Source organism: Panicum virgatum, chromosome 2N (genome assembly GCF_016808335.1).
Source record: "Panicum virgatum strain AP13 chromosome 2N, P.virgatum_v5, whole genome shotgun sequence".
NCBI classification, from domain to species: Eukaryota; Viridiplantae; Streptophyta; class Magnoliopsida; order Poales; family Poaceae; genus Panicum; species Panicum virgatum.
In genome coordinates this window covers 38,802,940-38,874,402 of record NC_053146.1, presented here as the reverse complement: position 1 = coordinate 38,874,402, position 71,463 = coordinate 38,802,940, and the positions used below count along the sequence as shown (strand labels likewise).

The 71,463-nt window shown below is 44.5% G+C and overlaps 3 protein-coding genes and 1 long non-coding RNA gene across 16 annotated transcripts; 2 read left to right on the top strand and 2 right to left on the bottom strand.

Annotated features, from left to right (window-relative positions):
• The first annotated feature begins 23,877 nt into the window (after positions 1-23,877).
• LOC120660394 lies at positions 23,878-28,556 on the top strand. Of its 12 annotated transcripts, none has more exons than XR_005669580.1 (6): positions 23,879-24,464; positions 25,448-25,812; positions 25,985-26,097; positions 26,408-26,542; positions 26,874-26,981; positions 27,965-28,556. It is a non-coding gene; the product is annotated as an uncharacterized LOC120660394 (long non-coding RNA). The 12 variants fall into 12 exon arrangements; XR_005669577.1 differs by lacking the exon at positions 27,965-28,556 and adding an exon at positions 27,119-27,200; XR_005669576.1 differs by lacking the exon at positions 27,965-28,556 and adding an exon at positions 27,072-27,200.
• A 3,899-nt stretch (positions 28,557-32,455) lies between these two features.
• Positions 32,456-47,550, bottom strand: LOC120660393 (disease resistance protein RPV1-like). 2 transcript variants are annotated; one of them, XM_039938909.1, is made up of 10 exons: positions 47,154-47,486; positions 45,307-45,535; positions 44,381-45,037; positions 41,503-43,725; positions 41,296-41,380; positions 39,194-39,444; positions 38,635-38,794; positions 38,466-38,555; positions 33,191-33,489; positions 32,456-33,057 (listed from the first exon to the last, which is right to left on the bottom strand). In XM_039938909.1, the coding sequence occupies exons 3-10, from the start codon at positions 44,954-44,956 to the stop codon at positions 32,653-32,655; spliced, it is 4,089 nt and encodes a 1,362-aa protein (XP_039794843.1). In that variant the 5' UTR covers positions 44,957-45,037; positions 45,307-45,535; positions 47,154-47,486; the 3' UTR covers positions 32,456-32,652. The 2 variants fall into 2 exon arrangements, with proteins under 2 accessions (XP_039794843.1, XP_039794842.1); XM_039938908.1 differs by having other exon boundaries at positions 44,381-45,535; positions 47,154-47,550.
• Positions 47,551-50,273: 2,723 nt separating this feature from the next.
• On the top strand, positions 50,274-61,330 carry LOC120660392 (putative disease resistance protein RGA1). Its single transcript, XM_039938907.1, has 10 exons — positions 50,274-50,709; positions 53,130-54,257; positions 55,066-56,418; positions 56,506-56,671; positions 57,589-58,201; positions 58,686-58,942; positions 59,100-59,238; positions 59,324-59,870; positions 60,465-60,608; positions 60,699-61,330. Exons 1-5 carry the CDS (start codon positions 50,395-50,397, stop codon positions 57,804-57,806), a joined length of 3,180 nt encoding a protein of 1,059 aa, XP_039794841.1. The 5' UTR covers positions 50,274-50,394; the 3' UTR covers positions 57,807-58,201; positions 58,686-58,942; positions 59,100-59,238; positions 59,324-59,870; positions 60,465-60,608; positions 60,699-61,330.
• Positions 61,331-65,975: 4,645 nt separating this feature from the next.
• Positions 65,976-68,757, bottom strand: LOC120660391 (bifunctional protein FolD 1, mitochondrial-like). The gene is made up of 5 exons (XM_039938905.1): positions 68,431-68,757; positions 67,497-67,816; positions 67,023-67,259; positions 66,768-66,935; positions 65,976-66,319 (listed from the first exon to the last, which is right to left on the bottom strand). The coding sequence occupies exons 1-5, from the start codon at positions 68,687-68,689 to the stop codon at positions 66,146-66,148; spliced, it is 1,158 nt and encodes a 385-aa protein (XP_039794839.1). The 5' UTR covers positions 68,690-68,757; the 3' UTR covers positions 65,976-66,145.
• Positions 68,758-71,463: the final 2,706 nt, after the last annotated feature.

Sequence of the window (71,463 nt, the reverse complement as noted above, 5' to 3'; positions counted from 1 at the left end):
GGTAGTCTTTTCCTGGTCAAACCTCAGGTTGTGTAGCTCCTTAGAGCTCATGTGCCTGTATGCTATGGCAAAGAAGATTCGCTACTCACCTGTCATGGGCATGGTCGCACACTGGCAGAAAATGATCACGTGCAAATCTCCCATCGACATAAGCTCCCGCATTGCGCGGTATGTCGGTGTTCTGGAGAATGCACAAGTCACATATCTACCCGCAATGGATGAGTACTGAACCTTCATCGGTCTGGACCACTTTGTTCACGCGCACATGATGTGTGAAGGTCCCGGGAACTCAGTGTTCATGTGCTATCCGGGGTATGAGAGGGAGTTCGAGCTGCCTTGCCTGAAACTCTCACTCTACTCCGTGAAACATCTGACCCTCCAAATGGAAAAGAAGGAGCCAGCACGACACAGCACAGCTGGCCCTATGACACGGGGCAGAACTCGGCGTGATGCACAGTTAGCCGAGGGTGGCACATCACGGCAGGCAGGAGTTTCCCGCCAGGCAGGGACTTCTCGCCAGCCAGGAGCTTCACGGCAGGCCGGTGCTTCTCAAGAAGCCGGACCATCACACGCAGCACCCTCACCAGATGCCTCAGCACAGCCTTACCAAGACACTACTCACATGAGCTTCGAGGAGGCCTACGGTTTTTACACCCAGGGTGGCCAGACCTCGTACCAGCCTGAGGCTAGCACAGGGCATGGGCATGACTAGGGGTTTTACTGCCCCTCGGGCATGGGGACATCCCACAGCTTACAGGTTGGCCCGTCTGCGTCAGCACGTTTTGAGTACGACAACCCGCTCACACGGGAGCTGTCGGGCCTCACTGCCCGAATAGGTGCCATAGAGTTACGTCAGGAGGAGTTGGGACACAGCCTCGATCACAACACCAGTCTCACACAGGAGAGTTGGGGATGTTATCCTCCTTGTCCTATGATTGGCACCATGGTGCGTACTACCCCCCGCCACATCCAGACCAGTAGCCCCGAGCTTCGTTGAAGCTTGGGGGGAGAGATCGTCAGTATCCAGGTAAGTCGTCATACCCGCTCGTTCAGCTTATCATAATCTTAGTTGAAAAAAAGAGAGCGAATTGCCATGCTTAGAATAAATGTGTGGAAATCCGTGCAAACTCTTACCTTGGAAATGATGAATAGTTGCTATGTTTGAGTTTTTCATGTGCCCCGTTTATAGCTTTTTACTCATCTAGTACCAGAGCTAGTTGGCACATAATAGACACATTTTAAAATCTATTTGTGTGGGAGCATTAACATGATTTTCTAAATCTAAGTTGTTGTGGGATTCGAGATGGCCTACATTGGAATTAAAACTGTTTACCTCAGTAAGGGAAATTCTCGGAATAACATTAAAACATGATAAAAGGTTTCCCTGTTGGTTTACATATCCCATCCAGAGCCATAATGTTTTATCATACATGAGCTACCATAGGCTATCTTGATTTACTTTGGGCTTTGTCGAATGGTGAGTTCGCTCGAGGAAAGCTACTTGTCATCTGCCGGTCTTTCTCCTTTGAGTACCCATTTCTTGCTAGCCTCAAAATGTCTGGTACGACAATTACCTACTCCGGGAATTGTCATCCACTTCCACCTAGACAGTTCCACCACAACTCCAGCCCAAAATCTCCACTGTGTGCCTATCCACTCCAAAAAGGGTCAAAATTCTTCAAAAGTTCCCTCTAAAAGTTTTCAATTCAGGAAGGACATGGAGTAATCTTCATTCAAAAAAAAAAGAAGTGCTGGCAATTATTGGTTATTCAGTCCTCCAACCGCTCAAGGCAAGGGATGAAATGTAAGACAAGCCCCATCATTCAGAACAAATAGGTATGAGTGTTGGCGCTCCTTAAGTACCATTTTATCCCTTGTTTATCCTTGATAATGGCATGAATTTAATATCAAAATCACTAACCGTCCTAACCCCGGCCTAATTATTGGTCATTTTCACACTTCCACATATATTTTGGAGGAACTTCGTTTCTGCAGGTTTTTGGCCTATTTTGGAGCATGAAATGACGAGGCCCGTGATCGAGCGCTAACACGGAGAAAGATGAAGGCCAAAGCCCATGTTGATTCGAAGCCCATTCACGCACATCCATCCTCCAAGAGAGCCCAAAGGACCGAGCCCACGAAGATGAGATCAAGATACTTTGGGATTAAGCAAAGCAAATGAAGATTTAAGGAAGGATTCCCTATCCTATCCTTTCCTCGAAGATATCTCCAAGATAACAACGTCCAAAGGGGTGCAATCATGAAGGACAGAAACTCTAGAAGATGCGAGGAGTCTACACGCGAAAGATGAGACCGAGGTGAGCCCGAAAGGGGGTAGGCCGGCCGGCCTAGGCCCATGGGGCTGGCTGGCCTAGCCCGTTTCTGAGGCGGTTCGGCCTCCCCTTCGACCGGTGGCTTCCTCAGCTTATAAATAGCTCGCACCTTATTCAACTCGAAGCATCCATCCACCCAGAACTCGACGAAAACCTAGGGCCAAGACCAAAGGGAGACAACGGCCGCCGCAAGTCTTCGAAGTTGTCTAGGAGATGGCTTAGGCCACCCCTAGCTGCCATGGCCTCCCTGCGTGGTTGTGTCATGGTGGAGTTCATGAGCTAGTTGGAGTCGTCGATGGTATGTACTCGGTGGTGACGATCCAAACGAATCTATTATGTGAGTAATGATAATCATGTCTTCCGAATCTTTTAGCGACCATGTTCTCTCTTTCGATTTCGTTCTTTTCTTTGGGTTTGCTTCATCCTAGATCGATTATCGAGATAGATCGCTTAGCATGATCTTGTAGTCATGGTGGCTAGAGGTTCATGGCAGAACTACCAAAGGGGGTTCGACTTGCTTCAGGGTATTTCGTTCAAAGGGGGGCGTCGTGACAGGCTGTTCCCACTGAGTAGGCAGAGTTTCGAGGGATCGGATTGGAGATTTTGGGTTTAAAGATGCTTTTGATTGAGATGCATGACTTATTTGCTCGTTAGCTTGAACTACAACTAGATGACGATAGGCCTAGTCATGTCTTTGATTTTGCTATGATTAAGCCTATGTTCATGGATGAGATCAACCTTTACACATCACTCATATCTGTCAAAGGTTTACCCTTTATATGCAATCAATGCTTCATGTTAGGATAGATCTGTTAGATTAGATGGAAAACCTTAGGTAGTTCTTTGTCGATCCACGGATTGATAAACCTTGGGGGAATACTCTAAGGGAAAAGCTACACGAACCGTGCGCTTGTGGTATACAAATCGGGGCGCTAAGGAGCGTCAACAAGCTTTTCTGGCGCCGCTGCCGGGGATCGGCAACACGAACCGTAGGGCGATCTATCTAGTTTTTGGACTAACCCTAATTTTATTATTGCATATACCCTTGTTTTCTTTTTTGTGTCCTTGAAAGCAGGTGGAAAAAGTTAGACACCAAACTTGGACTTCGAGAAGTCCATAATCCACTTCGACAAATTTCAAAAATCGGCAACAAGATGATCGAGGAGCCTCGACATGGAACATCGACAACGTCCACATCGACATGACGGCAACAACATCAAGATTCACTCTTTAGTTGTAGGTGCTAACTTTTGTTAGTGGCCCAGCATCCGCTATCGAGTCCCCACTCCCCAAAAGCAAAAGATGATAAATAAGGTACGCCGCCGTGTCAATTAATTTTAAAGACTGATGTTTTTGAGAAAAATTGTTTGTTCAAGCAATAGGTATGAAGCATGCCCGCGAAGAAAATCGTGCGATCATCATCATCTATAAAGTGTTACTATTGCAATGAGTTTTTTGTCCAAGATCAGAGAAGTACCATGAGCAAATAATAGATTATTTTAAAGATCCATCAAGTCTTCTTTCCAACGGATCAAGAACCATCAGCTTTTGAGATCGGTGTGAATAGTTATGATAAAATCTTTCAACGCTGCGCGTTCTGAAATCCCTCTGGACAGATTGCAGCGCCGTAATAAAACGAGCATAACTTCTTTATCCGGAGTCTAATCGGGGTGAATAACCACTTGTTGGAAAGATAATTTGATGCTCCTTGCAATGGAGGAGAATTTTGGTACATGTTCTGCACTGGATGAAGGGGAATTCAATGAGGACAGAGGCAGTAGCAACCGACGAAGAAGGTGATGATGATGTCAAAGGATGATTGGAAGGTTGTGTACGCGAAAGATGATGATTTGAAGTTAACCAAAGCTGGAGGCAAAAAGATTAGAAGAACCAAGACACCACCTATATTCTCCAGTGAGATGCTCGATATACTTCTAATCGAGTAATGCTATCAAGGAAGGAAACTGTTCGGATCATCAACACGAAGCACCGGAGCATCTTCCAATCCCGATACCTTGGGTAAAGCAAGAACAACAGAGAAGACACATCATTGAAGCCGTGATATTTGCTGGTGAATCAATGGTGATGACCTTGAAGCCAAGGATGCACAACAAGACGCTCCGAAGACCACAAGATCAAGATCATCGACATCTTCGGATCGATTCGTAACAAGTCATTGTTATCATCAATATTCTGCTCGACCTCAGAAACAAATAGTGGCATATTTTTGGATATTCAAAAGCCCCATGAAGTTCCGGTTCTAATGAATCAAGAATGAAGCCAATCGAAGTTTCCTACAAGAAGTTATGGCCAAAACATCGAAGGTCGTGCACTCTGAAATTTTCTGACAGAACGCAGCGCTAAAGTAAAACGGTCATAACTCTCTCGTTTGGACTCCATCTAAAGCAAATGACCACTTGTTGGAAAGGTAATTTCATAAACTTTTCAATAGATCTATATTTTGGTATATGTTCTGTTGAGTATACAGGAGAGATTTCACAAAGAAGAGGCAGGAGCAACGCGATGAGAACAAGATAGAGAAGATGACGATGACAACAATGAAGGGGAGCTTGGGCGATGCTTTCATCAAGCGTACATGATAAAATTCAGAGGCTTGGAGCAGAGGAAGAACCCCAATGACATTGGCAAATGAACGCACAAGCGGTCGACTTTCGACAAATGAAGATGTTGCAAGCAAACCACGATGGATTACAAGAGGCGACATCAAGCTGCATGGACACTTCGGATTCTCGCACGAAGGACCATGGCTTCACATCAATGAGAAGGTATGTGAGAAAGTCGAGCTCTATGACTTTAAATGAAGCACTTTGCGGGAGGCAATCCGATCTTTTATTTTATATATATTAATATGACCGTCTATATTGCACTCTTTAATCGGAATATCAAGTAACATTGTACCATTGCTCTAACAAAAACCACAACTTCATGTTGTTCATTCTAAATGTTATTGAGGGAGCACTTTGCTATTTGATCTTGGGAAACTTGTAGACCTTTTTGTGTGCCTATTAGTATTTTGAGTCTTTTTCTTTGTGTCTTTTTAGAGAGATTTATGAAGCATTGCACCCCCCCTTTGATTCTAAACTTGTGGCTAATTAACTTAGGCTAACTTTTTATTTTGTTTTAGACCACATCATCATGTCATATCATTTTATTCACCCACCCCGTGTTGCATTGCATACCATATTATTCGTCTCACCCTTGCATTGCATTGCATTGCATGTTGCATTAAAAAAAACCTTTTCTAAAAACATTGACTAGCCTCGCTTTTGAGATCCTAAAACCCTTAGGAAAACCACTCATAGAGCAATCCCAAAACCATAGGGTATGTTTTTCATTCAAAAAAAATCTAACTTTTGTTTCTCTCTAGTTTTTTTTTGAAACCACCTTAGATAGAATTTCTATACCCAACACTCTCTCTCTTCAAAATTTCTGTTTTAAGCCAAAAATATAGGAAACCCATAAACCTACTTCTAAAACCTTGTTAGCTCGGTTGCTTGATCCTTTTTCGATAAATAACCTTTTCATTGACAAAAGCCTCACTTCTTATGAAGTGTCGCGAAGGCTTTTTGTCACTCTTAGCAATTGTTTTTGAATAAACTAGTTGCGGAACAACATCGAAAGGTCCTTTCAACCTTGCTAACACTTGTTTTTGCTAACTTTGCATTTGCACTTTGCATCCATTCCATCGTTCATGCCCTCATTTTGCTAGCTTGGTCTCAATCTTATTGATGTATGCTTTCCTATCTATGTAATGCTAATCATGATAGCATTTACCTTTTGCAATCTTGTGTAAACATGGTGTTTAGACATGATTGCAGACCATCATCATTTAGTTACCAAGCTATGAGGTTGCATTTGATTGGTTTATAAGCTTTGCAATGCGCTTTATTTTTTATTGTGCTATGAAGGCCTATTGATCTTGGGATGGACATGGTGTTTTGACCTTGGTTAAATAAGTCTTTGTGGCTATGGAGAAGTTCGGCAACCTAGTTGTAAACATGGTGTTTAGAACTAGGTGTAAACATTGTCTTTGTTTATATACCTTCCTCTCATTTGCATTTACACTAGCACACACGTACACTCACAAGGTTTTTTTTTCGCTAAGCTAGCTATGCCACAATTTGAGATCTTAGAAATGGTAGGTTTGTTGGCAATTGTCTCTACTCCCGACTGTCACCTTGGGGGTAGATTGTGCACTTGAATTGTTTTGCAGGCATGACAAAGCGTTCCCATGAATTCGTGATCAAAGAAGAAATCAAATTCGTCAACATCTCCAAAGTTCAAAAGCAAGCCCCGCTGTTTACATCAGATTTTGCACATGGACAGAGACGTACAAGGAAGAAAAAGTTGATATTCAGAAGCTCCATGAAATTCCCGTTCCAATGCATCCAAAATCAATGAATTTGAAGACCCGTACAAGGAGATATGGCAAGAACATTGGACGTTGCGCATTCTGAAATTCGTCGAGACAGATTGCAGCGCTGGGATGCAATGGACATAACTCTCTTGTTTGGAATCAGTTTTGGGCGAATGAGGACTCGTTGGAAAGAAAAATTCGTGCACTTTCGCAATGGAGCAATGTTTCAGTACATGTTTTGTTCTGGAAATTGAAAGAAAAATTCTTGAAGATGAGGCAGCAATAGGACAACGAGGAATTGAAGGAGGCGACGATGATGTGAAGCAATAATTGGGACCATGACTTAGTACAAGAAGAAGTTGAAGGAAATTGAGGCAACAAAGGTGAATACACATTGAATATGATATTCATACACATGAGGGAAGGACTTCAAGAATTTCAAGATGGTCCATCTTCTCCTTCCACGCCTAGCATCATGCTAAGCATGGGGGAGGATTTCGTGGACAAGGAAGAAAGATCTCATGGGGTAAGATAATCACGGTTGCCACAAGATGCTCATGATTCTTCTTCCATGCTTAGCACAATGCTTAAGTATGGGGGGAGGCCATGCTACACTTCATTACGGGCATCGAGAAGGATGGTAATTCTTCCTCAACTCTCTCTTTTTCTAAATGCTTGCACATATATGCCTTCAACCATAGATGCAACCTTTGTATATATCTCTCAACCTATCACATGGCTTCTAGGAGGACAACCTAGTTTTGTTTTTGTTTTCAATAAGTGTAGGATCACCATCACTTTGTGCTCACCACATTGATACATTTTGGCAATGCCTTATGCTTATGGAAAAATGATGAAAGTTGCTGCTTTGTTTTACCTACGCTATGTTGCATATGACTTGACCATTTGCTCTCAATTAAATGGAATTAAAATGATTAAATACCGGCTCTTTTATTTGTGGAGGTTAAATGACTAAATTCTAAACCCACATATTCTATGTTGCTCTTTGATTTAAGTCTATCGATGACCTTACACCTTGTGTTGTTTAATTTGAAAACTTAATTCCTATGCTATCTACATTTGTGAATCTCTTGCAAAGTTCTACCTACCAAAGCCTATACATATATATTCTTTCATGATGAAACCTTTAGATTGCAAACTTATATTTTGATGAGTTGGATTAAGATTGATTTCTTTGGTATGAGACTAAGAAGCTGGTCATTCTATTTTTTTTGTGTAACCTTCTTTTTGCTAGCCTATTTATCCATGCATTGTGAGTTTCTACTTCGGGAATTTTGCAAACCTCGCTGGATATCCACCCTAAACCAAAAATATCTTTTTGTGATTACCTCCTTGACCACAACCCAATTTGAGTATGGATTATCATTTCGACGGAATCAAAAGAATCAAGGGCACCATATAAAGAAAAGTTTTGGGAGACAAGGCTTTCCGGAGATTCAAGAGGTTCTACGAAGAAGAAGGTGAATTTGAGATACTTACCCTAGCTAGTTGGTTCTCCCACTATTCATACTCGAGGACGAGCATTCATTCAAGCATGGGGGGATGGCTGGGTAAGTATCCTATGCTATCAAAAGTTCTAAGGAGCAAAAAGAAAGAAAAAAAGAAAGAAAGAGAAAAATAGAAAAATAGAAAAATGAAAAAAAGGAGAAAAGAAAAGAAAAATGAAAGAAAAAAAAGAGAAGAATAAAATGCTCCTTAGTTCTTTTTGGCTTCATTAATTTTCTAAGTTACTTTGAAGAACTATTCCATACTCAAATCTTCCAACCATGTGCAATCCGATAACGAGAACTTCATTTATGTCTCGGGATCATTCATTTGCCACTTGCACATGTCCACCTATCTAAATGTGTGTGTTTCATCTTTCTCCCTCTCCAACATTATTTCCCAATGGCCTTTTTGACTAGTCTCAGTAAATCCAATAGATCTCTCTCTTAGTTTGACAATATTTCAGATATAATGTTTTGCTAGGATTGTTTTTACCAACCAAGCTCCACATAAGCCTTCCACTTTTACATATGAGTAGAATAGGTTGAAGACAATCTAATGTAGGCTTGAGCGACTTGATGAGATGAGTATTTCCATGATCTTTTGCAAGAGAACCTCACTTATGTTTGATATGCATTCTTTTGAAAACTCTTCACGATGAAATAAGGTAAAGGTTTGAAGTTCGCTTAAGTTTGAGAGCATTGCATTATCTATTATTGTGGCTTGTTCTTTAATTGCTAGTCTATCATCCATAATGAAAAAGTAGCCGGTCAAAACATGAACTTAAATGCTAAATACTTGAGAGAGCAATATGTCTTGTTATGTATGACTAAGTGTAGAGAGGACATTGAGGGGCAACGCTGATTTCTTTATAAGCAAAGCTCCTGGACTTACTCGAGGACGAGCAAGGTTTAAGTATGGGGGAATGTTGGCGCTCCTTAAGTACCCATTTTATCCCTTGTTTATCCTTGATAATGGCATGAATTTAATATCAAAATCACTAACCGTCCTAACCCCGGTCTAATTATTGGTCATTTTCACACTTGCACATATATTTTGGAGGAACTTCGTTTCTGCAGATTTTTGGCCTATTTTGGAGCATGAAATGACGAGGCCCGTGATCGAGCGCTAACACGGAGAAAGACGAAGGCCAAAGCCCAAAGGGAGGACCAAAGCCCATGTTGATTCGAAGCACATTCACGCACATCCATCCTCCAAGAGAGCCCAAAGGACCGAGCCCACGAAGATGAGATCAAGATACTTCGGGATTAAGCAAAGCAAATGAAGATTTAAGGAAGGATTCCCTATCCTATCCTTTCCTCGAATATATCTCCAAGATAACAACGTCCAAAGGGGTGCAATCGTGAAGGACAGAAACTCTAGAAGATGCGAGGAGTCTACACGCGAAAGATGAGACCGAGGCGAGCCCGAAAGGGGGTAGGCCGGCCGGCCTAGGCCCATGGGGCTGGCTGGCCTAACCCGTTTCTGAGGCGGTTCGGCCTCCACTTCGACCGGTGGCTTCCTCGGCTTATAAATAGCTCGCACCTTATTCAACTCGAAGCATCCATCCACCCAGAACTCCACGAAAACCTAGAGCCAAGACCGGAGGGGGACGACGGCCGCCGCAAGTCTTCGAAGTTGTCTAGGAGATGGCTTAGGCCACCCCTAGCCGCCATGGCCTCCCTGCGTGTTTTGTCATGGTGGAGTTCATGAGCTAGTTGGAGTCGTCGATGGTATGTACTCGGTGGTGACGATCCAAACGAATCTATTATGTGAGTAATGATAATCATGTCTTCCGAATCTTTTAGGGACCATGTTCTCTTTTTCGATTTCATTCTTTTCTTTGGGTTTGCTTCGTCCTAGATCGATTATCGAGATAGATCGCTTAGCATGATCTTGTAGTCATGGTGGCTTGAGGTTCATGGCGGAACTACCAAAGGGGGTTCGACTTGCTTCAGGGTATTTCGTTCAAAGGCGGGGCATCGTGACAGGCCGTTCCCACTGAGTAGGTGGAGTATCGAGGGATCGGATTGGAGATTTTGGGTTTAATGATGCTTTTGATTGAGATGCATGACTTATTTGCTCGTTAGCTTGAACTACAACTAGATGACGATAGGCCTAGTCATGTCTTTGGTTTTGCTATGATTAAGCCTATGTTCATGGATGAGATCAACCTTTACACATCACTCATATCTGTCAAAGGTTTACCCTTTATATGCAATCAATGCTTCATGTTAAGATAGATCCGTTAGATTAGATGGAAAACCTTAGGTATTCTTTGTCGATCCACAGATTGATAAACCTTGGGGGAATACTCTAAGGGAAAAGCTACACGAACCGTGCGCTTGCGGTATACAAATCGGGGCGCTAATGAGCGTCAACAATGAGCCAACTTACTCGAAGTACATACGGATAGAGTAATATGCTGTGCACAGGGTACCTACAGAGGGCAAACATCGACGCAACTCCTGATCCACAGAGCTTCAGTATTAAGCTTTGCTCGAGGATGAGCAAAAGATTAAGCTTGGGGGGTGTTGACGGCCATTATCTCACATTTTGACCGTCAACTTTTCGGAAATAAATTGAGTTTTGCACCATGTTCCATGCATATTTTATATAATTCTAATAAGTTCCACAAGTTTTGGATGAGTTGTGCTTGCAGGAATCTACTGTCCAAAGATGGTCGAAATCAGAGAAGATCCCGGCTGCCCGGCACATTCTGTGCCGACCGGCCTGACACCTCCACATACATGGGTCCAAAACTTTCACTGGAGCAATGTGACATGTTCATAAGGTTCCAGAACAAGGCGAACATCTCATATCATGTTGATGGACCCGGAAAGCACAAGGTTCAAACCAAAGACCCACATGCCAGTGCCAAGAACGTCAAATGAGGAAAGCACCCAGTCCAGAAGTAATGTGGAGCGTTGATGTGCAATGTCGGCGAAATGGAGGGCCGAGGAGTGCTAGAGGCAGGCCACCCAGCCCAACCCAGGCCTCCCGGCCTAAGATTCTAGTATCCGAGGAAACCACCCGACTTACCGACCTCCTGGAGTGAACAGAAGCCGTCCACACGAAGTCGGTGGACAGGTGGCAGCAGGGCCAGGCCGCCCGGCCCCACAAGTCGGTCACTGGAGCTCCTCTTTCGCATGAAGTTCAAGCCAAGTCAGGGGTAGCGAATCTTGCAGCGGTTACCTGATTACCGACCTTGAGCAGCTATAAATAGGCCCCCCATCCTCACTTGTAGACACACTCAAAAGGAGCAATTCTCTCTTCTCAAGTCTAGAGTAGGTTAGTAGTTGGGAGTTAGAGTAGAGTCGAGCATGTCTCGGGGATCCGGAGTCATCATCGGAGCTCGGTATAAGCTCTTGTACCTTTTCCTTTGACTATTTTAATATAAATAATCTTATTCATTTACTTGAGTCAGCTTTACTTTCCACAAGTATTTATTTTTCCGAGTACTAGTACTTGTCTGCGGGAGTAAGCTTTACCTCTAGTCCAGTTTAAGTTCTCTTCCTTGCTCTTCGGAGTTAGTCTTACGGGTTTTCTCTCCCGTACTAGTGTAACTCAAGTTAGTTCACTAGGTTGAGGGGGATTTCTCTTGAAGGCCTCAAGAGAAATCCTAGTACCGAGAGCATACGTGGTGTCTGACTCAGTGCTAGCTAGAAAGTGTGTTCCACCCCACGGTACCGCAATGGTAGGCGGCAAGTGGTGACAGCCTTATCCGTTCCTTGTAGTCCACCAAGTTCGGGTATTTTCATAGCAGTAAGTTGCCAAAAGTATGTTGGGCCCCTTCGCACCCCTGTCTGCGCCCTTCTCTTAGGCCGCCGAAGTAAGCTCCTGGTTCCGACATCAAAATAGAAGCCTAGATTAATTCTAGATAGGCTAGTTCAGTAGTTTAGAAGTGTTTCAGGAGTCCTTTCTCGCTCGTTGTCCTCCCAGCTGCTACCTCTCTAAGGTATCGAATCTCATGTGTGTCATGCGGTCATAGACTGGCTATTTATCATACTCGTTATCTGGCTTACCCCTGCTGAATTAGTCGATCGATAAACTCAGTAAAGGTTGTCACTACAATTTACGATACACATTACCATAGTGCTTCCCTAAGGATTTCACGATACCCTGGAATACTCCAAGGTGAAGTGCTACACCGGTGAATTCTGTGCATTTGCAGAATATCTATTCAGATTGAGCATAAGAGACACCAACAAAGCAACCCAGGCACTGGTTGGTGTGGTAGTCTTCCTCTTAGCACTTGATGTACATGTGTGATTCCCAATAACCTTTGTCACCGGCAGGGAAAAAATATGCAATTAGTGAAGTACAAATACATTGGTAACATTGGTACTCTCAACTGAATAAAGGGGCAACAAATAAAGGTTAACAGCATCGAAGTTAGTACTATTACGGTGTGTCCACCAGGCTCTATTCGCCTAAACAGCCGTTTAGTCCATTTAAACAGTGTTTAAATGGTAAACAGAGGTCACCCATGTCGTTTAGGCCCTAAACGGTGAATTAAACGGTTGGACTGTTTAAACCAGTTTAAACCATTAAAATCCGTCTAAATCATCTAAACAGAGTCGAGTTAATCATGATTAAATGAGCTAGATGATCATTTAATTCATAATTTAATCAATAGGAGGATTACAACTACCACAATCAATACCGAACCAAGTAGCACCGTAAGTAAACAAAATATTGTGGGATTTAAATTTCTTCCTGAAAGATTATTTGGCAGAATAGTTACATTTTTAGATGTGTAAATATGTAGACTTTCTAGCATATTTGACATTTACGTACATAAATACCCATATTTTAATGTTACTATGCCAAACCGTTTAGGCCGTTTAACTCCGTTTAAACACCGTTTAAATGGCCTAAACACTAAACAAAGGGTGACCAGCTGTTTACCATTTAACGTTTAGGAAAACATTACCACCTGGCTGCGTACGCCCAACAAGATGCCAAGGACAACCTTCTGCTTTCCAATCGCAAATGCTCCTAGTTTTGTCAGTTTCGCAGTGTGCAGTTCAAACTCCTCATTTATAGCAAATTGTCTCACAGCCAATCTAAACTCCTACTGGTTAGGATACACTGTGCCAAGCGCCATACTAGGCCGATTTTGGTCATGAACCACAGTCATCTCCCCTGGTAAGTAGTCATCAACAACAATGGTTGCCCCAGTTGTATCAAATTCCATACTATTAGGTGTCTGTTCACTGCAAGCTTTGTTGACTGCCTCCCTAGCCTTCTCAACGGCCTCATCCTCAGTCCTGAACCCGAGCAAATCATACATCACCTCATCGTCAATAATCTCTGATCTTCCCACATCATCTCGATTGTCTTCAATCACTAGCGTGTCCCAATCAACAGGTGCCTGCAGCTGCTGTGTAGGACGTTCTACCACTTCTAAGCTCCAGGGCGAGCGATGTGGCGGCTAGGGCTGCATAGACATCTCAGATGTAGGAGTCGAGGAAGGAGATGCTACGGGAGAGAGATGGCCAGGATAAGGCTCGTGAGGTTAGGGGCAAAATGGGAAAGAAAATATGGTTTGCTCAAAAACAAATCAAATTTATTTCCAAATCTCTCCGGATGGCATTCTAGCGTGTTGGCATCGTTTGAAAATGGTAGTCCAGTGAATCCCATTTGCGGGATGGCAAACGGGTGAAGCCCACTTTTGAGAATGGCAAAATTCCAATTTTCTCTTATCTTCTTGCCTTTTTCCTACACCACCACTCACATTAAAATCTGCATTGGCCACCCCCGCCCCCTCTTGTAGTGTCGTCGCCTCAACGCACCCTCAGTCATGAAGTCGAAGAGGGTTTTGGGCTGTGACAGAGGTGGCAACCTCATGCCCAGCTCCATGTTGGGGCTACGGAGCTCATCCGTTCCTCACTTCAAGACTGGCTGAAGGCCTTGTCGAGGTGGCTTCAGGGTGCTCCATCCTAGGCCTTGTTTGGTTATCTCTCTTTCCTAGCGCGCACGTTTTTCGAGAAGAGAATCTCGCATGCATAATGGCCTAAATGAAATCTATTTGCAAAACCTTTTCAGGGACGTATGTAACTTTCCGCGATGAATCTAATGATGATAATCAGTGATGCTATAGTAATCATTTTCTAATTGCCTAGTCAAAGGCCTCATTAGATTCTTCAGGGTTCCTAGCGTGGGGTTCTGAAGTTGGTTTTGTAAAATGAGTTTGTTTGGCACCGTAATTAGCGGTCAAAATGTTACTATTCCCTAGCAAGAAACAAACCAAACAAGGCGCTAGTATTGCTAACGGCGTAGTAGGGATGCTGCACGAGCAGGTGCATCAGCTCTCCATGCCTCGTGGTCACCCAGTGCCGCATCACAGACATCAATAATACCTCATATTAGTCCAATTCAATTTCTCCTCTGTTTTATTTTCCAATCCAATTTCTCCATTCGCAGTTGCAGCACGTGCACACATCGTGTCGAGCACGCCCGGCAACCGAGGACTGTAGCACGCGGCAGACAGGGGAGCGCGAGTAGGAGCAAGAGCACTGCATCGATGGGGGGATAGGGTTAGGGATGGCACGCGCGGATGCGGGTGCGGGTTTTGCAAAAACCCGCCCGCAGCCAGACCTGCAATGTTGGGGAAAACCCGCCCGCAGGCAGACCCGCGGGAGCATTTTTGCACCCGCACCCGCACCCGCCGGGTTTTGGGCGGGTTTCGGGTGCCCGCGGGTGTGGCACTGATATAATAAAAATGCACATTTTCATAAGTAATAAGGGGAAGCTAACAACAAATTCATAAGTCCAAAGTAACAAATGACAATTCAGCATGACAGTAGCACCACAAATCCACAATCAAGTGTTACATTGCAATAAACAATCAACATAGCCACATAAGGAGAACTACTACAGTGTAGTGGTGTTGCTCGCTGGCTTGCAGGTCGTCTCACCGTTGTAGATCTGCTTGCCCGACTGCAGCCGCTCGTCGATGCCGCGTGGCTGCTGGCCTCCGTGTAGGGTTGCTGCTGTGCTGCGGCGGCGGCCTGCCTTCTTGCTACGAGGGAGGGGGGGCTAAGGTGAGGTGCGGGCACGGGCACTGGCTGCAGGCCATCGGGATGGGGAAGGCCGGCGGGGGCGGGGGCGGGGGGCGCAGCCGCCGAGATGCGGAGAGCCGGAGGGGAAGAGGGCGGGCGGCACAGCCATCGAGCAGGCGCCTGTCGGGGTCACCGCTCGTTGCCGCCGGGTCGGGGTGTCGGGTTGGGATGGGTGAGGTGCAGGGGTGGGGAATGGTGGATGGCAGGATGGGGATTGGAATTTAGGGTTTACATCTAGATATTTATACATTGGACATTGTAAATGGGCTGGGCCAATGCTATCTGGGTCGGGATTTATAGGTATGGTGCGGTTGCGGGTTCACCCGCGGGTGATATTCTAAACCTGCACCCGCATATTGCGGGTACGGGTGCACCCGTGGATTAAATTTGGGACCCGCACCCACCGGGTCTGAAATCCACAAATACCCACATCCACGGGTGCAATTGCCATCCCTAGATAAGGTTGACAGTTGCAGGAAAGGGAGCTCGGGCATGGGGTGCCGTGGCAGGCGAGCGGTGATTTTCGCCGTGTCCGGCGGCTGGCGGTCACGGTGATGCACGCACGCTGCTCCTACCCTAGCCTTGCTAAAGTGCTAATCTTGGAGTATTACCTTACTAATCCCATCTGCTAATCACCCTTTTGCCTGCCCTGCGCTCGGCTCCAAGACAAACAGAATCTGTGCCTGTCCATTACAAACCGAGCATCACCGCAAGCAACATGCCGGTGGCTGGATCCATCGATCGGCCTCATCATCTCCTTTCCATATGGCGGGCATGTTGGCTTGAATCGATAAACAAGCACCGTTAGGGACGAACCGCCCATGCCCATTGCTTGCTTCTCTCCCAAATCAATCTCCTCACGGCTCACGATGCTTATTCGTCCCTAATTTGGGAGATAAGCAAGGAACGGGTCGACAGTTCATTGGGAGAGAAGCAAGCAATGAGAGTTGGATTTGATTGAGACACTGTGAACTGCTACAATCCAATCCAATCCGCACCGCACGCCCTTTGGATGTTGGGGGCGGGTACGATTGGTGCCGGTGAAAAAACAATCGGTTTGGGGGCAGAAACATCTCTCAACATGCGAATTTATATGTCTACGCCCCCTTCTACCTCTCTCAGCCCCGACAGGTGGGTCCGGCGTGAGGGGTACAGCAGATCTGATTTGAGTAACAAATGTTTTCAATTGTTCTCGATTTTTATAGTATAAATTAATCATTAATCAATTACAAATAATTGAGCACTAATTAAATTAAGGCAAAATTGGATCCATGACACTGAAAGAATCCGATTTTATAAATATACCATCAAACTGACTCGGCACACTTTAATACCACTAAAAGATCTCACCGTTTAGAAATTTAGCACTCTGTCACGTTTTCCATCCACCCGTCACTTTTTCCGTCATCTCAAGACGCCACCCGCTCGCCTTCTATAGAGCAGCAACCGTCATCTCCCCCGGTGTGCTCCACCCGCCGCCGCCGTCTCCCCTGCAGACCCACTACCGACCTACTCCACCCCGTCGCTACCTCCTACAAAGCTACCATCGTAGCCTCATGCAGGCCAACCACCGGCGTACTCCATCCTACCGCCCCTTCCAGTAGCATCGCCATCGCCCTTCAGTTGTTGCCGCCCAGCCTGATCCTGCGCAGGAGCCCCGCCGTCGCCGCGCGTCCTTCGCTGGAGCGCCGCAGCCGCAGCCCGTATTGCGTAGCCGCGCCGCCGCCCGTCCTTCTTCCAGATCTGCGCAGGAGCCGTGCCGCCCGCCTGTCCAACGCAGCAACATCACCACCGGTTGCAATTGCTGAAGAAACTGACCTCCCTACCATGGCGGAGGTGGTCAAGTCGAGCAGCAGGTGGCGGCACTGCAGCAGGAGCTGTTGTGGGCGGCGGTCTTGGGTCTGCAGAGGGGCGGCGCTGGAGCTCCAGAGGGTGGTGGCGGCGACAGGTGTGGTCGCCGGAGTTGCTGGAGACAAGTTCCGGTATAATAGACGGAAGACGGCAACATGTATGGAAAAAAAGTGACAGAGTGGTAAATTTCGGAATGGATCCATGTTTCGATGGTATTAAAGTGTACTGAGTCAGTTTGATGGTATATTTCTAAAACTGGGATCTTTCGGTGTCACGGATCCAATTTTCCTTTAAATTAATCGATTTTTCTTCAACAATATCCACTGAGCCATTGAAAAATGCAAAGGGTATAAGACATTTCTTGGAAAAATAAGAATTATAACATCAAAAGATCCAAACTTTAGATACGTACCATCAAAAGAATCAACTATAGACATATATCATCAAAACATGACATTTCTTATAATCTCACCATATCTGTGAACTCCACGTTATTTGTGACCATGGTACCCTTGGCTATTGTCCAAAGAGCTTGTTAGCTGCAGAAGAAGGTTCTATAGTGACCGGTTAAACCGGTACTTTGGCGGTCTAAATGTTGGTTCAACCGACAGATTGATGAGTTAGTAGCAACACGTGTCAGGCCCTCAATGACCAGTTTCAAACTATGTCTGACCGGTTGAACTGATGGTCATCACCGGTTAAACCGATGCTTTGCGCAGAAAAGGCATAACGGCTACTTTGAGTTATTTTGCTATATGGTCTCACCCCGAGCATTTTAAGATTGCAAGAGTTCGTGCGCATCTACCCACATACTGAAGAAGTTCTCAAAACCTTCCAAGAGCTCATTGATCATACACTTGTTTAGCACAAGCTTTCTAAGTGAGAGTGCTAGAATAGCTCAAAATTGAGTGTTAGAGCAAGGTGTTGTACCTTGTTTAAAGTGCTTGAGAGCTGCTCAAACTTGTATCTTGGTATGCCGGACCCTTGGAGTCGTGAAGACACACCAGCAAGTCATTGACCTTCCGGTTTGGTGTGAAGCGGCGTTGACGGTTTTGTGCAAGAGACGTGGAGATCCCCATCCTTCATAGAGAAGCAAGCAGGATCAAGATGACCGGGAACTTGGCGTGAGCCTTGATGGTCTACCCTTTGTGGTAAGTCAAGGGTTCCCGAAAGGGACTTGATTGCTGAGAAGCAATACTCTCGATTGAGTGCTTCAACAATGTAGACTAGGGGTTTCAACAATGTAGACTAGGGGTGACTTATTGCCTACAGATACCACGAGATAAATTTTCATATCAAGACTTTGCTTCCACCCATTCACTCTTTATGTTTCTGCAATTCATACTTGCAACTTGTATGCCTTTTACATTTTTAGTTTAGTATCTTTCTAGAATTGACTATAGGTTGCAAAATTCTTTTGGGATGAGGGTTTAACACTAAAAGAACCATACTTGCACGTTTAGATAGCATGTTTTAGTTTAAGTTTTGTGGAATCTAGTCGGCCCCATATGTTAAGTTTTTAAGTTGGCTAATTTACCCCTTCCCCCTATTACGGGCACCCGATTGCTTTCACAATAGAGTCCATGCACTAGTCAAAGTTTATAGGAGTATTCATTGTCGTAGTGTTGAAGGGGTTGACAAGGCACTGTAGATCGCGTGATATTGACATCGTAAATGATTTGAGCGACCACCAGGGATTAAACAGGGCTGGCTGTTGAATTTGGGGGAAGTTTTCTGGCTTGTCGTACCCCCCCCCCCACTCACACACTCCTTTTTATTCCATATTTTCACACAAAGGTCCTCTACAAATATTACATTTACACCAACACTCCTCTTCAAGATGGGCTAAATATATTTAACATAACCATCTTGTTACATGCTAACTCATTATCCTTGGGACCTAGACCCTTTGTGAGACTATCAGCTAGTTAATTACAAGACTTGACATCCTCTAGCTTTAAAGTCCCACTAACAATTTTCTCCTTGATAAAAAACCTATCAATCTCCACATGCTTCATACGATCAAACTGAACTGGATTATTCTCTATGTTGATCGCTGCTACATTATCACAATGGAGCAATATAGTTTCATTCTTCAACACCCGAAGCTCCTTTAACAGACCTTTTAACCACATCATCTCACACAGAGCCAATGCCATTGCTCTATATTCGGCCTCTGCAGTAGACCGAGACACCAAAGCTTGTTTTTTGCTCCTCCATGAAACAAGATTACCACCCACAAACACACAATATCCAGATGCAGATCTCCGATCATCCCTACTACTTGCCCAATCAACATCACAATAGCCTTCCAGATTCAGATGTTGATTTGCCTTAAACCATAACCCCTTTCTAGGGGTTCCTTTCAGGTATCTCAAAATTTGATAAACCACCTCCATATGTCCAGTTCTAGGATCATGCATATACCTGCTCACCACACTTACTATATAAGAAATGTCGGGTCTTATATGGCAAAGATAAATCAACCAACCAACTAGTCTCTGATATCTATCCCGATCCACTAGGTCACCTGACTCCGCACATATTTGATGGTTCTTATCAATAGGTGAACCACATGGACGGCAACCAAGCATTCCCGTCTCCGCCAACAGATCAAGGACATACTTCCTTTAGAAGAGATCAATCCTTTTGGTGACCTAACAATCTCAATTCTGAGAAAGTATCTAAGTGGTCCAAGATCCTTTACCTCAAAAGCTTTACCGAGCCTTTCCATTAGTTTCTTGATTTCCTCCACGTCATCTCCAGTGATCACTATATCATCTACATACACGGCTAGAATAGTGATACGAGAGCCCTGATGTTTATAGAAGACAGTGTGATCTCCATTGTATTGAGAGTACCCCATATCACATACTGCTTGCCTGAACCTATCAAACCATACACGTGGTGACTATTTCAGGCCATAGAGTGACTTCTTGAGTCTACATACCTTCCCAAGAATTTGTTCATTTGCAAATCCAGGAGGAATTTCCATATAGACCTCCTCCTGCAGATCACCATAGAGAAATGCATTCTTCACATCCAGCTGATGAAGTGGCCACCCAAAGTTGGCCGCACATGAGATCAGGGTCCTTACTGTGCCCATTTTTTGCCACAGGTGTAAAGGTTTCATCATAGTCAATTCCATATGTCTGACTATACCCCTTTGCAACCAACCTTGCTTTGTACCTATCAACCTTTCCTTCAGGGGTCTGCTTTACTGTGAAGACCCACTTGCAACCAACTGCCTTCTTTCCCTCTGGAAGATGAACAAGCTTTCCATGTCTCGTTCTTTAGAAGGGCAAGTAGCTCTTCTTTCATTGCATCCTTCCACTTCAGATCCTGTTTAGAACCCCTCCAATCCTTCGGAGTAGACATTGTTTGTAGTGAAGCAACAAAGGCCCTATATGCAGGTGAGACACTAGAATACGAGACATACTTAGCAATGTCATGTTCAAAGCCATACCGAGAAGGAGGTTTTCCAGCATTAGCTCTAGGATCTTTAAGCTGTGCGAGGGGCAATTCTACATGCTCAAGGGTGGAAGGAATATTACCAGTCGGGATTGATGAGCTTGCTGGAGAGGAGTCTGGAGAGGGATGTGGGACTGGAGCTTCAATACGTTCAGGTTGTGGTTGCTCCTCTGCTTCTTAAACCGCCTTCGAAAATACACTATAGGTTGCTCCCTCTACCTGGGTTGCTCCCCCTGCTTCTTAAACCGCCTTCGAAAGTACACTATAGGTTGCTCTCTCTACCTGGTTTGCTCCTCCTGCTTCTCATTCACTTTCTCACCCATTGGGCATGGAATTGTCCCAACAACCACAACATCATTGTCCTCCATCTCCTCCTGACTATCAATGTTTGGTTCATCATCACCATTACCTTCACCATTTCTTTCATCATGACTCTCATCATTACTTGATATCTCCGGGCCTATCACCTCCACATCTTGTGGAACTATTCCTCCAATAATCACTCCTGAAACCCCACTCGCTGGATCACTACCTTGACTATTTATTCTAGCCTCCCCTTCTCTATGGTCATTCTCATTGATCGGAGAGAACTCCTCCAAAAATTGATCCAGGTCATCCTTCCTTATATAGTATGGTTCTTCCTCATGAAAAGTCACATCCATGCTCACAAACCTCTTACCAATAGGATCCCAACACTTGTACCCTTTCTGAGTAGAAGCATAACCCACAAATATGCACTTAACAGCTTGAGGATCCAACTTTCCCACCATTGGCCGATGATCCTTCACAAAACAAACACAACCAAAGACCCTGGGTGGGACTTTGAAGTCATGCCTTCCCAACAGAAGCTCAACAGGTGATTTCATACCAAGTATTCTTGATGGCATTCGATTGATAAGGTATGTAGCTGTCATCACTGCCTCACTCCATAAATACTTGAGTACATTCATCTGAAACATTAGAGATTTTGCTACCTCCAACAAATGACGATTCTTCCTCTCAGCTACACCATTCTGAGGTGGAGTTCCTAGGCAAGCTGTTTGGTGAATGATCCCTTGATCTGAAAGATATAATCTGAATTCATTATTCACATACTCTGTTCCATTATCATTTCGAATGACTTGAACCCTTGCATTGAACTGATTTGCCACTAATGACTGGAACACCTCATTTTTATGCTTAAACATGTAGATCCAAGTCATACGAGTGTAACAATCAATACAGGTGACAAACCATTTAACACCACTCACAAAAGTGACTGAACAGGAACCCCAAACATCTGAGTGTATTAGAATAAATGGTTCACAACTGCGAAGACCAATACTAGGATAGATGGATCTAGTATGCTTGCCAAGCTCACATGCATCACAAACAAGTTTACTTTTGTCCACTCCCTTAAACATAGCAGGATACAACCGACTTAAGCTTTCAAAAGATACATGTCCTAACCGACAATGGGGTAGCAGAATTTCCTTCACATCTCCTTCAGCAGCTGCTTTCAATGCTGACTCCTCATGACTGATGAACCAGAACTCATTACGCCTGACTCCAGTCCCAATCCTTTTCCCAGTCCTCTCCTGAAAGACACAAGAATTTTTATCAAATGTTATTGTGCACTTGAATTGATCAATGATTGAACTCATAGAAAGGAAATTGGCTGGAAATGATGGAACATGCAGAACTGATGACAGGCTAAGAGAAGGTGTACACTCTAAAGACCCTACACCATGGATAAGTTGGGAAGTGCCATCAGCAATTTGAATGAATTCAGAATGAGTGTAAGGATTGTATGTTTTGAAAGAACTAGACATGCCAGTAACATGTTTGAATGCTCCTGAATCTATGACCCAATCTATGTGATGCCTACATGAAGATGCAAGTGCCTGTGCTCGAGTACCTTCGTCCATGCGGGTGTAGTCGGCAAAGTTACCGAAGTTGTTGGAGGTTGAAGTCATACGATCATACGAGGTACTGGTGGAGCTCTCAGAAGCTTTGCCTCTCTGCCATTGCTCCCATTGTTTGACTTGCTCTCCTGTCAAAGTGACAGACAGAGTATCCTCACTGACCGCCATGTTGGCCCTTGGGCCACCACGGCCTCTACACGGCCTCCACCACGGTAACCATGGCCTCATCCATATCCTCCACGAGAACTACCACGACCTCCACGAGTTCCACCTCGACCACCACTACCTCTTGGATTAGGACAATTATAACTCATATGTCCCTTTTCTCCACAATTATAGCATTCCCTGTCTTCAACTGCAATATAGGCCGGCTTCATAGAATTGCCACTACCCATCACTCGAAGCCTACTATCTTCATCAATCATGGCTGAAACGGCCTCATCCATGGTAGGAAGACTCTCCTGATGACAAAAGGCAGCTCTCCTACTCTCAAATTCCGAGTCTAGATTCTTCAGAAAGTGGGTCCCTCTCCTATCCTCCACCCACTTATGAACAGCCTGAGCATCCCGTGGAGTCTCCATTTGGAGTGGGGCATAGTGATCTAGCTCTTCCCACAAGTACTGAAGCTCACTTGCATATTGCTCCACTGGTCTTCCTTCCTATTTCACTGCATCTGCCTTGCCCTGAATTTCCATCATCATCATCACATTTCCCATCTGAGAGTATATGTTACTCCATATCTGTGATGCAGTGCGCATGGCTTCTACCCTCTTGCTAACAGTGGGAGACATTGATGCCAATACCATGCCACTATCACCGAGTTTGTTGCATGCCAAACGCTCCACTCGGTGCTGAGCTTATCAACCGGCTCAACACAGGTCTCCTCCAAATAATGCTCCGCTCCCTTAGCTCCTAGAAGGACACGTACTCTCCTATACCAGCTCAAATAATTCTTACTACCATCTAGCTTCACATCATTTGGCATGAGCTCCAATTTCAACTCAGATGGACCCGCATTTGCTTTGGCACCAATTAAACCCAAACCCATAAGCTCTTGGATCATACATCTCATCTCATTCCTCATCTCACTTTTTTAATTCCCCCTGAATCACCACTAGTTGCTGCCTTCATTGCAGCCTCTTCTTCCATCTTTTTTGCTTCTACCTCTTCTGGATTCATCTCACCACCACCTGATAAACACCCACCAATCAGACTTGCTTCCCCCTTCTTCAAGCAGCAACTGTATCTGTATCTCTATCTCTACTTACTACTAAAAAGACCCTAAAAAGGTTTTTTTTTTCATCTTTTACGCTTTTTCAATGGTTCGCACTACGCTTTCAACCCCGCCCCCGCCCCCGCCCTCGCAGAACCGCCGCCCTCCATCCACCTCGCCTCCGCCGCCGCTCCGCCGTCCCCCTTCCGCCCTCGCCCTCGCCTCCCCCGCTCCCGCGCCGATGCGCGCTGCGGATCCGCGACTTCCCGGCATCGATCCCCCACGCGCGGTGCGCGCGACCGCCGTCCCCGAAGCCCCGACGCCATCTCTCCCCGCCCGCTCGTTGCCGTGCGCGCCTCTCTTACCCCTCTCCGGTCTCCGCTTCTCCGCGCCTGCGTGCGACGCCCCGCCGCGGCAGCCGCCATCTCCGCCATGCTCGACGACCCCACCACGCGGCTGCCCTGCCGGCACGGATCCCCCACGCGCGGTGCGTGCAGCCGCCGCCCTCCACACCTACATCGCGCGAGAGGCCGCGACTGGGAGAGGCGAGAACGCCGCGGGGCCCTGGGGCTGCTGGTGGCGGTCGGACGTCGTGTCCCAGCAAGACGACCACGATCGCACGAATCGAAGCTGGGCAGGGCGTCACTAGGGGCGGGAGAAGGTTCGATCCGTTCAAGATCACGCGAAGTTAAGCTGGGCAGGGCTGCCGACGTTGTTGAAGGGCCGCGTCCCCGGCACCAGGTACGTAGTGTCGTGCACCTCCTGCGCCATGGCTGGTTCCGACCCGTGTGCTCTAGAACTTTGTCGCCCTCTACAGCAGTAGCTTCGGTTTATTTTTGAGATCTTTACCGGCCAAATTAGAGAATCACATATGAACGGAAGCTGTAGTGCTTTTGAAGACCTTTCCAACGAGTATTTAAACATAATTTTTCGTTGAATATAGCAAAAGTTCTGGCTTTCTGAATATTGCTCAACTTTGTTGTCAAATTCTGTCAGGCCGGGCTCAGTTTCGAATTTCAATTTTCAGTGTCCACGGTTTTAATTCAAGATTATTACTGTTACATGGGACTTGCTTTGGTTTACGTTTTGCTTATTTATTTATGTATGGTTGCCTGGTGAATCTGCAACCTGTGACTGTGAAAATACGAGTGCAAGATTGGGTTATACTGAGCACACGGGTTGCAAGAATGTTGTAGTTATACAGATACGTACAAGATTGTTGTAGTTACATGGATTTGCAACTGCAAAATCAGTTCCTAGATCAATCTTAGAACTCAGCCTATTTTTAGTGGCATCCAAGAATATCCTTGCAAAAACTACACTTATTTTGCTTGGGTCAGGAAGATCAAAGAAATCTTGATAGATATGCTACTGTAGTTTTTTGGTTACTCACAGGGGCATCAATCTTAGTGTGGTTAGGAAGGGGACATAAACAGTTGTCAAAATTTTAATAACCTTCATTTGTTCTTGTATGGTATTTGTTCATTATATATCTGTTGTTAGGCCTTGTAGTTGGGGAAAGACTTTAGAACTGAAGCATGTTAATATTAAAAAATAGCATGTTTAATCTAGATTCACATTGGCCAGTTTTGCATGAAAAGTACTTAGCAAATCTATTAGGCAACCTTGTCATGTGTGGTAATCAGTTTAGAAAATGAATGTTTTCCCCTCCAGAGCCACCTAATAATATGATCTTTCTTTTTTGCTGTCTTGTTATGACTCAGCGAGAGACTGTACTTAGCCGTGCGTTGCTGCAGACAGCTCCTGGTGTATTCTTGTTTGATCCTGCTAGACAAGAGGGCCTGAGTGGCGACAACTCAGGCGATGGAATTGGTCTTTGTTTGTTAGAGTTCAGCAAATTCAGTTGTAGCAAGGCACTGTGCCTTATAGAGAGATGGGGCTTCAATTGCTCAATGCCGTAAGTTTAGCCACCACTGCCCTTTTCTTTCAATTCTCAGACTAAATGCTTGTTTGTTAGAGTTCAGCAAATTCAGTTGTAGCAAGGCACTGTGCCTTATGGAGAGATGGGGCTTCAGTTGTCCAACGCCCATGAACCTATTTTTGGAAGCCTAAATATGTTCATTCCAAGGTACAATAATCGAATAAAAAAACTGATATCTCATCACTAGCTACTATGTAACTGCTGCTTTGATACTCTTACATTTAAAATCTTGGCCTCCTCTTACTCAAGTTAATGGAAGAACAGGCAAAAAAACATCTACATTCTTTAGTTTGTTCATTGCTTCTTTGTTTTTGTCCAGTTTCATCTACAGACTGGTACTCTGGTTTCGCCATTGTCTGGTTGCCCCACACATTAATCTGAGTCAAGTTCCTTCTCGAGAAGGACGCCAATGTCATCCTTGACAGCCACCTGGTGAGTCACCTCCCACACACACACCCCACCCCAGAATAAGTATATGTTTCTCCAGAAGGTTGACTTCCTGAGTACTTTCTTTGAGGCTGCAACATTCATGGCCATTCTAAACTGACCGTATAGAGCTACAACATTTGTGGTCATTAAAAACTAAATACACCGATAGTCATTAAAATTTCCCATTTGTATATATTTACATTTATACAACACAACTTACTCTGAACGATATCCACTATACCTTCATTGTGCCTCCACTACTTAGCATTAGTGTGCTCCATGTGCCGATGGGATTCTGAATGAGAATGTGCAGAATCACAGATCTTAAATACACCGATACTTGTGTTTATGACTCTAGATGAAGTGCTTGAAGCTAAGACCATTATTCAATATCGTGTGAAAGCCCATAGCATCTAATATCTACTCATGGGAAGAGTTTCTGCGACTGGTAAGGTTCTCCCTTCCTAACTAAATCACAAATCTAATAGATACGACTGGTAAGGTTCTCCCTTCCTAACTAAATCACAAATCTAATAGATAAGTGTTTAGCTACAAGAATACTACTAATGTGTTAAGGCGTGATTTCTGGACATAATTTATGGACTTTAAATTTTAATCTGTATTCTATTTCTCCGATTTTATTTCTTTCGGGTTTCATCTCTAGCCTACCCCAACTTGCTTGGGGAAAAAGGCTATGTTGTTGTTGTTGTATTCTATTTCTCCGATTCAGAATTGAAAGCTAAAATTTTGATGGGATTTCTTTTGCTGTTTGTGTTCAGGTTTTTGTAAGGCAATGCTCACTGTCATCAACAAGACCTGAATTGTAGGTGGTATTGTTTCCTGTCCAGCAAGAGCACTGAATCATCATGATAATTTCAATCTGACAGGTAAAGAGGAGTGCTTGGTTTTATTAGCATGTCTTTTTGTTGAATCTGAACTGTACTTATACAAACAACATGTTCTCAGGGCGGCAAGAGCTCTATACTTAAAAAGGTCGTTCTGAAAGTAATTCTGGGTTTGTTAGGAGCAAGACTAAATGTTTTTCACTGCCGTCAGAGCAAACTAACACTAAGTGATCTTTGGTCCAACACGTTGATTCCGTATAATTCATATAACAATTAGTTCTGGCTCAAAGACATCATCAGAGGTATCAGGATTGAAGTTGGAGGACAACACACACAGTGAAACCAAGACATGCTCGCTCTCGCAGTGCGCCATTGCTTGCTATGTCTGTTTGCTTCTACTCTCACTGTGGTTTGCCTCTTAATCTATGCTCCAGATGCCTAGATGGCCTTGCATTTGGAGCTAAACTCCAGTCTATCATTTAGCTCATTCGTAAAGCAAACCTCCTTTCTTTCCTACATAGATATTAGAGAGCAACTCATTTAGAACCAACCTTAAACTTTGGTTAAAATTTGTATTTATTCCAACATAAGTTATTATCTATATCCTCGCAAAAAAAAAGTTATTATCTATATAATGCATGTTGCAGTAAGAGGGTGCAGCACCTGAGGATGGGAAGAGCCATTGGGAGACACATGCGCCCGCTTGATGGCCGTCACCCTAGGGTGAGCTGGCTCTCAACTGTGAGCTGCTACTATGTGCAACAATGAGGGGAGGCAGTAGTTATAGCACTCAGTACCCATGGGTGCTTAACACATCGTGCGACCATTGAAGCTAGAATACCCCTCAGGCAACCCGTGAGACACTTTTAAACACACTGCATTGACCATGGATTACGAGCTTATGGTCAACCTGGAAAACTTAGACATGAGGTTTAATTTTCAGCTGCATTACCTAGATAAATCACCATATGTACATGGTTGTTCAGTGGCAACTACTGTGGCTCTAACATGTCATGTGGGGCCAGACCTACTCAAGGCGGCGCAGGATTCGTGACTTGCGCAGGGCAGCAGAGGGCGCGGCTCCTTCGCGTGGAATGCACGCTGATCAGGCAGGCCAAAGTGGCTAATAGGAAAGTTATCTAATAAAGTCCTTAAGTTTAGAAGTATGGAGTCCCTAAGTTTAGGAGCAAGTTGCTCTGGTTAGTTGGCCACGGGCCTATTTATACTTGTAAACAGATTTCAGGAAGGATTAAGCAATATATTATCTTACCAAAACCTCTTCTATCTCTCCCCTACCGATCTCAAGCCGAGGCAACGCCCTCGCGCAATCACAGAACGTCGCGGGTCGGGGGCTTGACGCCCTTGACAACTTGGTACCGTGTGCACCATTAGGAAATATAAAACTGCCAAAGAAGGGAAGATAATGCAAGAAAGAGATGGATATTGCAGATTTTTTGTTGATATAAAATATTATCTTAGCCGCATCATGCAAAAGTCTATAAAGTAGAGTTGGTGAGTCTTTTGTCACCACGCTCTTCCTTGACTATTAATTTGACAAGCTTTTCTGTATTAAATGTCACTTGCATCGGTATTTAATTGCACATTATTAATATTTTATCTTGCGATCCTTATGTTTTCAAAAGTTTAGCTATAGCTATCTCGTAGCAACACACGGGCACGAAACTAGCCATACTTCTCACGCCACCCCCTCATCTCACTTGCACCAGCCAGCTCTGCAAAACATGCACAAGTTGCTGCAGACCCTCTCACGCCTAGGCACTGCACAATCCGGGCCCACAGCCACCCCCACGAGCAGGCACCTGCACTCACGCCTGCTGCCTCTTGCTTGTGCTGACAACGGGCCTGCTCGCGCCGCCTGCAGCACGCGCACCTGCTAGCGCCGGCCGCGGCGCGCCTACCTGCGGCCCGCCTGCACGCCGCCGCGCGCCTGCGCGCAGCTGCGCCTGCCGCGACCTTACGCGCCAGCCACATCGCCGGGGCTCGATCAAGCTCGATACCCTAACCTTAGCTCTGTATACCATATTAAATTTGGGGAAGTTTTCTGGCTTGTGTTATCCTCCACTCACACACACTCCTTTTTATTCCATACTTTCACACAAAGGTCCTCTACAAATATTACATTTACACCAACATTGGCCATTGGGACGGAGGTCCACCGCCATGACCTGCATCCTTGGCCCTTGGTTGTGTTGTCACCTGAGAATATAGTGCCGATTTCGTTGGAGTACTCTGCTGGAGTTGGTGCCAAACTTGCGTTTTCACGGATGAAAATTTATATTCAAGATGGTGCATTATTTGCTACTATCTTTAATTAGCACTGACATTCGTAACTATGGAAACCTCAGAACCACTAGATCAGCTGCCCATATCAATATATATCACTGCACCAAGTTATAATCCAAGCATCCTGTGTGCCTCTATATAATATCTATAGGAATATATAAACTTACAATATACGAAAGCCACAGCAATGGACTGGGCCACACCGCGCACCCCGGGGTTGGGTTTTCTGTCAAGCAGCTGGAAACTGGATTTGAACAGGGCTAGGGTGCAGCTGGAAATGGTATTTCAATTCTACAATATATCTACAATATGCAGATGATACTACTATCTTTATAGATCATAATTTCGATGAAGCCAAGAACATGAAACTCATATTGACTATTTTTTGAGCAGTTATCTGGCCTCAAAATAAATTACCACAGGAGGTCGAATCTGACTACATGGATATTTTTGGATGTCAGGTGGCAGAAACTCATCCAACTTATTTGGGAATAACGTTACACTATAAGAGATTAAGTAATAAAGACTGGAAGATCATAGAAGATAGGTTTTGAACGTAAACTGAGTACATACTTGGAAAGGCAAATTGCTCTCCTATGGTGGCAGACTTACTCTCATAAACTCAGTTTTAAGCAACCTATCTGTCTATATACTTTCTTTCTTTGAAATCCCTAAAGAAGTTCTCAAAAAACTAAGTTTTTATAGATCTAGATTCTTCTAGTAAGGGGATGGTCACAAAAGAAAATATAGATTATCCAAATGGAATATATTATGTAGATCAAAAAAACAAGGTGGTCGGGAAATTATGGATTTAAAAGTCCAAAACAAGTGTCCTTTAAGTAAATGGTTGTTCAAACTTACTAATGAAGATGGCATTTGGCAACAGATACTCAGGAATAAATACCTTAAATCCAAAACTGTCACCCAGGTTGAGAAAAAATCTGGTGATTCACAGTTTTGGTTAGGGCTTATGTCAGTAAAACAATATTTTCTTAAATGGATGATGTTTAAGGTACAGAATGGGAAACAAACCAGATTTTAGGAAGACAAGTGGTTGGGGAACTCGGCCCTTAAAGATCAATATCCCAATTTGTTCAATCTGATTCCTCGCAAACATGCTACAGTTCATTTTTTTTAACATAAAGGCAGGAGCTCTGCCGCTCAATTAAGACAAAAGAAATTATTTCCAAGAAAGGTTAACCCAACAAGATGCCGAAAGGAGGCATTCGAGGGGCTAACCAACCCACGCAACACAGTTGAGTACAAACACGACGCACCACCATGGGTCATCGTTGCCGAGCATAGAGCAAGCTATGCAGCTCCAACTTCCCATGGCAAGCCACCCACGAGCCACCCACCGACGGGTCCGAAGCAAGCGGCCACAACCGGTTATCGTTGCCAAACTCGACATCACGAAGAGCAGCTCCGACTTCCGATCATGAATCCTCACCCCGTCCCCAGCGAATGTAGACCCCTAGCTTCAGGGAAGATCGCCGCATGTCATCGTTGCCGAGCCACGTCCCTCACGCAACAACCCCGACTTCACAAGACCCACACCGAAGCATCGGGAAGCAAGAACATCCGTCCAGAGGGACATCGAAGCCACGACACAATCCAAATGCGATGTCTTCAGGAAGGGAGCGACGCCAATGGCGCCACCATCGCACGTCCCCAATGGACTGGGATTTCTCCCTTGGATGTCAACGCTAGGGAAACACGACGCCCCCAACAGGGAAAGCGGCGCCCTACGGCATCGCCGTCGCCCAAGCTTTCGCCAAGAACCCACAAGCGCAGATGCTGGGCCAAGAAGCCGACCCACTCACCATCCAACACCTTCAACGCCGTGTCCCGCTACCCCACGAAAGCCCCATCAGACGGGCGTCGACGCGCCAGCTGCACGCGGTAGCCGCAAAGCTGCGTCGGCCGCCACCCCATCCGACAAGGCAGCACGCGGAGACAGACCAGACTCCACCTGTCGTGTAACACCACCCGCCGCAGGCCGTCGGCACAAGCCGTCGCCATCGCCGTCCCCGACGACCTGCAGCCAAGGGTCCACCGCCGGGGGGGCGGATCCAGACCCCAGGACACCGGATCCGCCACCCCGAGCCGCCGTCGCCGCCTCCAAGCCCGGCACCGCCACGAGCCTGCCGGAGGGGGGGAGCCGCCGCCGTCAGCCCCCGGGGCGCCGGATCCGATCCCCTAGACGCCGGATCCGTAGCCCCGGGCCGCCGCCGCCACCCGCCACCGCGCCCGGCCGGCACCTGGCGCTGCGCGTCGAGCGCAGGCTGCGCTTGCTCGCCGCGAAGAGAAGCCCCGCCGCCGCCTTCCCCGCAGGTGCACGGGCTTCCGGCGCCCTGCTCCGGTAGCGGCGAGGTCGCGGGGGAGGTCAGGAGGGGGGTGGGTGCCGCCCGTGTCGCCTCTGGGCGAGACGACGCGGGGGCGAGACTCTTCTCTTCCTGTGCTGGTCCAAACATGCTACAGTTCATACTGTATTTAATGGAGACCCTTTGAATGTCTCGTTTAAGGGACACCTTACGGGAAATAACCTAAGGGACTGGATGGATTTGGGATATCGCGTTGCTAACATTCAGCTGAGAGATAATAAGGATATTGAAATCTAGCAACTTCACAAAAGCGGCCAATTTTCACTTCATTCTATGTACTCAGCTCTATTAGATGTTCGAATTCTACATACAAACCAACCCGTGTGGAAATTGAAAATTCCTTTGAAAGTAAAAATATTTATTTGGCTACTCCACCGTGTGGTTATCCTAACAAAGGATAATTTAGCCAAGCCCAATTGAAAGAGGAGCAAACAATATTATTTTTGCATAAATAATGAAACAATTGTACATCTCTTCTTCGGGTGTCATATGGCTAGGTTACTTTTGAGGATAATTTTTATCACCTTCGGTCTTACAAAACCTAATAATATTGTGCACTTATTCGGGTCATGACTGCAGGGTTTCATGTGGGAAAAGGAAAAAGTTATGTTCACGGACTTATGTGCGCTTCTCTCGTCAATTTGGTTATCCATAAATAATGTAGTTTTTCATAATACTCAAAAACAAACTGTTCTCCTGATCCTTTTCAGGGCCACTTATCTTACCAGGACATGGGCGATTTTGCAAAAGAAGGAGGACAGAGGCTTGATCGCAGATGCATACCGCGCCTTGGAAGTGACGGCGATGGACATCTTTGCGCGGAACGGGTGGCAGTTTAGTAATATGCTTTGTGGCTTGTAATTTGCTTCATGTTTATCTCTCAAAGTTTGTAATAAGGGCCGGATATATCACTTGATATAAAGGCTAGGATATTGTTCAATATTCCTTTATCTAAAAAAAGGGTGCACCTAGCTAGTTACCTTCTAATCCACACATGTTATACCTTCTAATCAAACTGAAACTTTCTACCGAGGAGATACTGTCATATCGTCGAATGAAGCAGATCGTGAGTAACCTTGTTGGACCAATTCAATCTGCTTAATATACCCAGACCATTCCTCCTCTGCTGCCGAAGGGCCCCAAATTCTCTTGGGCGCAGACTTTTGATGCCTCAGAATTCCCTCTTGTTCAACGAACTCTTCCCAACTTCCTTGGTACTCGTGCGTCTCTCCTATGTTTCTTCGATGGTCTTTCCATATTTTCCATAGACGCTCCCCGACCACTTCTATGCTTGGGCGATCATTGCCACGTGGAGCCACGCAACTTAATGCCAAGCTAAGCCAGTCTCTAAGCACTTCTCCGGCCACACGGTCCTCCATACGGTAATCCAGTACCTCGTTCATGAGGTCGTCATAAAATTTCTCGAGAGCCTGCGAGCATACAGAATTAAGAACATAGAGTGGAGCAGCATTCCACATTTTCATGGCCCAAGGCCAACTACACTACTAAAATTATTCTCAACAACCAATACTTCACAGCAATTTGATCAGGCTTGAAACTTACCCATTGTACAACACGTTCCATTGTCCAACTGGAGCTATTCTGGTGGTTCATCAATACATTCCAATCTTGCGGCCCGTGAGAAGATAGGATTTCTAAGAGTATTATTCCAAAAGAGTACACATCAGATTTAGCAGTGAGCTCAAATGTCCGTAAGTACTCTGGATCACTGTAGCCTACTGCCCCACTAGCTGGCATAACGTAACCACTTTCTGACAGTATAGAACAGCATACTTTTGCTCTGTAGCTCTCTGTCAGTAGAATGTTTGATGTCTTCAAATTGTAACAGATTACAGCTTGCCCTGTTAATAAGCACATACAAATTAGAAGCCATAAAACACATAATATAAATACTTCACCAGCTTATTTATGTTATCCATAACAAATAGTTCTGTCCAACAACTCGCATCACAAATTTGCGTCCATTATTGGCTTCTCCTATTCTATTTTGTTCTCTTTTATAGTGAGAATAATTTTCTAACATGGTCTTTGAATGCTGGCAACACATTCATGCCCGCAACACATATCACAGGATCATATGACAGAAATCACTGTAGAAAATATATAAAATAGATCATCTAATACAGTCATGTAATGCTATTGGGATTCAGAATGTTCTCATCTTCTGTTAATTTGATGTATTAGTTTGATTTTATTCAGGAAAGTGGGAGGTGAAAGAAAATGAACATTTCCTTTTCTTTTCATAATGTTCCAAAATTCCATATCTACCTATATGTCTTGTAAATCAAATTGTTGGTCTCAAAGGTAGCAAACTGATGTGCAAGCGCAACATTGCGGTCCGATCTTCATGTGGAACAAATTGCACCTGTGAACTTCTGAGATTAACCGATGAACACCAACCCATGACATCATGCCATATAGAGATGAAGACGCAGAAAGGGTGAACCAAAGTTCAGCCCTCTACGATCCCCTCAGAATAGAAAGAACAACAGCGTAAGACTGGTGCCTCACTAAAAGGCTTCCAAATATCCCTCCATCTGAGGATAGCACACACAAGGTAGCGAAATTTCCATAATTAAGTACTTCCTTCTTTTACAAGAGCCTGTAGTCACACCCCTAAATATTCAATTTTGGGATGTGAGTATCTTTTCAAATACTCTTATCCATCTTCTAGACCTTCTGAGAATCTTCTAGATTATGCTGGCATTTATTCTCAATTTTCTTAGAGCAAAGTCCAATTTTCGGAAGCTTCTAGACAATCTTTTCACGAGTTCCGAGTATTATATTTGGACTCTATAGCGTTTTCTTACTTTATTGAGAAAGGAAAGAAAAAAAGCTCGACCGGTGGGGGAAGAACCACCCCCACTCCATTGCATTAAGAAGGGACCATATGACCCCGATCGAGAAACCCCCCTGAACCCTGGCCCCACACGCGCACCGTTTCCCCCATGGGTCGTGGCTTGCTAGCCCACTCCACCAGCCTAGCTCCCCATTATTCGCACCAATAATAATGTTGTTCGCTCACTCCTATTTCAGGCCAACATGTCGTCCTCCTATTGGGATGAAGCTCTCACCACGGCCACTTATCTCTTCAACATCTTGCCCACTAAGACGCTCCAGTTCGGCACACCACATTTCGCCCTTCATGGCATCCTTCCGTCATACGGTTAAGGAACGTCTTTGGGTGCAAGTGTTACCCCCAACCTTTCCGCCACAGCTAGCCATAAACTCGCACCTCGCTCCACTCTTTGCATTTTCCTTGGCTATACTACTCACCACAAGGGATGCTGCTGCCTTGATCTTATCTCTAACACCGCCATCATCTTGCACCATGTCACGTTTGATGAGATGGTGTTTCCCTTCACTGAGCATCACCCTTCATCCAACCAGGTGTATTTTGATTTTCTGGATGATTTCACTAATCATCTGCTGGCCCCCATAGGATCGACACATTTTTTACACCCTGCAGGACCCCCCAACGGCGCTCCTCTTGCCTCTGCATAGCCGCTTGTGGCCTCTAATGGCATGCCTGCGCCAGGCCGGGCCTCTTCCAAGTGCGACCAGCCCGATGCCAAGTGCAGCACCCCTCCTCCCAGGCACGGCTATGCCACCAAAAAGCCCCCCGGCCCCCACTGCTGCACAGCCGACCACCGCTGGTGCACCGGCTGGCCCTCGGCAACCAGCTGCGACCGGCCCCCAACCAACTTCTGCTAGTCCGTAGCCGGCTCTGACTGGCTCTCCAACGACCGACTGCCGACCTCTGGTGCTGACCCGCGAGCTCCGCTACGTCTACACTCGGCGCTCCCTGTCTGCTCTAGCAGCCGGTCCTCCGGCTCTCCCGAAGCTGCCATTCCAGTTCCACCTGTCGTGAACCAGCACCCCATGTTAGATATAATCCCACATCGGAAATTGATGGTAGGGGCCCAATATATAAGATAGGGCAGTCCTCACCCATCAGACTAGTCCTTTGGGTTGAGTTAGGCCTAAGGCTTTTGGTTGGTTGGGCTCTGTTGGACCTGAGGCCTGGTAGGACGCCAACTCGTGGGTATAGCGAGCTGGACCGGATTCCACTGCACACTCTAACAAGTGGTATCCAAGCTGAAGGTCGGGAAATCAGGAATATCTCCGGGGTCACATGGTGACGGGAGAGCCTGTGAACGTCTCCGGAAGGTCGCACGGGTTGTGTGTGGCTGGAGAGTGACTCGGGGTCTGGAGAACGTCTTCCGGAAGATTGCATGGGTTGTATGTGATGGAAGAGTTGGGCCTGATGTGTAACGGGATAGACTGTTAGATTTAGTCCCACATCGAAAATTGATGGTGGGGAGCCCAATATATAAGGTGGGGGCAGTCCTCACCCATTAGGCTAGTCTTTTGGATTGAGTTGGGCTTGAGGCCTTGGTTGATTGGGCTCCGGTGGACCTAAGGCCTGGTACGACGCTAGCTCATGGGTATAGAGGGTTGGACCGAATTCCGCTGCACACTCTAACACCCCATGATGACATAGGGCCAAGCATGGTTTTCATCTTCCGACACTGTACCATGCTATGCCCTTGTCGCCCATCCCAAAGACCTTCCGTAGCGCCCTGTCGTCTCTAGGAAGTGGATCTTCAAGCACAAGTTCATGTCTAATGTTTCTCTTGAGCACTACAAGGGTTGGTGGGTTCTTTGCGGTTTCTCTTAGCGAGCACTATAAGGGTTGGTGGGTTCTTTGCGGTTTCTCTCAGCGGCCAGGCATGAATTTTGCTGAGACTTTCAGCCCAGCTGTGAAGCCGGCTACAGTTCGCACATTACTGCCCCTGGATCTCTCTCGTGGATGGTCTATTCATCAACTTGAAGTGAAGAATACATTCCTTCACGGGATCCTGTCTGAGACTATCTTGACTTTCAGCCCAGCTGTGAAGCCGGCTACAATTCGCACATTACTGCCCCTGGATCTCTCTCGTGGATGGTCTATTCATCAACTTGATGTCAAGAATGCATTCCTTCACGTGATCCTGTCTGAGGCTATCTACTACACTCAGCCTGACCCAAATTTTGTCTGTCGCCTTAATAGATCTCTCTACGGGTTGAAACAGGCTCCTTGTGCTTGGTACAGTCGCTTTTCTGCATATCTACTCAATCTGGGATTTGTCAAGGCCAAGTCAGACACCTCTCTATTCGGCTACAGTCGACACCTTCTACTTGCTCCTTTACGTTGATGACATTGTCCTCACAGCATCTTCTCCAGTGCACCATTCAGGGTTTGCAGCAGTTCTCTATGAAGGATCCTGGCGAGCTTCATCACTTCCTAGGTATGCACGTATAGCGCTATGGCTCTAGTTTATTCCTCTATCAGTGGCAGTACATGCTGGATATTCTGGACCATGCTGGTATGGCTGGGTGCAATCCGTGCTCTACTATTGTGGACACCAACCCCAAATTGGCGGCTGATGGTCCACTTATTTAGGATGCTTCAGATTTTTGGAGTCTTGCGAGTGCTCTTCACTACCTCACTTTCACCAGGCCGGATATTTCTTATTCAGTTCAGCATGTTTGCTTGCGCATGCATGATCCTCGTGAGCCACACCTAGCCACTTTGAAGCGTATCCTACTATCCTTCGCTACATCAGAGGGACTCTACACCTGGGCCTTCTCCTTCGTCCGTCTTCGCAGAGTGAGCTGATTGTATACTCCGATGCTGACTGGCCAGGTTGTCCAGATACTCACAAATCCACATCGGGTTATGCTATGTTTCTCGGGGACAACTTAGTTTCCTGGTCGTCGAAGCGGCAGAACACGGTTTCCAGATCTAGTGCCAAAGCCGAGTATCGCATTGTGGCTAATGGCATTGTTGAAGTCACCTGGCTGCGACAGCTTCTTCTCGAGTTCCATGCTCCGCCTCAGCATGCTTCGTTGGTCTACTGCAACAACATCAGCATTGTCTACATGTCCTCCAACCCCATTCATCATCAGCGCACCAAGCACATTGAGATTGATCTTTTCTTCGTCTGAGAGCACGTTGCTATTGGTGATGTACGCGTCATGCATGTTCCTACATCGTAACGGTACGCCAACATCTTCACCAAGGGCCTTCCGTCCTCAGTGTTCAGGGAGTTCAGGTCCATCTTGAACGTTTGCGCTACCGACGATCAGACTGCGGGGGCGTGTTAGATAACATGGGTAGCATGGTTCAGCTGGCCCTTTGGGCTGTATGGCTCCTAGCCCTGCTGGCCACACGGGCCTATGTGCCATGTGCCGGCCCCTCCCGGGATGACTTCTAGGTCAAGTATTAGATTAGGCAAGGATCTCCATTGATTGGTATTGTTTCCATAAACCCTAGGACATCCTTGGGCAAGGATCTCCGTTGATTGGTATTGTTTCCATAAACCCTAGAACATCCTTGCCTATATATCTTGTACATGTGCTTTGCAACCTAATCAATCAATTATTCTGAGCCCTACTAGCTTTCAGAAACCTAGACTCGTGATACCATATAAGAAGGATAGATTGTATATGAATCGTGGATTGTATTGCATTGAGTCTAGAGGGCGAATATATAGGGGTACAACACTTGGAGGGAAGGAAGCCTCCTTGAGATATTTCCTATACTGCCAAATATACTCTAACAGATTTCCATATCAAATTGTAATTAGTAATGAAGAGAAAATTGCAATAGATGTTCCTATGAGATACCTTTGTTCCATTTGGTTCATGCTATGATTAGTATTTGTAAAATATGAGAACTGTGCAAATTCATGAAAGCATAGTGAACCAACATTCAAGCAAGCACATATTTCACCCAAAAAAATAGTTCAAGCAATGAATACAGCATTCTTACCACAAGATAAATGAAGGTAAGTCAATGCAATTGCAACATCAAGGGCAATCACTATCCGTTGATTAAAATCCAGAATTCTCTTATGTTGATCTGCAGATATGTTTTAAGAAATAATTGATGTAATTCAAACTATCCCATAAAAAGGAACAAGTTACAAAACTTTACATACCGTGTAGGTGTTGTCTAAGAGTGCCATTCGGAACATACTCTGTAATCCTAATACATTCATTTCCTTCATCAATAAAACCTAGGAACCTCACCAGACTCTGGTGATTAATTTCTGTAAGGAGACTCACTTTCATGAGATGTCTTGCCTCTTTCATGTGACCCTGGCAACAGATTATACAGTCTGTAATTACTAGCTAGTTCAAGTGCATATTATGCAGTATTTACATTAAATATACTGAAATGTACTGGTTCAATCAGGTTGATCAATTATAACCCTGTGGTAAATGTACTGGTTTGTACTCTTTAGCTTGTCCTTCAGTTCCTGGCCGTTTTAACCAGAACTCATACAATGCAAACAGGTTACCTTTATCTCTGTGGAGATTGGAGATTACCTCAATTCATTGTAATAACAGTTCAATTAATAATTGTAGTAAAAAAGTAGCCCAACAAGAATTATCTTGTCAGAAAAACCAAGCACATGGATGACTAATATGACGTTGATGAATAACCAATTGATAAGCAAGGACACAGAGAAAGAAAATAAGAGAATTTGGAACAACCTGTTTAGCTCTTCGGATGGTAACAATCTGGTTATCAGGTAATACTGCCCTGTAGACTGTCCAGATTCCTCCTTCACCTAACTTTAATAAAGATGAAAAATTCCGAGTAACCTTTCGAACCTGCTCAAGGCTTAAGTTTAAAGATCCATCTCCACGTATTTGTGCAAACATTTCTGACTTCTCCAGCATGCCTAAAGTTGATGGGATCTCCTTGGATGGCATGCTTAGCTTAGAGGACGAAATAGGATCCACTGAAAAAGTAAACTGATAAGGCAGGATATTGAAAAATGTTCATCGTGTGTCACTAATTATATCTCATACTAAATTTTATTTCAAGTTTGCTTTTTGACATTCTAAATAGAAATGGCACTTGGAGTATTGGATTAGAAAGTGAGGGTACAGTTAAAGATTAGTCGAGAGCCTATGAAATCTAATGCTTTGCAACTTAAAAAATTGATTAACATGAAGTAGATGGTCTTTCTGCATACCTAAAGTCAACATACCACCAATACAAGCCCATATTGTTGTTATCAAAAGGATGATCCTAAAAATTCTCATAGAAGTTAAAAACATTCGACCTCAATTATTGTTCTATAAAGTTACCCACTGCTGCATTATAACAGTAGAAAAGTGAACCTTAAATTTATATCTAAATTACCCACCACTACCACTACAAAAGTAATATAAAATAATCCCTAATATTTATCTAAATTATCCACATTTGCCATTATGAAAGATAATATAAAGTAACCCCCTAATTTACATCTAAATTACCAACATATGCAATTATGAGAAAAAATTACCAAAAGTACCCCTATATATTTTAAAATAAATATATTTTCAATAATATTCATACTCCATGAGAGTAAATTATGCTAATTACAATTTCTCTACTATATTTCTATAACAAGCAATAATTCCTTGGTCCGTCAATCAGAATCCTAATCGGAACCCGGACAAGTCAATCGAAGTCCCAATCGGAACTCGAACAATCAATGCCTCGCACGATCACGAAACAGCCTGTATACAAAGCGAAAGAGCACAAAATTGGTGGTCTTATGTAGGTCTATTATATTACAGTTTAGATAAATTTATATATTTTATTTAAAATATTATTACATATCTGCATTAAAATCTTAATTGTAAGCATTCATTTTTGTAAACAAAAGTATACTACTAGATGCATAATTCATTGATATAGGAGATTCAACATCATTAGTGTAGAATGGAATGCTTGTTATTCCATTGTAGTAGCTGGAAGTATAGCCTAGGACCTCTAATAATACAAAAGGTTGATGAACTAATGAATTTAATTAGAACTGATTCTACAAACTTATTTTACCCCTCAATAATTTCTGATGCAGTATAACATAAAACTTCCAATTAATATTCTTTTACACTAATATTAACACACACTTAACCAGATTCACAAGCATAGTGTCAGGTCAATCATTCTCACCCCTTGAAGCTTACTTTTTGGTCATGTTTCTTTATTGTAAACTAAGTAATTGAGATGTAATGTTAATAAGATGTAAAAACAAGGTCCTCTAGATGCATAGACTGGGTTTTCCATCCTGTTTGACAAGCATGCAATGCCCTAGTCCATGTCGAGGTGGTCCATACGGCTTATATAACGTAGGTATAGCAGTTTTTCTTTTAATTTTATTTCCATAATGGACACGCAAAGCACAGAAACTATCCTATTGATGCTTGAAGTCACAAACGTGGCAACACACATTATCAGTTTTAAGTAGCAAATTGTACATGGAAAAACGATACTGAACCATCGACTTTTGTACCCTACCATGTGGTAGTAGTTGACAGTTTAGCTCCACATTCTTGGATGTAGTGATATAACAAGGGACTTTTAGGCCCTTTTGAACTATATTTTTCTAGTGTTGGATTCCTAGACCACTCTCTTTCAAGAACAAATTCAAGTAATTTCTAACCACCAGATAGCAATTGTGTGCATGAAAAAATCCAAATATATTAACTTACTTAGATAAAATAACTAACAACAAAAACTCCAATCATTTTCCTTAAAAGTGGAGAGGTTTCCAATTCAATCTAATGTGGAAAAAATTATGTGCTATTGTGCTAACCTGAGTGTTCGGAAGCGGTGCTACACTTCGGAGAAGGTTTCACTATTCTTGAGCTGTCAATACCAGTATATTTAGTGGCACCGTCCTATAGTTGACAAGAGATAAGTGTTCTTTATTGGACAGAAAAGAAAAGATAGATATGTTGCCAAAGTAAATAGGACGACAAGTGGTCAATTCACGTGGCATTGTCATCCAAGATGAACTTACACTTTCATTTGGAATCGTACTACCAGATGGTTCTTGAGTGCCTTCTATCTCTAGGAGCCTTAAAGATGTAAGTGCTTCACCGTCCATTACTACCTTCACAATAGTCTGCATGGATTTAAACCACTGCAACCAATCGGAAGGTATTCTGCACCCACTTATCTCAAATTTTGCCGGTGATGGAGATGACAATGGACCCAGGGGTTCTCCACATTGCAGAACCATGTTACTTTCTTTTATTTCGTATTTCACACACTTTGGCAGAGATGGTTTGAAGATAAGATTAGAGCAAAATAGAATGGATAATTCTTCAAGAGCGGGAAACATGAAACAGGGATTCTCCTTGTTGGCAGACAACAGTATTGGCAGCTCTTTTAAATTCAGTGTTTCCAATTTGAGGTGAGTTAATTTCCTGAAGGATTCTGGCCCCCCAGAAAGACCCATTTCTAGGTGTATGAGATTGGGCATATCTTTAATATGCAAGTAGCGCAAATTTCTTAGGCAGCCAAGTGGAGGAAGAGCAGTGCAGTTATGCAGGTGAAACAAACGAAGAGTGACAAGGTATGGGAGTGAAGTCACCAGATTGTTCATCATCCATGTAGGAAATGCACAACCCATATATCTAACTAGCTCAAATTGCTCTAAAGTCTGATTTGGTTGGAATTTTTCCAGCACTTCCTCTTCATTTACATATTCAATTAATTCATCTGCAGCTGACTGAGATGTAAGAGCCCACTCCAGCTTAAGGAAACGAAGCTCCAGTTGATTCTGCAGGTTCAACCTGTTAGCAATACTGAGGCCTCTGGAATCCCCTGTGGTGTCAGTAATAACAAGCTCATCAGTATTTATGAGTGATTGTTCATCATAGCCAACAGAGCACCTGATAGGTTCTGGAGTAGAGGCCACTAACACTGGATCTTTTGTCAGCACAAATCTGAGCCCTGTAATTTTGCCTATTATATCTGGCCATATTTGATGTACATTAGAGGATTGATTTATTGGAGCACAATCAGTGAGGTCCAATGTGTGCAGCTTCTGAAGCCTTGAGAAAGAAATAGGTATGTCAAGGAAATTTCCTGATAGGTTTAGATATTCTAAGTTGAACAAGTAACTTACAGATTTCAGGCATTCAGTGGTAGGGAGGCACTGGGAAAGATTCAGAAACTTCAACTTATTGAAGTTTTCAAAGTGGTATGGCTGAGTCTGCAGATTTAGACACCGTTGTAGGTTCAGATATTCCAGACTTGTTGTTAACATCTCAGTACTTACATGAACTGCTTCACAGTCAGCCAGATCCAAAATTCTAAGATACTTAATTGTTGCAAAGGAGGGAGGGAGATTTTGAAGCCTGCAACATCTTCGGAGTATAAGAACTTCTAGTTTCTCGAGGTTAGTAAAAGACTCAGGTAACTGCTGAAGTTCATAGCAGCTTGATAGGTTCAGGAACCTGAGAAAATAAAGGTTACCAAAAGATAATGGTAACTGTTTAAGGTTGAAACAACTAGATAGGCTTAGATCCTCCAAGTTCATTAAGTTACCAAATAAAGGAGGTAAGTGTAGCAGCTCAGTGCATTTAGATATATCCAAACTTCGAAGATCATGAAGGTTGCACATGGAGTCAGGTAGTGCAGCAATGTTGCAGCATGACAACCGAAGATTCTGCAGTCTTTGTAGATGACCAAGGGATGAAGGCAGATTTTGAAGTTTATTACAGCCGTGCATGTTTAAATATATTAGATTTTGGAAATTACCAATGAAAGAGGGTAATTCCTTGAGAAAAGTTTTTGATAGATCCAGTACCTCAAGATTTGTCAACCTACTCATTGAGGAAGGTAATGTTTGAATCTGTACGCCAGAAACATCAAGATATTTTAGATGCTTTAAATGACCAATAGAGGCTGGCAATTCTCCAATGTAACATCCACTAAGATTCAAAACACGCAAGTGCTTCAGTAATTCAAATGCTTCACTATGGATCGTTATAGCCTCAGAGCTCCTGAGATGTAGTGCCTTTGTCCTGGTCAGCAGTAAAAGGGGAATTGTTGATTGCCCTCTGTAACATGTCAACAGTGCATACTGGAAGGCTTGCCTTTTTCCACTGTACTTTTGCATTTCACTGCCATCCAAAATTATAATATCATCGCAAGCAACATGTCTTGTAAATTCGTGGATGAAGTTATGAATATAGAGTGATGTAGGAACTATTCCGTCATACATGCCATAAACCTGAAAATAAATAGCACATTAATAAATTTAAGCACTAGATGTCATGTGACTTTTTTTTTCTCGAACAGGCAGGAGAACTTCGTATCATTATATCAAAGCAAAATGGGGTAAGAACCCTTATGAACACACCCACACACACCACACAGTGCTGATTTGGCTATTAGACGCTCGGCAACATATCACATGACTTCCTTGTAGTTGCATTATTTTCTAAGATGTTTGTTTCAAATTTCTAATTGTTCATGCTCATACTATTTCCATACTTCTCATCCTATTTCTGGTGATTTCCACAAAGTATAAATAAAATATTTATTTGTTACCTAAACTCAACAAACCCTACAAAATTTAATAGCAGGTTGTTCTACATATGTTTCATAATGAACTTAATGTATATGAGAAACTAAAGTACTATACCTCCTCACAATGGATCATAGGCCATGTATTCTATAAATACAAAAGTAGATTATTGGAATTATACTATTATTATGTATTTGTTGTTCAATAAATTTTTGTAATGTGAAAGATTTACAAGAGAATGGAATTAGCAGTTAAATAATTAAATATGCAACTTAATTTGTTATTGGTTAAAGGCCTAAAGGCATAGTCCAAACATGAAGAGTAATACTACCAAGCTAACAAGTATGTAATGACTTACTGAGTGCATATTCTCAACTTGGAGAAAATATGTTGACAAAAGGTCTTGAATGCACATATCCCCATGCACGTAAGGAGGCAAGGAGTCATGTTTTGATCCAATAATCTCAAGTGCAATCCACTGACGAATAAGTTTTTCCTTATCTATAGCAGATCCTTTAGGAAATATGGATAAATATAGAATGCACAATTTAATTGTTGAGGAGAAGTCATAGTATATTCGATATAATGGTGAAAACAATTCTACTTTAGTGGCAAGTCTTCTTTCTAGTTTCCAAATTTCTTCATCCCTTGCAGCTAACCACACATTTGTGACTTGATTTTGTACAATTGAACCAAGAGAATGAGTTAATAATGGTATTCCCTCACACCTTTTCATTATTTCCTTCCCAACTTCTGTAAGGTTTGCATTATTACCATCCAAATTCCCAAAAGCCTTCTGAGAAAATATTGTCCAACTGTCATCTTCAGACAAAGGACGCAACTTGTATGGTGGAATGGTGTGCACTAGCTCTGCAGTTATTTTACTTGAGGTGGTCACTAAAACCTTGATGCACTCATTCGTAGCCTTCAGCATTTCCTTCAATTCATCCAATTGGCTTTTATTGGTGCTAGAAAGGTCATCCAAGACAAGTAGACATCGTTTTCCATGAAGTGCCTGTTGCAAAGAATTCTTTAGCAACTGCAAGTTTCCCTGGATCTCAAAATCTGTATGAACATCTAGGAGATTTCCTTCTCTATGATTACATTCCAAGATTATATCACGAGCAACCTTTTTCAGGTCCAGTTTCCTATTTAAGCATATCCATATACGACAATCGAAATTCCACCGTTCTTCCTGGTCAAGGAAAATCAATCTAGCAAGAGTTGTTTTCCCCAACCCCACCATGCCAACAATAGCAATGACTGAGAATTTGTCTGCATTACCTTGCAAGAGCATGTCCTTTATCTTTGCTTTGTCATTATCTCTTCCAACGATTGCAGCTGTATCAAATACTCTATTATCGAATTTCTCATCATTAGGACAAGAGTACTGCATTAGACTGAAAACTATGGAATCTTTTGCTGAAAAGTCCAATCTTCTTCTAATTGCTTTCATTCTATTTGCGCTAGGACTATGCAGGAGAAATGGACATGCATGACAACATGCTGCTGCCTGTATATTTATTCCAAACAAAAACAAAGATAATTAGTTTCTAGTAATAACTAACAAATTTTAAATAGAATTACTAAACTTCTGAAGTGGAACCAAATTGTTGCAGTAATGCACAATACATTAGCCTGAATTTAAGTTCAGATGATAAATTTGTCATGTCATTAAGTTAATATGCTTAGCATAAAGTGAGGCACTCGTGTGGATAGAGCAGACTTGATCCAGATCCTATGAAAGCCAATTATCCTTAGCTTAATAAGGTTTTATGCTTCATGTTCAGGGAAAAATTGACATTGACAGTGTTTGACAAGAATTTGGACTGCAAAGTGCAAACCAATTAGTAGATATATGTAAAGCTGGTGAAACTCCAAATATTGTGCTTGTATATGCATGAAAATCATATCGAGTAACGATCTTGAAAACTTTGCAATAATTATTTTTGCAAAAAATTTCCTGATAAATTATTAGAAACAGGAGAGGCCATGTTGTGTCAATGTCAATGTTCAAAAAGGCGCTAGGCGGTTTCTAGGCAGTGACCCACCGCCTAGAGCCTAGGCGAGCCTAAGCGAGCCTAGGCGTTTCAAGGCGGTTTGCTAGGCGGTGCCATATACATGCGTATACCTTGTCATATACATCATATACCTCTAAAAAAAAGAAAAACAGAGGACAATTAAGCCTTGAGTTAAAAAATAAGCCAATCAAAGCAGCCCAACAACCCAGCAGCCCAACAGCCCACCTTATCCCCTCCCCTCTCCTCCGGCCCATCCGGCCCAGCAGCCCAACAGCCCACCTTATCCCCTCCCCTCTCCTCTCGTTCCCCTTCCGGTCTTCCCGACGCCCCTGCCTCCGCTCGTTCCCGACGCCGCCGCCGCTGCCTCCTCCGCGCCTCTGCTGCCGGCCTTCCTCCTCCTCCTCCGCGCCTGCCCCTACCTCCTCCTCCTACTCCTCCGCCGCTGCCGCCGCCCGTCCATACCTCGGCCGCCGCCCGTCCCCTGCTTTCTCCTCCTCCGCCGGCGCTCATCCCCGCCTCCTTCTCCTCCCTCTGCCTCCTCCCTCACCGGCGCCGACGAGCTGGCGCTGCCTAGGGGTCCGCCTACCCCCATAGGCCAGGCGGGAACCCCTCGCCTAGAGCCTAGTCGCGCCTAGGCGCCCGCCTAACTCCGCCTTTTTGAACCGTGGTCAATGTATCCCCTTTCATTTTTGAGATCAAGCTTGAGTTAACTCAAGCGATAGAAAAATAAAGACAGATTTCGTATCAACAAAGTTTTCTTTTAATGCTTTGTGGAGGTAGTAGTACAGAACATGGCCTCCCATATCAGTTGTACTTTCAAAGAAACTTTTAAAAATTCCACAACAATTTTGCACACATTTGCAATATTCGGCGCATTTTACCGGATATGCACTCTCAATTCATAAAGTTGCCATGTGACCTAAAATGTCAAAAGGTCAAAACTTACCTAGCTTGAGTTACTAATGACAAGATTTGGAATGAAGCAAACATCCCCTGGTAATTCGCACTAGAATTTATACAAAATTCATCTCTATATAATGGGAAAAAAACTCCCAAATGGAAAGAGTGAATCAAAGCAAATGCATTGGCAAGGGATATCGAACTAAAAACCTCAGCAAAGCAGCCGCTCGTCTGAGCTTGGGTGCTACTGTGGTCTTCAAATTCATCCAGCAGATCCTCCGCATCGTACGCGACCTGCTTGATATCCCCTATCCACTCCTGCGCCTCGGGACGAACCTCCAGGCTAACCAGCACATCTTGCAACCTCGACAGAGTTCGGCCCACATGCGCCATGTCATCGTCTATATGGGGGGGCAGCTCTAGTCGGCGAGCGTCGACGGCGAGACGGCGTAGTAGCCGATCCACGACGGCGGCGGCGTGGGTGTGCGGCATGGTGGTTTCGGCGGAGGAGCGCAGAGACAAGAAGATTGACCAGTAGTAGGCGGCTCTCCGACTCAATGAGCCATGAGCGATGAGGCCAGAGAAGTAAGTATCGCTTTCTTTTTCTTTAATTAATGACACTGACGATTGTTTACGCCTTTCCACGTTTAGTTTTCTTTTTCTTTAATTAATGACAACGTTTAGTCTGGTCTTAGTCTTCCGGAATGGGATACTTTCCACTTTTCAGGGAATACACAGAGCCAACCTATACGCAAAGGTATTTTAATGTGATCTCAGAAAAGTGTAGTTAGACCGTCCACAGTGGAGGGAACAAATGAAGGAGCAAATACACTGTTTGACACTGTAGATGTACTGTTTGGCACTGTAGACAGAGAGGGCGTGGGAAACGAGGAGGGAACAAATTTGCTCTTGCTCCCTCCGCTGTGATCAGCCTTAGAGTAGTATCTTCAGCACATTTCTGTTTTTCAATCCAACTATCATATTGGAAGAGTTTACATAAAAATAGTGCTCCACCAAATCTCTTCAACTTTCTATTTTTCTAAAAATAATTGGGATAAATTAATAATTTACCCCAACTCTTCCCAAATAGATAGGAAGTTGAGACTCTCCTAATATAATAATAGTTAGATTGGGATGAGATTATTGAGTAATTGTAAAAGCAACTCCTTCAATAATCATGAATGAAAGAAATATAGGGACATTTCGATTAGTGGGTTATTGAGAAATATTTAGTTTGAATTTTGATAGGAAAACTTTACCATGACAAGCAGCACTTTGCTTGTGAATTGATATAAGAATATATAACAATGCAAAATTATGCATCCTTCCATCTTAACCAGCAACTTAAATTTGGTTAAGTTGGTTGGATTCAACCCTAATTAGTGCAAAATTTTAACTTTAAGTGAGCTACTTAGTGTTTGGTTGAATAACTAACACCATAAAGTAAGGTACATTTCTTTATTCAAAGAGGTCATGAAGTATCAATCTCATCCACCCGTAGCTGATAAGGTAACGATAAGCCTAAGCTGTGTGTGACCGCTAGTCCACAAGAAGTCAACGAATGGTCTATGTACAAATTTCTACGAGGCGCTTTCAAATACTCCACACGGCCAAGACTCAAACCCTATTACCCAAAGCCCAGCCTGGACCTCCTAGCATACTTTCAAACAAAATGTTGGATAGCTTATAGGTGTATTTTGAAATAATGTTTTTTTAACTAAGGAGATTCTCCCTCCGCTCATCTTTGTAAATGAAGGTAGATTGGAAGCATTAAACATTTTGTAATTTTTGAATCAAGGATTTACTCCCTCCATTTATTTTATAGGACTCACACGGATCAAAAGTCATATTCTTCGACTAATCTTTAGCCTAAGAATTATGTATTGTGGTTTACTCTCTTCACGGATCAACACAAGCGTAATTTATGGGGGAAAATGTTCAAAATCAAGATTCCACTTTAAACTTTACCCATAACATCAATTGCTACCCCAAAATTGTTTTTGATATAAATCTTTTTTTAGATTACACAGTACAATTCATACATTCACAACATACGCATATTCTTAAGATTGACGAAGTCACCACACATACGCAAAGCCTACCTATATGAACATCTTCGAAGATTGAAACGGCAAATTCTCAAGATTGACGAAGTCACCACAGGTGTTTTGCTGTCGATAGAAACGTCAGTCTCGCTATCGACAAAAATGTCGCCTTCACTGAAAGCACAACGTCATTAAATTCTAGAATATTTTCTCCCACAGGGAGTCGAACCCGGAAACTAAGATGCTACTGAGGATCATATAACCACTAGGCTACAGACCCTTTCGCTTGATATAAATCTAGTGAGGGAAACATGTACATAATTTGATTTTTTTTCAAATAAAATATGCTCAAATCGATAGATGAAGAAAGTATGAACTAGGACCTTCATTCATAGTTTTAAGTAAATTATGAACAAATTCCTCCATACGTTAAACATGTATATAATTGGATTTTTCGTAAATACTATGTGTTCAATTTGTAGACGAAGAAAGTATGAATTACCTTCATTCATAGTTTTAACTAACTTACAAGCTAATTTCTCTGTGAAATAAATATTGTAATTCTAGTTGTTTTAAATAGATTAGTGGTGGCATGAAAAACATGGACATATGGTGAGTTTGTTGACTCATGCAACTAACTAGACTTTCTAAAAAGATGGCTAGAAGTTAGTTTTGACATGTAAATCAAATCTAACCACTTAATTCAACAAGTAGTTATTGTCCAACTTATAATACCGAAACTCTTTTGTGAGATTATTTTAAACACTAGAATTGCATTTTTGTAGGATGAAGGAAGTACCGTACCTAGACTGTACTTAGGTAGTATACTTGTCTGTGTTGATAGCTGTTTGAGAAGGATATATTATTGTAAGGGTTGTAATGTGCAGCAGCAAATTAATACTGAATTGTAGTGTGTGATAGTAAGGTTGTTTAGTTTGCCAAAAAATTTAGGTTTTGATATTGTAGCACATTTAGTTGTTATTTAATAATTAATGTCCAATCATAAATTAATTAGACTTAAAAGATTTATTTTGTATGAAATAGTTAAACTGTGTAATTAGTTATTTTTTAACTGCATTTAAAACTACAAGCATGTGTCCAAAAATTCGATATAACATGATCCTAGAAATTTTGCCTTTTGGAAACTATAAACATGATCTAAAGACTTTTTTAGTATCGTGTGGCAGTTGCCACCTTTTTTACCATTTTTTTTACCACCCACTAAAGACTTTTTTTTTTTTGCGTGACACCCACTAAAGACTTGACAAGTCAAAGTCAAGAAGCCCATCGCCTCGCTCAATCCTAGCTGTCTTCCCGTACTGCGCTCTTGCTCCTCACTTTCTCTTACTCTCATCAATTATCACTCCCCTCACCCACGGCCCACGCCCACGGGGCCACGTGCAGCCATGGTTGGCCCCGAGATGCTCGTGGCCGCGGCGGTGAACCAGGTCGCCCGGAAGATCAACGAGGTCATCGGCGTGGCGCAGGGCGAGGTGAAGCTGTGCTGCAGCTTCAGCGACGACCTCGAGAGCATCAAGGACACCATGGTGTACCTGGAAGGCCTGCTAAAGAACGCGGAGAACAACTCCTTTGGGAGCGAGAGGGCGAACCTTCGGCACTGGCTCGGCCAGATCAAGTGCCTGGCTTACGACATCGAAGACATCGTTGATGGATACTACTCGTCCAAGGAGCAATATGAGGGAAGCAGCTACGCTCAGAAGGTGACACGATTTTGGATTTTCCCTTCTAATTTTCTTCCTAAGTTGGCAATTTCTTTAATTCCGACTAAATGCAATGAACTAGTTCTATGGGTAAAGAAGATAAAAGTTATCCTTTTCAGAAGTAGACCTTTTATTATTCGCATTTGATTTTGGGATCTAAATGCATACACCACACCTAACCATCGATAGGGACACTTGGGGGATCAACATTCCTGCAGTTTTATAGTTTGATTTATTATTTAGAGAATGTCCTGCAGATAGATTTATGTTAGAGTATACCAGGATATCTCTATATTAGTTAGATTAGGATTGTATTTGTATCCTACCATATTTGTAGGAGAGGTTCTTTGCTCTCCAAGTCATGTACTTATATATTCAGCCTCAAGGCTCATCCATCATACGCAATCTTGGCCGCTTCGTCCGCACGACAATCTTCGCAAGCTCATCATCGCCTCCACCGATCGGGACGCCTCCGCCGACTTCGCCCATCGTTGCCTCGCCTTGCGCATACTCGGTCTGATCAGCCGACGTGCGTGATCCACCCAGCTCCCATGACGTCTGTCCTCGTCGTCCGCGTCTACTCCCCGAGCATGGAAGGCTGCTGCTACGTGGCCTCTTCGGACAGAAGCGGCACCACCCGTGGTCTTGTTCGCCGTTGCATCCTCACCGCCCCGACCATGTCCACGATCTCGTCGTCAATTTTGCGTCGATGCGCCCTACGCGCATGGTCTTCATCAAACTGTTCGAGTTATTCGTCGTCTCCTTCAAGCACCGCTGTCGTGTTATCCGGAACATTCGGCCTTACACTAGACAGTCTAGCTTCACCTCCTCACTTCGTCTAGCACAACCACATCGCCAGCATCGCTGTCGCCTCCCCGACTACTTCGTCTACTCTAGCAACAGCAGGATACGTCAGCATCTTCTACCCCGCCGTTCTTCTGCACCTGCAACCACCGTGGAGGCCTTCTCTGCTGGTCCCTCAGAAGACAACGTCTGGTTGTGCACCCTACCTTACATGTCCAGTATTGGCAACACCGGTGCATGGTCATAGTCCCCGACACGTTCCCGGGGTTGGCTAACCCAGGAATGCCTTGCTCGATGGCCTGACTACATCGACTTTGGCAACTCCCCCCTATGATTGCCTCGACGCGTTGCCATCTTCGTCTCCGGTGCCTTCTCTTTTCCGCCACCATCTTTGGCTTCCCCTCGTGCGCCCGTGGCTCCATATGCGGCTATCTCAACTTTGGCATCCTCAACTACTACGTCGACCACGACTATCCTACGCATGGCATATTCGACTACAGCTATTCACCCTCACGCTCGGTCTACCTCGACATTGGCACAATGGGCTACCATTTGCTTGAGCAACCTGGTGGGTTTCCACTCCAACCACAGTATCTGCGACGCACTGACCATTGTGACTGCAGGGGGATGTCAGCTCACCGACTTCTCTCTAGTCTCACCTTCTGTGATGCTCCTGCTGTGATTGCGGGGGATATTAGAGTATATTAGAGATATCTCTATATTAGGTAGATTAGAATTGTATCTGTATCCTACTTCCTACCATATCTATAGGAGAGGCTCATTTCCCTCCAAGTCATGTACCCCTATATATTCAGCCCTAAGGCTCACGCTAATATCATCTATTATACGCAATCTATTTCTACAATTTCAACATACAGTATTATTTGCTATACTACTCCAACATTGTGATTGGAATATAGTAGTATTTGGTCTTTTTTTATTTAAGAAATGCTACTCCAGTAACTACGCATGCCCCACGGTACCTAGGACTGGAATTCAGTTATATTTGTTGTAGATTCATAACAGCTCCAGTTAATCTGCTTTTATAACATGGGCCTTTCGTATTATATAAAAAGCAATTTATAATCATACAACTCAAAATTTTAGCCCACTTTTGTTGATTTTCATTAGTCGAGGACTACAATTACAGCAGTTTGATGCTCATTTGGCTACAGGAATTTTGTTGGTTGTTTTTTTTTCTCCTCACTTATCGACCTGCGTGGTAGTTTAGCCTGCAGACTCTTCCCAATTCAATGACAAAGTTGTAAACCTTGGCAAGCTATCATCTGCTAAATTTATGACCTGGCTTCAGAATAGCAAGTTAGCAACAATTGCATAGCCTAACAATGTTGGGTGGCTTGTTTGTATTGAGTTTCCAATGTGACTATCTGGGGATTTGACTCATAACCTGCGGACTACACTAATATAGTAGTATACAAGATCCATTTATCACCAATCTAATTCTAGAAATAATAAAAGGACCTACCTTTTTAAATTCTAATACACCTGGGCCTTGGGCCTCTGTTTCTAAATAATGCACCAAGACTTCTTCATTGTCTTTTGCTTCCCGCACAGTGATTGCAAACTTACAGAGTAATGTGATGGTGAGTTTTCAGGGATCGATGCTCTGCTCTTTATCCAATCCGATGCTTTCAAAAGTCGGCATGGTTTATAAGATGAAATCCAAGAGGGAGTTGTTACAGACAAGACAACATTTACCTACCCAATATCATTTCATCTCACATATTAACTCAGTGGTAAATTTTGATGAGAAGCAGACAACATCATACAGAAATAATGATATCCAAATTGTTGGGAGGGAGCAAGAATTGGGACGTATTATGAGCATGTTAATGCAGATAAATGTGAAAGAGCTTACCATTATTTCCATAGTTGGACCAGTGGGTCTTGGGAAGACAAGCCTTGCCCAACTTATTTTCAATGATACAAGAGCAGAGACATTTAGATTCAGGATATGGGTTCATGTTTCCATGGGCAATATCAACCTTGAAAGAATTGGGAGAGATATAGTTTTGCAAACTACAGAAAGGATTGAGGGAAGCATGCAGATGCAATCAATCAAGAATGCTGTTCAAGACATACTTAATCGGTATAGCTGCTTAATAGTGTTGGATAGCTTGTGGGGCAAAGATGAAGAAGTGAATGAGCTCAAGCAGATGTTGCTTACAGGTAGAAAGACAGAAAGCAAGATCATAGTGACCACTCACAGCAGTAAAGTAGCTGAGCTGATATCCACTGTGCCACCATACAAATTGTCTGTCTTGTCAGAAGATGATTGTTCAAGTATATTATCTCAAAGGGCAATGACAGGTCATAGTGACCCACTTTTCAGGGAATATGGAGAAGAAATTGTTAGGAGATGTAAAGGCATACCATTGGTAGCCAACTTTCTTGGATCTGTGGTGAATGCTCAAAGACATAGGCGTGAGATATGGAAAGCTGCAAAGGATAATGACATGTGGAAGATAGAGGAAGACTACCCCGAAAACAAAATTTTGCCAGTATTTCCATCATTCAAGATAATATACTACAATATGCCCCATGAGCTAAGGTTATGCTTTGTATATTGTTCAATCTTCCCTAAAGGATATGTCATTGATAAGAAAAAGCTTATTCAGCAATGGATTGCACTTGACATGATTGAATCCAAACATGGAACATTGCCGCTTGATGTTACTGCTGAGAAATACATTGAAGAACTTAAAGATATTTATTTCCTTCAAGTAAGCTTTAGTAAATACTTATATTTCTTGTTTTCTCATGTATAATTTACAAGCAACACAGTAACATCCATCTTAATAAGCTTTAGTAAAAACATTTCCATGAAAGAAGGTTAACATATTAAAATCCTGTTATGTGTTATGAACGATAATGGATATGGAAACAGTATGTTTATTTTTTCTCGAACACGAAGGAGAGCTGCATAGCATTGTATTGATAGAAGATGGAGTCATACAGAGACTCAAAAAACACAGACCGACACACTCACACCCCACAAACAGAAAAGGGGCCTAGTTGCCAAAATAAAAAAAACAAATCTTGTGCCAACGGCCGACCTGACCTCACACTACACCGTTGAGATGGACACACACTAAATATCTATGAGCATTCATATACTTTTACAGATAAGATAGGACAAACAACATCACATATATAATGTTCTTGACTCAGGTATCATTTTGCTTTTGCTTTGAACTAATACCTAAAAAATATTTGGGTTCAGGACTTATGTTGATGACCAAATCATGCCCATCTGATTTAGTTTTAAGACTTTGTTTAATAACATTTCTAAAATTTTATTAAATGCGCAGTATATATTGCAAAGATTGGCTTTAATAATTTGAATAAACCATCATGATATTAATACATTTGAAATGAACTCTTATTAAAAATTGTGCATTTTTTTCTTTTGAGATAGTTCATTTTCCAATCCTTTATTCTCCCCTAAGATCAACCATAAGATTATTGCACCATGACAATTTAGCTATTTGGTTGAGTAAGCTAGCTAATTAACATCGTTTTCATTTACAGATTAATGGAGGAATTTCCAATAATTCTGATGAAATGCTCTGCATGGATAATTTGGCACATGATCTTGCTAGGTCAGTTTCTGGTGAAGATATCCTTGTGATCTTAGATGCCAAGAATGAACGCTGCAATAGAAATTATGATTACCGTTATGCACAAGTGTGCGCTTCTAGCTTGCAATCAATAGGTAGCAAGGCTTGGCCTTCCAAGGCAAGGTCTCTAATTTTCAAGACAAGCGGTGCAGAATTGCAGCATGTCAGTGAAGTTCTTTCAGTGAACAAATATTTGCGTGTTTTGGATCTCAGTGGATGTTCTGTTAAGGAGTTACCTGCTCCCGTTTTTCAGCTGAAACAGCTGAGATACCTTGACGCTTCAACTTTGCCCATTACAGATCTGCCTCCCCAAATTAGTGGCTTTCATAAGCTGCAGACATTGGATCTGTCAGAAACTGAATTAACAGAGCTACCAGCCTTCATTGGTAACTTAAAGACGCTGAAGTATTTGAATCTCCATGGTTGCCAGAAACTTCAGCAATTGAATAACCTAGATCTGCTGCACGAGTTACAATATTTAAATTTATCATGCTGCCCTGAAGTTAGAAGGTTTCCTGCATCTTTGGAAAGTCTCAGGAAACTTCGTTTCTTGAACCTTTCGGAGTGTTCTAAGCTTCCAACATTGCCTGACGAACTATTGCAATCATTCTCTAGCTTTTCTTCCATTGTGGATTTGGACCTAAGTGGTTTTGAGTTCCGAATGCTCCCTGACTTTTTTGGCAACATTTGTTCACTTCAGTTCTTGAATCTGTCAAAATGCTCTAAACTTGAGCTACTACCCCAATCATTTGGTCAGCTTGCATATTTGAAAGGCTTGAACCTTTCGTTCTGCTCTGATCTTAAACTCCCAGAATCTTTCAAATACCTTACTTCTCTTCAATTTCTGAATCTCTCACACTGTCCTAGTGTAGAATATTTGCCATCTTCTTTTGACAGACTTAGGAATCTGGAGTATCTTAATTTATCACAATGTGTTGGACTCAAAGCATTACCTAAGTCACTTTCAAACCACAAAAAGCTCCAAATTGAGGTTTTGGGGTGCCAGGATTGTGTAGTGCAGTCCTGTTCGCTAAGCTTTGGAAGTTCGCAATCCCATCAATGGTCACAGCAAGTTGAGGAAGTTGGAACAAGTAGTGCTATTTCAGATATCACTCCTGAAGAGCCTGCAAACAGAGACAAGGAAGAAGGAATAAGTGCATCAGATGTTGATGAAGTTGATTATCCACGAAACAATATGAAGCAAAAATCGACATTTGCTTATCATAATGGACAGAAAAGTGAAGAACCTGAATTTATTAACAAGGTAAATTCAATGTATCACCAAAGTTTATTTCCATGAAATTATCATAGCAGATGATAGTAGTTTACAATGTTCTTATTCTTTTTGTAGCCAAACTCAAATGGAGAGATAGTACAAGTATTCCCTGGACAACAGTTCTCATCCTCTCCATCTCGCCTTTCTTCCATTGCATCAAGTTCGAGTGCAGTGTTTGTATCTGGCTCCTCCTCGGATGTCTCAATAGCCGACCATCCATTGTCCAATGATGAAACATCAGGTTTGAAAATCTATCTGAAATTTTGAATGAAATATTATATTTTTATTTTGAAAGCATCTTAACGTGCAAATTGGGATCACCTTCAGTTCAAAATACTCTTCACTATCTTAGAAATGCAAGCTTTTTTTAAATATATTTTTGAAATATGTAATTTGCAGTTTCAAACTTATATGTGTAGTCTGACAAATTAATATATCTCCAAATTTTTTGAAACTTCGCATGTTGATTTAGTGCTCAACTAAAGTGGTTCTGAAGTTTCCAAGAATATGACGTGTTCCAAGGTTTAGAAGATTTAGAGCAGTTTTACCTGCTATGAAAGTAATAGCATCACAAGTGCGCATATATTTACTTTTCCCATAAATATAAATATTTATCAATTAGGGGGGGGATAGATATTTATGAATGGTAACTGGTCAAAGGTAACCTTTGAAAGAGAGGAAGACTCAACCGCATGAAAATAGGCGTGAATAGAGCACAAATTGAGTTTAAGGTTTGTGCATAGCAGAACCTATACTGTACTACTAACTATGGTCCAAAATTGATGCTGTCCCTTTATTTCAAAAAAAATTAATGTTGTCCCGTAATGCATGTAGTCAAACTGTTAAACTTTCGTCACTGCTGTTCCACAAGAGCACTTAGTTTTGTCACATGAAAATGACAATTCTTCATCATAAGCAGAAGTACATAATTATATGTATCTGAGTTTTACTTAATAGCATATCAGAAGAACATTCCAGCATGTACATTAGAAAACTTAATGATAGGGTCAAGAGGGATTTCAGGAACTAGTGGTTTCTTTTGGAAAAGATAATTCGAGTCATTTCCTAAATTTTTGAAAAGAATGTTATAATTAAACTACAAGTAAACTGGGTCCATTTAAATTTTAGTTTCTTATGTTGGCTTTGGACTTTCAATAGGTTTACATCCCGAAAAGAAATGCAAGGAACCTCAAGTGCCGGCAGAAGATGGCCGGATTTCGGAACAGGATGATGATGAAGCATCTTCATCACACATGCCGTCGCGTCGGCATGAAGTGGCCCCTGCCAAACGAAGCATTGACAACCATATTGCTGACTGCAGTGGAGAACATCACTTCACTGCGCAGTGCAATGGGTCGAACCAAGGGGTTGTGTGATGCAGCAAACCAACTGGAAGAAATTTTCCATGGATGGAAGTTCATGCGGTACTCGCATGAAAGAAGAGAGCCGCAAGCCGTTGCTTTTGACAGAGTTAAGTTGCCTGCGGTGGAGGAGCAGAGAAATCTCTTCTTCAGTCTCGTCGTTGGAAAAGCATATGCGTCCTGAGTCCTCACGGACCATTAGCAAGAAAAAAAAAGAATTGTGCCAGTGAGCAGCAGAGAATTATATATATGTTAGTGATTTTCCCTATTCATCGTAATTTATAAACTTTGCTTGCTGCTTGTACATAAAGTACATATACATATCATCGACGCATCATATGCGGTTGTAATTTTTTGAGTGATGTGTCACATACACGGCGATCTTTGTGATTTTGTTAGCGTTTCGTCAGGTACTCATTTTTTTCTTTTTTTTTTAGCAAAAGGTCAGGTAGGTGTGCCGCAGCCAATCTAACACCAGACTCTATCAGGCCTGCTCTGTGGGGGGGCCAACTAGACCTGGGCATGGGCTGCCCGACCCGACGGACCCGACCCAACCCGCCCGAAAATAGCCCGACCCGACCCGACCCGAAGAGTTTGATGGGCGGGCTCGGGTCAAAATTTTTGACCCGGTATGACTGACGGGCCGGGCACGGGCTAAAAATTTTCACCCGAAACCCGAAAAACCCGAAGAAACCCGACATTTTACATAGGCCCGGCCCGACCCGACCCGAACCCGACCCGACCCGACTGGCTGTCGGGTCGGGTGCGGGCTCAATTTTACGGCCCGGCCACCGGGTCGGGTCGGGCACGGGCCGCTAGAAAAAACACCGGGATTTTTTTGGCCCGACCCGAACCCGACCCGGCCCGGAGGATGCCCAGGTCTAGGGCCAACAGGAATCAGCAAAGCCCATCAGACTCCACCAGCTTCGTCGGAGGAAAACGCCGTAGCCGGTGGATGGAGATTGGACTAGAGAGGAAAAGTGGCCGAGCTCGGCGAGATGGCGACGGAACCTTCCTCGTCGCTTCTCGCGGCCTCCATCTCCGCTTGGTCACTCACTCCTTGCTCCCTTCTGTCATAGCCTCAACGGCCCTCCGGCTCCCGAGTCAATCGCCACCTGACACACGAGCTCCAGTTCTTCCATCTCTCCGAGGTTAGATCTCCCCCCCTTTTACCCCGCCACCAATTTTATAAAACATCTCGCTCTCCTTTTCTTTACTGCTTGCGACGCGAGCCGCTGCGTCCGTTTGCTTGCGATGCGTCAGTTTTTTCTTCTTTCAATTCATTCATGTTCCGGTGACTTGCTCCAGGGCATTGGCTTTCTTGATGGGAGACGGTGGTAGGCAAGAACCCGGCGTCAGCCGCCTAGCGGATGGCTTGCCGCAGAAGCCTGCGCTGGGGTTCAATAGCTTTTGGCAGATTCCTGATAAGATTCAGAACTCTTTCAAGGTTGGTTTCTTTTTTTTAAAAAAAATCGAGATGTACGGAACTGGTTGCGCAGGTATGAATTGGTTGGGGTTGGGTGATGCAATAGGTGCATTTTGGGCGTTTCCTGAAGAAGGATGCTGCTAGCCACGGTATGAATGCTGAAATGTCATCAGAGATGGGGAAAGAGTCGTGCACTGCTGCTGCTGCTGAGGTTAGCTTGGACAGGCAGCTCCAAGCTTGGAGGAACAATCCTAGTTGGACTGACGAGCCGCCAGAAATCAAGGTATCCACGATAATTTGTTGATGCACTTGGACACTTGTCTCTGAGCATCAAAAGTGATTGTTTACATATTCTCTCGACTCATGTCATCATTGAAGAATGAAGATGCATTAGAGTTGCCTGCGATTCTGGAAAAGTTGGCCTTTTGTATGAAATTCCAGTGATGGAAAAAATGTATGTGATAGTAGTACTTACTAGATTGTTCATATAATTTAAGCATTTAACATTACATGATCAAATTTATTTACAGGTGACTGTACCAGAAGGCTCCCTTTGCAACCTCAATCTAAGATTCAAAGCAGGATTACCACCGGATGCAGTGTACAACATCATAATTGACCCAGAGAACAAGAGAGTGTTCAAAAATATCAAGGTAAGTGTGTGGTTTTACTTCTTATGAAGATTGACTAAGCTGGAATGTTCTTCTGACTTCTTAGGGTAGCTTAGAAAATACATTAGCTCTGTTTTCTTGGTACATGTGTGTTGGGAGCAAAATCTTGGTACTTCTACTTAGGAGAACTGATCTGTTAATGGCTTTTTCTTGTGTAACATTGTGTGGAATGTGATAGTTCCGTGCTATATTTTGTCGATAAAGCATTAACCCCAAACTTTTACATGATGTTCATTCATCATATATTTCTTGGAGGTCTTTCCAGTTTTAACTTAACAGGATCTCACTTGAGTGGTAGGGCAAAACAATTCTTTTGTTGGTTTGAATTAGTGAGATAATGTGATATTCGGCAAAGTGCTAGGTTGTTCTGTAATACTGAATAGGGAATGGAACTTTGAATAGTGTGACATAAAATATGATTATGAGGGTATTCCATAAAAAATGAGGGCCAGGCATACTATTTCTTGCATAAAATTGGTATTAATAGTAAGCCAAGGAATTTTCTCATAAGAGGAAAGGAACTAAAATCTCACCCTAGAGGCAGGTATCATGACAAGGATAATGTTTCGTTTTCAGGAAGTAATATCAAGAAAAGTCTTGCTTGATGAAGGGTCGAGGCAAGTAGTTGAAGCGGAGCAGGCAGCAATCTGGAAATTCCTCTGGTGGTCTGGCATCTTGTCAGTTCATGTTTTTGTTGACCAGAACAGAAAAAATCATACTGTAAAACCTTGAAACACTGCCTGCTAGTCCGTTTGGTCAACACATGTTATATGTTGCCTGATTCGTGTCTTCGTGCAATGCCTTTTGCAGGTTAAGTTTAAACAAGGACGAACAGGTTTTATGAGAAAGTTTGAGGGTTGCTGGAAGATAGAACCCATATTTGTTGACAAGGAAGTATGCCTTCCTCTTCATCCATGTACTCTAGAAGAATATGAATCCTGTACTGGTGGTAGGGGCAGAGTTGCATCTGCCATTACCCTGGATCATCTTATCGAGCCTGCCCTTTTACCCCCGCCACCCATCTCATGGTATTTGAGAGGGATCACTTCAAGAACAACTGAGATGCTGGTGAACGACCTGATAGCAGAAACTGCTCGGTTGCGAGGCATTTCATTCAATGCAGATGGCAAACAAGATGCTGAGGAAATAGGCGGTGCGAGTGAAAGTCCTCCAGGAAGTGAGTTTGGTGACATTAAGGAAAGGTGGCGTCAGAGAAGAAGGGGACGGCATGGAAACTCCCTTAGATTAACGAGTCAAATGTTGTAAGATAAACGCTATGAATGAATGTTCATTTCAGAACAGGTTTAGTTTAGGGCAATATCCTAATGTTGTTGTAGATGATATGGCGTAAGATGGCTCTTTGTGAACATGTACTGAGCTGGTTGTTCAACAGTATGTATGTCTAATATGAATAGAATTTTACTTCTGATGAGTTCAGAATCGACCCCTCGCCAGTGGTTCTGATTGTCTTTTACTCCATTGTGATCTTTCTGAACACTTCTCTTGACTGTCAACTGCCTGAAGGACAACTCTAGTTGCTTTAACCACACGGTATACCTTCATCTTTAGCATGAGCATGAACATTACAGCATTATTTTGATATTGTGGAACGTGTAAATTGATATTTGGTAAAAAAAAATGAGATGGTTAAATGGCTAGATACCAATTGCTAAGATGTCCAAGCCAGATAACAATCAACCGCTTCCTCCTTTCTCCAAAGCTGCAAGCCAAGGAAAGCCCCAATTCCTTACCTTTCTTGACATGCTCAAAGCAGCACCTTGTTGCAAGCAATCAGCAATCAGAGGACAATGGAAACCTATGAAACTCAGCAGTACATAGCTTCATGGCCAATTCAACGCAAACACCTCCAGTCGTTTCGTTTCCATCAAGGCCATCCACATCGCCCCCGAAGCAGCCATGTCTGGCCAACGGCCACCGTCGTCGTTGCCGCCGCAGCCGCAGCCATTCCGCTTCTGGCTTCCCTACAGAAGCAATGTGGGATCGTGGCGGCAGCAACCACGGCCGCCGTCGCAGCCAATGCCATCGTTGCCTCGACCTCGACAACCTACGCCGTCGCCACCAACTCCGGCAGGGCCTCCGCCGCCACCGCCAACTCCGGCATGGCCTCTGCCGCAGCGGTCGGCGCCACACGCCGTGGTGGAAGATATCCCTCTCCAAACCGAGTCATCCGATGAGTCGGGCACGATCCCGGTCCAAAGCTCAGACTCGTCGCAGCTGCGAGGGGGCAGGCCGTCCGTGGCCGACCTGGAGCTGACGCTCTCCGGAGAACCGCCCACCGGCCATGAACAGAGCTCGAGCAGAGCCGACGGCAACCGCGGCAGCGACACCAAGATCGCCATCTCCGGCTTCCCGCGGTCGCGCCTCTTCGACGGCGCGCGCGCGCCGTACCGGCGCGAGATCGAGGACGGCCTCAAGAGCCTCGCCGCGCGCGAGACGCCGGCGCCGAGACCGGAGAGCGGCCAGGGGTACCGCGTCGTGACGCTCGCCGGCCACAACGTGGGCGCGAGCATGGTGCTCGGCAACGCGCCACCGCCGGGAGCCGGGGAGCCGGAGCCGCCGGGCTCGACGCCGAGGGTGGCCGCGAACGTGAACAGCAACGTGCAGAGCGTGAACAACTCGTCCATGGAGGGGAGCACGCTCAGCGCCGGCAGCCCTGGCGTGCACGTGGACATCAAGAGCGCGCCGGAGGAGCCGGAGGTGGCGAAGCCGACGCCGGCCCCGAAGGAGGAAGATAAGCCAAAGGAGCCCGTGAGAAGACCGCCGCTCGTTGTGACGCCGCGGGAGAAGAGCGCGGCGGCGGGTGGCGGCGGCGAGGCGGTGAGGCCGGCGAGGCGGAGGCGGTGCCTGCGCGCGCTGATGATGGAGAACGGGAGCCACGCGGAGGCGGCGCGGAAGCCGAGGCCCGGCGCCTGCCGGTTCCAGTGCGTAGCGGATCATGCGCCGGCAGCGGCGAGGGCGAGAGACGGCGGTGGTGCTGGCGGTAAGAGCGCGGAGGATGGCGGGAAATCAAACACGGAACAGGCAGCAAGTTGATGAAGAGGATTGTAAATTATTTGTAACGGATTTTGTGAGTGTCTAAAACGATGATTTCTGATGCTGAAATTGCATCAGTTTGCTGGTTTCGTATCACGATGATGATGGTAACAAGCGTGAAGAATTAAGTAGCATTATTGTATAATTACTCTGTGTCAAAATCTAAATTACGAGGGAGAGCAGGTTTGGAATACAACAAAATGTTACTCTAGTTAGGCTGTGTTTAGATCCAAAACTTTACACCAAAAAACATCACATTGAATGTTTGAACACATACATGGAGTATTAAATAAAATCTGGATGAATCAAATGAGCCTACATAATTTATGATTTGAAACAGTGATGTTATAGTAATCATCCGCTAATTGTGGACTAATCACGAATTAATTAGGCTCATTAGATTCGTCAATCAATTTACAACACATGCGTGCAAAAAAAATTATAAATAGATTTTATTAAATACTCCAAATTAACAAGATTCTTTTTCAAAAAAATTTTGGCAAAATGATCTAGATAGTGTCAAATTTATGCTATCTCGACTAGTTGAATCTCATTATAGTTTCAATTTTCGCTTAGGCTGTGGCTTGGTACGCGGCGCGAGGGGCTGCACGGCCTGGGGCCCAGGCTTGGGCGCAGGGCGTGCTGTAGCGACTGGCGGACGGCGCGGCGGCGGGCTTGCTTGGGGGCGGAGGTGGCGCCCCTTGCCGTGCCCTGCCCCGAGGCAGCAAGCCACCGGACCCGGGGAAGGAGACCTCTGGAGAGAGCCCGCCGGCGCGGGCGGCGCCCCGTGGTGGCGGGGCTCGTGGGGCTCCGGATCCGGGAGCCGCGGCGCCTAGGCGCGCGATCAAGGCAGCCCGGGCTTCTACCGGCGCCGGTGGGCGCGGCTGGCCGGCCTCGGCGGCGCGAGTGCGCGTGCTTCGGCTGGCCGATGCCCCGCGACGGCGATGTGTGGGCACGGAGAAGGTGCGCTGGCCTGGGGCTGCGCGGCCAGGGTGCACGCGCGAGCGGCGGGCGCAGAGGAGGTGCGCCGGTGGGGGCTGACCAGCTGTGCTCCAGCTGGGGTGGCTGGCTTGTGCAGTTTGCTCGCCGGTGGTGGTGAGGGGTCGAGATTTTGCGGCGGCGATGGCCTACGGCGACGACTGTGCTCCGACGAATGTGCAGTAGAGGTGGAACGGCAGTGGCTGGGCGGGTGGAGGAGCGGCGGCGACGCCGCCTAGCTGGGCTGCGATCCGGGAGTGCCCAGCTGTGGGCGTGCAGCATGGGAGGAGATACTCCGGGCGAAAGCCCTTACCGGTTTTCTGGACATGAGGGCGGCGCCCCAAGGCGTCGTTCCCTACTGGGGGCGTCATGTCGGAGCTCCAACCCTACTACACGGGTTTCTAGGTGAAAACCTGGACGAGTGTCGGCGGCGCCATCGGCGTCGTGCCCTTCTTGGAGGCGACACTTCTAGAGACCCATCTCAGCTCTGGACATTTCTGGTTCTTTAGTCATGGGCGGCTGCGGCTAGTGGTGGTAACCTCGCCGTTTGACAAGCTGAACGGGTGTTGTTGAGCCCATATGGTGGTGTTCGCGGCTATGGTGGCGGTTGAAGGTTGCCGCATAATTGTCGATTGCGGTTGCTTGCAGCGGACCGCGGCGGCTGGCGTTGCTTGGCAACCGTCAGTGCGGCGTGGGACTGCGTCGAAGGACGGCGCTAGCGGTATCGGCATCGTGGGACGACTTGGCTGGCAGCAGACTGCGGCGGGTTGTCTAGCTTGGCTGGGCTACCCGGTGCGGTACATCGTCGAAAGATGGCGCAAGCGACTTCTTCGACTTGCTGACATGGCACCGGAGACTATGTGCGCGGGTGAAGCAAGGAAGTGAGATCGACATGCAGCGATGACTCAACGGTTTGATGGAGATCCGGGGAGGCGGGGCAAGTTCGCCCACCACCCTGACGGCAACTTAAAAAACGGATCCGTGATGTGGAGACTGAGGTGGGCGTGGCGAGGTCCCCACGTGCGGTGTTTCCCCGAGGCGACGAGAGCAAGGTGGAGTCCAACGGCGGAAGTGGCGAGGCCCCCGCGCGTTGTGTTATCGCGGTGGCGACTGTGAGGCAGCCTGTGAGAGGTCTGGATTCGGTGGTTTCTTCCTATCAGGTGGTGTGTGGTGTTGCAGCGGCACTACGGCGGAGGGTTCCGCATAGCAGTGGCCTTCTCGGTGCGGTGCGGTCTGCTTCTTTTGGATCTCTGTCGACGCAGGTTGCGTTTGCAGGTTTCCACGATTACATGGGCGGAATGTTGGCGGTTGCCGTGTTCGACGAGGCGGTTGTCGGGGTCCGAGTCGATGCCCTAATCCGACTGGACAGAGCTGTCTTGTGGAGATGCATTCTGTGGCTTGTGTCGATGTCCCAATCCGATCGGCCGGTGTTGAGTTGTCGTTGGCGCGCGTTGATGTCCCAATCCAACCCGCCGTTTGTGTGTGTTTTTTTCCTTTTTTTTTGCCTAGTTATGGTCTCCCAGAAACATAACCTTGTATTTTTTTCTACTATATCAATAGAAACACACTCGTCGAGTGTTGTTCGTTTAAAAAAAATAGGAGAGGAATCATAGAATATGGAAGAGAGCAGGAGGAAAAGGATCAATAGAAAAGGTATATGCGTTGAGATGTCCTCCTTCCATGGCAAAGGACGTTTCAGTGTTTCATGGCACATGTCATCACAATAGCTGTGCACCCAAATTATCCAATGTTTCATGTAAAAAGGAATAAGTGATGCAGATCAGGATGTGTTTTGGCAGTATGATGTTTACTGCATTGCAAATGTACAATTCAAACACGGACTCTGTTGAAATGGAAGCGAGTGCCCATATTGATCTTTGACATATCATCTGATACTGAAATATGTTTTCTATTTGGTGGCTAAGCATTGTGCTTAATCATTTGATAATGCTAGATGAGGCATGAAAACCAATATGGTTGTCATGCCTGTTTCTGACCGAAGCAAAAATAAGAGGAACCTTGTCTTAAAGTTAATTTCTTGCTTTTGTTTATCGCTTTGTCTCCAGACAAAAATATATTTATTTAATGTACACTGCTAAGCATACAATATTTATTGAGAAAAATATGGTACATCCCAGCTCTCATACAAATAAAATAGAGAGCAAAAAAAGAAAAGACGACTAATTTACAAAGGGTAAGTGTGGCAAAAGTACAGTTCAGGGGGTTCAGTCACTTAGGCCATAAACCCGTCTAGCTGAATCAAGTGTGTTGCCAAGAAGCATCGCTATTGTCACTGGTCCAACTCCGCCAGGAACTGGAGTTATAGCAGAAGCCACCTTCACTGCTTCTTCAAAGCAGACATCACCAGTTAGGCGATAACCATAATCACTGGTAGGATCCTGAAAAATAAAAGAGGTCAGAATTCCCGTTGGCTAGATGCTATTACACGAAAAAAAGATTCAAAATCATGGCTCCAATTCGCTAAGTGCTGGTGAACTAGTGATGCTTACAGAAACTCTGTTTGCAGGTGACATTTTAAGTTTACAGTGGACAGCAAGGTTAACATGCAATGATTGAATGACAATGATTCGTGTTTTGCTAAAGGAGTAACTTCAACCCTGGACTACACATGTTCCTTTTACAAAAATAAAAATAGAAACATTAGATCATAACAGCATTTACTGCACTTTAGAAGCACACAACATGAGAATCATTTACACCAATAATTCAGATATCATTAACCAGAAAATAAACTGGTGACGATGGGCAAGTAATATTAGGCAACAACACAGAAAAAAAACATATCAACCTTATTGAGCGAAAGTACAGTAGAAAACTAGTCTTTACCTCGATTGGATTTGTCCCCACATCAATCACAACTGCACCTTGCTTTAACCAAGTTCCTCTTACAAGATTGGGCACTCCAGCAGCTGATATGACAATGTCAGATTCACGGGTAATCGCCTCTGGATTTGTTGTGAAGGCATGGATAACACTGACAGTGGCATGATGCCTCTGGAAAAAAAATAATGTCATATACTGTTCTCATATGGTAAAAAGTGCATAAAAATAATAGATGTGACTCAATTGTGAAAACTTAACCTGTAAAAGTAAGGAAGTGGGCAATCCAACAACTTTGCTTCTTCCGATCACAGTTACATGCTTTCCCATGAGTTCAATCCCAGATTGGAGCAACAACTCAATGCACGCCTTTGCAGCACAGGGCAAAAACAGAGGTTTTCGGCTTCTGAGAGCAAGATTTCCAACATTCAAGGGATGGAAACCATCAACATCCTTCTCTAGACTGATGGCACTCAAAATCCTTTCCTCATCCATATGCTGATTGATACAAATTAGCACAAATAATACAATGACCAACAATGTATTATGTTCAATATCAAGCATGGTGTAGCAATTCTTGTTGTAAATTAAGATGAACCTTGATCAGACAGATACATAAAATGGAAACTAATAGTTTTCTCTATCGGGTGCAAATGGAATTTTTCACGTGATATTAATATATGAAATAAACCAATAATCATGCCTTTTGAAAGCGGCAACAGAACAACATGTTACCTGTGGTAGAGGTAGCTGTACTAGGATGCCATGAACAGAAGGATCTTCATTAAATCTTGACACTGAATCCATCACTTCATCTTCTGTACAGTTTCCAGGCAACTTTGCCAGCAATGATTTAATTCCAACTTCCTCACAACCTTTTGTTTTGTATCGCACATAAGATTCAGAATCTCTTCTATCACCAACCAATACAACAGCTAGACCAGGCACATGTCCGACTGTACTTTTCATTTGACGGACTTCTTCAGCAATATTTAACCTTATGTCCTCTGCAATAGACTTGCCATCGATAATGGTTGCGGTGTAACCATAATCAGCTACAAAAGACAGAAATGATAGTTCAATGCATCAGATTTTTAGCATAAGATGCTGAATAAATAGATGACATCCACAAATTGGCCAAGAATCAAAGGTGTTGACTTGAGACTTCTATGCAGATGTATGCCAAACATATACTTACTGAGAGCAGCTACCAAGCAACAGGAGTAGTTCACTAAATCAATTTCCATTTTGCATCAATTAGAGCTTGAATTTCCCTCTGAACCTTCCACTTGTACTGGTGCTTAAACCAACACCCTACAAACTTCTAGTTCTATCTAGCACAGGAGCTACTAAAGAACCCCAACTCGCGTTTCATTTCATGTTGCATTTTCGTCCATCGACGCTACAACCGTTAGCAACAGGGTAGTTTTCTACACTGAGATACTATAGGATCTGAGCATTGATTTTGCATGAACAACAAGAACTGAGCTCATGCCACAAGCTAACTTGATGAATCACAAGCGTTAAGCTCCACCAACTTATATCCATTTAATTACACCAACATCTAGTGTAATTAAATAATCCCTTCTTTTGTAGAAAAGGTGGCACTCTCAACGCTCGCTTCCCCGCCTTCAACCCGAGATTTACCAAACCAATGATTCCCGCTCACCTCCGGCGTCCCGCGGAGGCGGCGCTCGCGCTGCAGCACGCGGTGGAGGGTCCCAGCTGTCGGGGAAATCCGGTCCAAGAAGGAGGCTGCTGCTGCTCCTCCGCCGCCGCCGGCGGCTCCCCGCCCCCGCCTTGTCCTCCTCTGCTGCCGCTGAAGAGTCGTGGAGCCCACGTGCCACCCTGTAGAGCAAGGAGGCTAGAAGGGAACGGTTGTGGCGTGTGGCGGCGGCGGCGAGCACGGCCACGACGGCGCCACCCATCTCCGTCGACGCGACACGCGGACCCGCCGCCGCTCCTGTCGGAAATGAGATTTTGGTAGACGTTTGGGCCTTTTGGGCCACATGGGCTCAGCTAGGAGTATTTTTATCACATGGGCTTCCGTTAGTTTTTTTTCACGTTGCTACGGGTTTTTTTTAGATTCGTGCATGTGTGTGTGGTCTGTCCGATTTGATGCCCAGTTTGGCAAATCGAGTTACCATCTTTGATTTTTGACAAAAATGTTAAAAATACTCCTCCAACAGTTTAGCAAAAGACTTGGTAATTTTTGGCAACTTGGGAAAAACCAGCCTCCAGCGCGTAAATATACGCGCGCGGCGCGCGGTTGGCATCGTGTTTTCTATTCAGGTGGGAGGGTGAAAAAATAAATAAATAATAGAGAAGGGTTCCTGATTTAAGTTTTCAAGAGGTGGAAGGGCATAAATATAATTTTGTTTCTCTGTCAGGGTTCCTGATGTAAGTTAGATCTGGATTTGGCAAGTGAATTATACCAAGCTGTTGGAGATAACCTCTTTTTTTACTTGGCATATTTTTTAGAAGTTGGCAAAACACAAGATATGCCAAGTAAAATATGACAAACTCTTGGAGATGCTCTTACCTTCCTTTAACCATCCGCCGCTGCAGCCTACTGCTTTGCGCCATGCTCTTCGGGCAAGTACATTACTGTACTTCAGCAGTCTCATAGTTCGTCTCATGCAATATCACGTAAAATTTTTGGTGATGTGGATGAGAGAGAACAAGATGAGAGAGAAAGGTTGTTGTTTCGTGAGACAACCGCCTCATAAGCTAAATTTTAGGACTATAAGACAACTAGACTACCATTGTACAAGTTTTAGTTGCCATGCAACATACAATATTTTTTTATTTACACAAATTAAGGAATTAAAGAGTTTCTACGAGACAAATTATTGTACAAATTGTCTAATAAACCGTCTCAAAATTACATATCATGCATGAGACTACCTATTAGACACCTATTAGACGACACCAATGTGCTTGCCCTTACAGCAACTCCAGTCCAGACTTTTATTTGGGTCCCTACTCTCAATTTTGAGAGTTTAGAAAGAAAATGAACTCTAACAGACTTCCTAAATGAACTCATATTTTAAATAAACTCTCAAATTATCAGTCCAATCCCTCGGAATAGGGGGGCTTCGATCCAGCCTCCCATCTCCTGTGCGCATGCCGCCCCTCCGCGCGCCGCCTGGACCCCCCCCCCCACCCCCCGCGCGCCCCCCGCCGGCGCGCCGCCACCTCCCCGTCCGCCACGTGCCGGCCCAGCCTCGCCCCGCCCCCCACGCGCCGCCCCGCCGGCCCGAGGTGTGGTGCCTGCACCGCCGCCCCCAAGTTGCGGCGTCTGCGCTGTGGCCCCCACTGGCCTGAGCTACGGCACTCTCGCCACCGGCTCGAGCTGCGGCGCTCGCGCCACCGCCCCCAGATGTGGTGCCCGCGTTGCCGGCCCCAAGCTGCATCCCGCTCGCTGTTGGCCCGACCAGCGGCGCCGACCCCGCCGGCCTTGAGCTGCAGCCCAGTCGCTGCCAATCCCGAGTTGGTGCATGCTCGCCGCCGCCACTCCCGAGCTCAAGTCTTCCTGTTGTTGCCCCAAGCTCAAGCATGCGTGCGTCGTCCAAGCACAGAAGGTGTTGCTTTGGTGCTCCAGACCATCACTCGCGCTGCCATGGAGAGCGGGTGGCCCAAGCCCCAAGCTCGGGAGAGGGATTTGAGTGCGGGGAGGGAGAAGGAAAGAGGGAGGGAGAGAAGAAGTCGCGAGATAGAAGAAGCACGTGGGGTGCGGGAAATAAAATAAAAATAGAAATAAAAAAAGATAAGACAATGACATGTGGGCCCTATATAATCATTGAGAAGTAGGGGTTGAGAAGTTGGGGCTACTGCTGGAGTTTGAGTGTAAATTTGAAGGCCAGGAGTCCCTACTTGACAAATTAGAGGTCTTAAGTAGAGACCATTGCTGGAGTTGCTCTTAGCAAGGGACGATGCCTGCCTGGGACACAGATTGGGTGACATGTCTTGCGCAGGAGAGGTGAGGCCGCTCCGCCGGCTGGCCATTGCACGGGCTGGGAGGTGGGCTCTTCGCCGCGAGTGGGGACCAGGGTTTTTTTTACCGACCGGTGGGACCAAACCGCCGTCCACCGGTTACGGTATACCAGGCCGGTTTGACCGGTTATCGGAAAAAACCGGCCAAATTCAAATTCTAAACAAAAAAACTACAGTTAAACCGGTTTCTAGCGGTTAGCCGCCCGGTTAGGCCAGCAAACCGCTCCGGTTTGAGCGGTAACCGGTGATTTAAACAAAAAACCGACGGTTTTAAAATGGTTCCTCGGTGTGAAATAAATGAAAATTTTGGCATGAGCTATGCACATATTAATGTAAAAGATCACATCAAAGCAATAATTTCTAATCATGCATATAAATATAATAGTAATAAGCGTGCATACAAATACCGTAGTCATAAGTGTGCATACAAATACCATAGTCATAATCGTGCATACACTGATACACATCAATAAAAATTCAACGTATGAATGGGTGGACCCCCATTTGAGAAGCGGTTTGGTATCCGGGCGGCTGGTCGGCTGCGAGCACCGGTCGCGGCATGGGGGCGGCGGAGGGGTCGCGCGGTGGGAGGGGGTAGGGTTCTGGGTGCGGCGTGCGTTCTGGACTCTTCAATAGGTCGCCGGCGCATTCGGGCCAAAGTGGGCCTTAATGGGCCGGCCCATTTTTTCTTTTTATTTTTTTGGTT

Excerpts from the sequence above, each read along its gene's own strand:
- LOC120660392 (XM_039938907.1), top strand. The coding sequence starts at position 50,395 with ATGGTTGGCCCCGAGATGCTCGTGGCCGCGGCGGTGAACCAGGTCGCC. Across the intron at positions 50,710-53,129 it reads GAAGCAGCTACGCTCAGAAG|GGATCGATGCTCTGCTCTTT; the intron begins GTGACACGATTT and ends GTGAGTTTTCAG. Across the intron at positions 54,258-55,065 it reads AAGATATTTATTTCCTTCAA|ATTAATGGAGGAATTTCCAA; the intron begins GTAAGCTTTAGT and ends TTTCATTTACAG.
- LOC120660391 (XM_039938905.1), bottom strand. The coding sequence starts at position 68,689 with ATGGGTGGCGCCGTCGTGGCCGTGCTCGCCGCCGCCGCCACACGCCAC. Across the intron at positions 67,817-68,430 it reads GCCTCCGCGGGACGCCGGAG|CTGATTATGGTTACACCGCA; the intron begins GTGAGCGGGAAT and ends TGTCTTTTGTAG. Across the intron at positions 67,260-67,496 it reads TACAGCTACCTCTACCACAG|CATATGGATGAGGAAAGGAT; the intron begins GTAACATGTTGT and ends TGTATCAATCAG.
- LOC120660393 (XM_039938908.1), bottom strand. The coding sequence starts at position 47,435 with ATGCCGCACACCCACGCCGCCGCCGTCGTGGATCGGCTACTACGCCGT. Across the intron at positions 41,381-41,502 it reads GTACGATTCCAAATGAAAGT|GACGGTGCCACTAAATATAC; the intron begins GTAAGTTCATCT and ends TGTCAACTATAG. Across the intron at positions 33,490-38,465 it reads TTACCTTCATTTATCTTGTG|GGCAAGCTGTAATCTGTTAC; the intron begins GTAAGAATGCTG and ends GCTTATTAACAG.